We start from the raw sequence: 72089 nt of genomic DNA, 5'->3' as shown, positions 1-72089 counted from the left end.
CGAGCAGCTCTATCTTGGCTTTAAGGTTCTTTATAGAATTTGCTTTCCTTTTGAGATCACTGCAAGAAAACAAAAGTCACTCAATTAAACAGCACGCTTAAAAAAAGAGAAAGGTGCTACATGCATTACAGAAAAATGACTTGCTATTCTTATTAGTAGTAGTAGTTCGTTTATTACTAGTATTATAATTATTAGTGCTCTATAGATTTATAAAGCAAGGAAGTCCTGCAAATTGTTTCTCACACACACACACACTTCTAAGCCGCTTATCTTTCAGGGTCGTGGGGGGAGCTGGAGCCTATCCCAGCAGTCACTGGGAGGAACACAGGATACACCCTGGATGCAAATTGTTTCAAATATACATTTTTCATATTTGATATTTCTTCTGCCAAGAAAGAACGTAAGCGGCAAAAAAGTAGCTCCAGCAGCTTAGAGTAAGATGATCACTGATCTCACTTAGCGATGGGCATTAAATGAATTAAACTAATGTTTAATGGTATGCATTTTTGTGGTATTTCTCCTGCTTGGTTTGTGTTCAACCGCAAAATCTCAGCATTTTAGTGACACAATCAGTTACAGTGTCCTATTTAAACAATCTGACTTGTTGCCACTCTCCTCATTTGCAAAAAGTCATCTACAAAGAAGAGAGAGCCGGGTGTGCATCAGGGGTTTGAAGTGTCATTTATATTTGCATATTGTTCTTTTGGTACGTTATTTTTGCATGATGTCACTATATACGTCACATTTATGCTGCTTAAAATCTGAGCACCCCCAATTCCATACCTCTTCCCACATCTCAGGGACTAAATGTTGAATAACACAAGATAAATAGCATATCAGAACCACAGCTTTTCCTGGAATACAGAGCTAATTCCTTTAATGTCATGGATTCTTCACATTAGGTCCAATTCCCTTTGCATCTGCCTTTTAATACAAGCTGAGCTTTAGCTTTTGGTGTAGCTGAGTAGAGTTGGAGCCTAACTATGCCTGCACACTGACCAATGCCTGCTGAAGGTAGAGTGGGGCTGGACAGCAGGAAAGTCCCAGTTGTTATCAGTTCACTCTGCGGTAGACCTAGTTACTGTCACAAGATGGACGACGGGTGGAGTATACGCTTGAGACAAGTTCATGTAACCAATAAATTTTGTACTGGTGTATTTGTTGTTTGAAAAAGTATTGACATCACAGTTGACTAGTGCTCCAAACAGTCCCTTTGGGAGAAGCGCTCCTGGAGGGAAAAGAGCTAAAGATTAGCAAGAAGAGGAACGGAGGAGAAAGCCTCATCTACAGATCGAAGGCCAGGAATCTAAAGAACTCGTTAAGCTGCTTAAGCAGGAGCGGATCTATGAGGAACATGTGATTTTGACATTATCCCCACTAAGGTGCCCCATTACTGGGGAAAAAAACTGCCTGTCTCTCTTGGCCATGAAAGCTCTCACACAATGCTATAGGTATGTGCTGACCTTGCCTATAGGCCAACGGGGAGGCACAGGTGTGCGTGTGAGTCAATGGGAACAGAGCATGCACTAGATGTATTGTACATTCATGTTCCCTTTACATGACCTGTTGAAGCGCAGACAAGATGCAGGAGGCCACTGCTACAAAGCCCTTTTGCCCAGGATCAGTCACATTAGATTTCTTTCAGCCCTCCTTGCTCAACTTCAGCAATTAGTTTTAAAAGAATAGTTTGGCGAAACATCAAACTTACCCAATTTTCCACTGACCCCAGATACAGTCGATCAGCCAAGACATGTTTGTAGTCCAACTTTTGCTTCTTTAGTTTAGAACTGCCGCTATGAGACTGCCATTGCTATCAAATACTAAATCTGCAATAGTCACCCAAAGAGTCGGAATCGTTTCTGTGAACACATACCCAATGCAACTTCCCTCAACTTATATCTAAGTCTTCTTTAAGTCATGCAGACTTGATGTGGTTTAGAACAACAAAATTAATTCTCCAAACATGTCTCGGCCGAGTGGAAATAAGTGGAAAATTGGGTAAATTTGATTTGTCCTTCAAGACAAGAGAGGGGAGGGGAGTAAAATATCACTACTCTTTTCTACAGATTTGGTAATTGAGCAATGCTTCATTCCCCAAGAGCCTAAATAACCAGTTTCAGCCAGAGGACCTCTACTCTCCTTTAAGTTCTCCACATAGGCCTCACTCACTTTGATAATAAGGCTCATAATGCGCATGAAGAGTCACGGCATGCAGAGCAAAGCCTCGTCCAAGCTAGCTCAAATGGGTGGCAGATGTTCACTTAAGTGTGATCCCCATGAGACCCTTTTAAATAAACAGTCTTAAGAACATGCTACTTCCATGAAACGAGACAAGCCAAAAAAAGAAATAAGGAATGAAAATAAAAAAATTCATGTACCTCAGGTTGCTTTCGTCCATACACAGAATGTAATCAAATGACTCAAAGTCCTGCTTTGTCACCTAAAAGAAAAGGAAACAAAGAGAGGCAGAATGAGGGAGAGGCAAACGTAAGATTTCACATTCATTGACATGCAGTGACCTAAAAAGGCAAAAGGCTGGAGGTTGAGGCCAACCACCCCTCTCTGCTGTGTTCACATCACCACATTTGTTAAGAAAATGAAGCCACTCTGTTCAATACAAGATTTACTCCGAGATCTACTCCAGCTCGCCTGATGGCACAATAACCTGTATATTTCCACCAAGGCAACAATAAAGAAAACAAGGTTCCATCTTTATTACACATAAATCAAAAATAGTTTCAGGTAAACTGACAGTTAAATATATGAACACAGCACACAGCATGTTAGAAAAGGTTTTACACATTGTATATGTTATGCAAGTTACCACTATTGTTGCATATAAGTCTAGCTTTTACTCAAAGCTCAACTAGCTTTTACAAGGCTAATGTTTCAAGTAACACTTCACCATGCAAATGTCTGTTGTTTTCTTTATATTGTACAATTCAGTTTCCCGACATTGTCCACTGCAGGCTACAGTTTGAAATGCATAAAGACATAATTTGAAATGCCTGTTGTCCATTACATTGTGTGTAAATTTCATGATGAATGGAAAAGAAACAGTTCCCTTGACTTGGTTCCATTAACTCAGCAAAGTTACCATTTTGGACATATGAAGTTTTGTTCCAAAATCAGTAATATATAGCTTATGAGGCTTCTGTGTCGTTTTCTGTTTTCTACTTTTTCATTTGAGGCTGAAAAATTTATAAACTGTATTTAATGGTTGATCTGAGTGGAAGTGCTCGGACTTTTGCAAAGAACTGTATATTTTTGAAGAGCTCCATTCACGTCATGGCCAAGTGCACGCAAAGCCCTTTCGCCATGATCATATGGATGTAGCTAGAGACTGACATTCTAACACTTGGAGAGCTTAGCTGTATGCAGGCAACCTTTAGTGAAGGGGAGAGCTGTGAGTGGAGGATCCATCTGTGTGTCTGCAGGAACGTTCACTCCCCTCACTGAAGGCACAAGGAGTTATGAAACGGATCAAAGCACATCTGTGGATGTGTACTCGTTTGCGTGTGTATGTGAGTTGAGCAAGAGCGGACATAATTCACATGAGACAGCCGAGCAAAGGGTCAGCCATGATGGGAATTTTTCATTCCGCTGAGAAACAGGGAAAGAAAAAAGATAAATAAATAAAGACAACTGGACAGCAACAAAATGAGCAGTGATAAAAGAAAACATAAAAGGCGGGACAGATTCAGCGTATGCTAAAACTCACACGTCTCCTGCATCTCCAGAAAGACAGCAGTCATTAGATTCAAAGTTTAATTATAAATAGGTTGGATATACTGTTCTAGGAAAAACTCACAATTGGTACTGAATCTTCACATAATGAAAAGGCCCTTCACACTTGCACATCTCATTCACAAACTTTTCTTTCAAGAAATATCCACTAAAAGGTTCTTTAGGGATCCTAAAGCGGTTCTCCTGTGGCGTTGTTCCAGAGACCCTTCACATTTAAGTGCATTTTTCAATCATCTTGGTTTCGGCTGCATAAACGTGTGCGCGTTCAGTACGCAAATGAGTTCAGACAAAGTTTAGCTCTCCGTGGCCTCAGATGAACCAGGTCTCTGAGGCGTTGCACTGCCACCCACCTGGAAGTTCTGAGTGACAGTGGAAGGGTGGAGTGCGTGTAGGAGAGTTAATTGACTTCACCCATTCAGACACATCTCAGAATGAGGCATTAGGTCTCAGGAACACAGGATGTGGAGCCGTGACCTGGGACTGTGCTCTGGGATGAAGCTTTAAGATGCTACTGAAATAATCGCTTTATGGATCAGTTGGTGTTGCTATATCTAAAGCAGTCTTGCTGGGCTGTTACTAAAGCTGAGAGATTGACTTTTTATACTAAAACTGCAATTTGAAAGAGTGTAATTTCTAAATTGCAATCTCTGATTTATTATATTATAGCCAGGGTTGGAAAGGTTGCTAAAAATGTATTCCATTACTGCCAACTGATTATCTGTTAGAGGTACTTACAACATAATAGTATAGATGTGCTGTTTAAATTAGCATTTACCAGAAATATCTCTATTGATATGGAGTTGTCATGGTCAAATTTGTGGACACTTTCTTGTTTGTCTTATTGGATGTCATGCCTGTAAAGTACATTTGTGAATAAAATGTCATATTCCTAATCTGATAACAATTTAAAAACAAACAAACAAAAAAAAGTGAATCATTGCCACAGGACAAAAATAAATTGTTTAATATTGGTTTGAAAAATCAATCAAATGTAAATATTTGTATAATGGCAATCATTTTTAAGCAAATATTTGCTGATAACTATATGATTTCCAATATCATTGTGCAGCCTTTCTGAAAAGCTCTCTTTTCTTCACATGAATGGGTAGGTATGGCACACACAGGGGTTTTAGATAAAGTTCACATCATCACAATGAGCTAAAAGTCATATCACACAACGTCATACTGGTGTTCACTTCAATACTGGTATGCTGACCATCTCTACTGTATAGCCCCACTATTAATTAGAAGTGCTGTATGTAATCCGCAGCGTTGCTGGGTCATGAGGTTAATCTGTATTCTGTATTTAGAAGTTACAGCATAAATATATCATTCTGTATTTATTGAAATTAATACCAAATTCAATTCCACTGCTATTGCAGTCTATGTAGCAACTGCTTTGTGATGTCCTTGCTTCTACAAATACACATGACCCAGTCTAATTTGGAATGTCAGCCAAAATAACAAGCACAGAATATTTCCTGAGGAAGTATGCTGGACAGATCAACAATGGCTGAAAACACAAAGGGAGATAGAGAGGGCAGGGGTGAGAGGGCAGAGGTAGTGAAGAAAAAGATGTCTGTCAAAGTTGATTTAGCGAAAGAGAGAAAGGAGATGGAGGTAGAGGAGATGAGAATGTTTGTGTCGAAGAGAATAACAGAGTAGTGAACTGAAATGATGAAAAATGGGGACATAAAAAAGGAGATGCTAAATAGTATTTCAGAGTTGTGTGTTATATGTATCTCATTTCTGTTCAGTCATTCAAACAGGGACTGGATGACAATCATGATAATACAGTCAATCAGAACATAAAGTTCTATTACAACCTATTAAAACAACACAAAGCACAACTGCAGTCAGGTGCACAATTATTACCCCAGTCCAGTATGCTCTCGTTTCATTGCATTTATTTTAGGGTTGCAAGATCGGAATCGCCTAAGATCAGTATCTGTAAATTTTTGCTACAAAACCAGATTGTATGACAAATAACATGTGTCAGATGCACTCACGCTGTATTTCAATGCTGCTGCTACACCCACAGTATGGCGCAGAAGTCAGACAAAACCACTCATTCTTAGTCAAAACAGCAATTAAGAACAAATTATTCATTTTTCAGCATCAAGGAAAAAACAGAATAACTATATTTAATAGAAAAATGTTCAGAAGCCTAAGTAACTAAATATTTCAAATTATGTGTTATATATTGTGTCCACTCTTTGCCTCCATTCTTTTCAGGAGACTTACTTTCAGTTTTTTTTAAGAAATCAGCAGGGACATTATTCCACAAAGTCATTTTCCTACAAAGTTCAGCCCTAGACATTGGTTGCATTTTCTGCTTCACACAATCCAAGTAATCCCAAAGGCATTCAATGTTGTTGAGGTCTAGACTCTGAGGTGTTCAGGCCATTGCTCTAACAGCAGCTTCTATGTTTACATTGCACTTTTCAAAGATGAAAGCATTACTGTTTATTTTATGGGGTGGTTTTGGTGGTCTACCAGGTCTTGCACAATTCTTAGGAGTTCCATTTTTTCTATATATTAAAAAAGAACTGCAGTTTTGGAAATTCTTCAGAAATCTCTCTTAAAAAATAAATAACTTCTACTTAATGGCTGTTTGTCTCGATACTGTAGCATAATTACAAATGACTCACTGTGACTCGGGCCAGCTGTATTTTTTTTCGTTGTAGCACTTAATTTGATTCATGTTCTTTTAATGCCGGGATCCGACTACATGAATTCAGCTCAATCTTGACAAAATTTGGTCTCAGTTGACATTTTCAGCGTCGGGCCCAAATTTGAATGTCGGTAACAAGGACTGGGTCTTGTAATGTGACATAATCGAAAATTAGTGATGCAGCATCTGGGACAGCTCCCTGACAAAAAGTCAACCATGTCAGATGTTTTTGCATCTTTTTTCCACCTAGTTTGATATTTCCTATGACATGTATATAAGCATCCTATAAACTTGTGCAAGAACATAAACAATGGTTGGTTGATGTCAAACCAGTGTTGTCAGTCTCCTGACCAAGACATGGCATGACACTACATTTATGGCACTACAACAGTCTAATCTGACACAGTGACCACTGTGACTAAAAAAACAAAACAACAACAAAAAAAAACCGTCATCTATATTGCAACTTTATTTAATAGAATGCACTTAAAATGTGCTTAAGTGTTACACATGTTTATTTAGCACAAACACTGCGAAAAGTGTGTAAGAAAGCAACACTATATTTCCAAAAGTATTCAATAACCCCCTCCCCAAACTTTACACTTGGCACAATGCAGTCAGACAAGTACCGTTCTCCTGGCAACCGTCAAACCCAGACTCGTCCATTGTATTGCCAGATGGAGAAGTGCGATTCGCCACTCCAGAGAACACTCTAGAGTCCAGTGGCGGCGCTTTACACCACTGCATTCAATGCTTTGTATTGCGCTTGGTGATGTAAGGCTTATATGCAGCTGCTCGGCCATGGAAACCCATTCCATGAAGCTGTCTACGCACTGTTCCTGAGCTAATCAGAAGGCCACATGAAGTTTGGAGGTCTGTAGCGATTGAAACTGCAGAAAATTGGCGACCTCTGTGCACTATGCGCCTCAGCATCTGCTGATCCCAATCTATCATTTTATGTGACAGTTGCTGTCATTCCCAATCACTTCCACTTTGTTATAATACCACTGACAGTTGACTGTGGAATATTTAGTAGCATGGAAATTTCACAACTGGACTTGTTGCACAGATGGCATCCTATAATGGTACCACGCTGGAATTCACTGAGCTCCTGAGAGCGACTTATTCTTTCACAAATTTTTGTAGAAGCAGTCTGCAGGCCTAAGTGCTTGTTTTTATACGTCTTTGGCAAGTGATTGGAATTCCTGAATTCAATGATTTGGATGGGTGAGTGAATACCTTTGGCAATATAGTGTATTAGCTGTCAGCCAGTTTGGGTGTAAAGAAACGGGAACTTAATGTTGATGGATTTTTAGTTGAAAAAGTTGTTTTTGTCGACTAATACATTCCTTAGTTATGGACAGCCCTAATAAACACAAACACAGACAAAACTCAGCGCAGGAGGGGTTGCTGTACCTGTCGTGCCCTGTGATCTGAGTCAATGCCATGTCTCCTTAGGCAGGCCAGACCACGGGCATCCGGGAAGCTGCCTATATTCCAGTCCGAAGTAGCACCAGAATCTATAACCCACTGTAACACACACAGAGAACACACAGCTGGGGCTAAGTGCTAAGGCTATGCAAGACCCCACCATACCTGGCGAGCTACATGCCGCATGGGCACACTGTGCTTCTTCATGCAGGCCTGGCCACGGTAGTCAGGGGGGTTGCCAATCTCATAGGTAGAGGTGGCTGCACTGTCTATCCTCCACTAAACACGTACACAGAGCAGGAGAGAAAACGGTAATGGCACAGACATCACAACACATTACAGTCACAGTAACAAGAGCCCAGTGTGTTCAGGATGTTCTCACACAGGGATCATCCACAGGGCAGATTTACATTCTTCATATTGGTGGTTTCTACAGATTATCAGCCTGAAGCATTTTAATGCCAGAAAAAGACCTGAAAAGATACACTTACAGTATTATGTGCAAGGCAGAGATCATCCTTTAATTATTTAATTTCCAGTCAAAATGGCCAATAAGGCATTTATTTTAGGAAAACAAAAAATAAATCTATATCATTTAACAGAAAGTTATACATATGTCTGAACATCTAAATATAATATACATTTATTATTATTTGCTGTGTCCACAGATTTGCATTTGTTAGAGCTTCCATTTTTCCTGGAGACTTGCTTTAAGTTCTCCAAGAAAATCTGTAGGATATTTTTTCCACACTTTCAAAGTTCAGTCTTAGACATTTGCAGAATTTCAGTCCGTTTAGATGCACATAAAAAAATCTGCAGCGCGGCTAAAGTCAGTTGCTTGCGTGAATGGTAGTGTGTCTTAGAAGGAAACAACACTGCGACTTTTTTGGAAACAGCTTTTGTTGGGACGATACAGTTGAAACTCGCTGGAGTTCAGATTGGAAGGGCAGAAGAGTTAAAAGTAGCAGCAGGTGTATAAAAGCCAATAATGGATAATTCAAATACATATAGGTTTGATATACTCAGTGTTTAGTTTTTGGTGCATTTTTCTGTTTTCTGCAGCACTGAAAAATTTAAATCTTTCGATGCGTTGATGGCCATTTTGACTGGAAGCTGAATAAACAGTGGTAAAAAGATGGTTTCATTTTTTTTGCACAGCACTATATATTCAGTTACGCTACTCTTCAGCTATGAAGCAAGTTATTCAGTCCTTCAGTGTCCACATGCTAATTTCTGTAACAGATTTATATGCATTATAGACTTGTAGACATTGCACCCTATACATGCTACAGAATATTATGCATTTACATTGGTACTTAGAACAGTACAAATTTTATCAGTGTGTATTCTATATGAAGACATAATGTAATTACTTTACATGAATATGGGTTTTATGTTTGACCAAGTAGATATAAGTGAGTACAATCGAAGCTGTCCATACATTAAATTAAGTATCACAAATGAAAACGTCACAATAAAGAAACGCTGTGACTCACAGGAGCAGGGAAAACATACTCAGCATCTTACCTTGTCCACCACACCGCTGTCTGTGGCCATCTTCCTGAAGACAGCCTCAGCAATAGGGGACCTGCAGATGTTCCCTGTGGGACAAAAATACAAGATCATCTTTAGGACCTAGAGAAATAGCCTAAAACAAGACTTTTAAATTCCTGTCATTGAGGGCTGCTCAATGCTGATTGTGAGGAAATGGAATGCCAAAATCTGGGCTAACTGTGGGTCAGCAGCCAACATGGCAAAAAAGTCCAGTCGCCATGTGTTACTGTAACTAGGACTATCTTAATTTCATCATAACCACAATCATATTAGCCTAACTGTCAATTGATGACACTACTGTCAAGATGCATCTCAGACACACAAAGTTAACAACTTCACTTTCACTTCCTGAGACATTTAATCACTTGAGTAAATCCATGCGAGCTATGAGCTTTGATACGTCAGAAGAGACAAAAATAAAGAGTAGTGCCGTGCTTAAAAAAAAAATCCAAAGTTTTGTAACTATTTTTATTCTTATCTTTTTAATTGACCATTTCACACACAACACTGCACTACATCCAATTAATCACTACAAAATATGCTCTCATTCTAATGCAGCTAATCCATGTTCTTTAAGTACTGACAATTTCGATGTTTCACTCATAAAAACATATCATGCTTTATTATCCGTCCTGATAAAGCCTAATATTGTCCAACTCTAAAAAGGTTCTTTAAAGGGCTCTTTAGTAAAAGCAAAATACTTTTTTAGAACCATGAGTTCTGTGGAGAACCATTTCTTACATTCTTTGCATGGAACACAGATCATCATACTGATAGAGAATACATTGTATACGGTTCTATACAGAACCTTTTAGAAAAAGATTCTATACAGCATCCAAAAAGGGTTCTTCTGTTCTCTCTCTCTTTTTTTTTTTTTACAAGCTTACTAGCAATATAAAACCATTCTCCATCAGTGAGGAACCATTTCACCACGCAAATGATAAATGCCTGAAATGGTTCTATACAGAACTCATGGTTATAAATAGAACCTCTGAAGAACCCCCATTTTCTTCCACTTAAGAGGACCCCAAACAACTTTTTCTACTTAATCATGTCTAAAAGAACTACAATATTTTAGAGAAAAATAAATTGATTACATGATTTAGAAACTTCAGAGACTGAGTCTCGTGTTCCGTATTAACAGTTTCAACCCACAGCTCGGCTCAGTGGGGACAGTAGGTACCAACAGGCGTTCCTTTCTGAATTCAGGGCGAACTCTAAGCGTTACAGGAGCGACTACAGTCGAGCTGCGCTTCTTCATAAAGCTGTAAATGTTTAATAAGGACAGCGCGGAGCGTGGAAAGCAGGACAAGTCTGAGCGGCTCTACCCTCCAACAGGCACTCAATGAAACAAACCGAGCCACTAACAGCAGCACCGCTTCGCTTTTTATTCCAAGCGCTGACGACCTCGTCTGTTTAAGACACGTGGGCATTAAATTTGAGCAGTCTGAATCTGTCTGAAGGTGTTTAACTCCTATTTCTTACCCAAGCACACGAACAACACTGACTTTCCACTGGCGGCGGCCATGCTTATGTGTCGTCAGTTGACATGAGAGCTGAGGGCTGCCTCTCATTGTGCCTGCATACAAACCTGAACACAACTGTCTTTTAAACAGAAAGTTTGGTGCCCTGACAACATTGCTCTTACAGATCATTTTAAAAGATCTGGACATAATAAAATTGGAATATCTATAGTTTTTGAAATATCTATAGCTAAATCACAGGTTTTGGGCTTAAACTGTTTTCCCTTAAAAAAAAAAACAGGAGCAGGGGGGACAGACCAGGCACTGCTTTTCTTTCTAAATTTATCACTATTTTACCATTTTGCTATCTTATCAGTTATCATTGCAGATCTGCCTGGAGCCTAAACAAGTGAACAATGTGCTTCTTCCCAAAACAGTTGTCCTTATTGTCCCTTAGAACCGAAGAAAGCCATTTGGTTTATACAGATGGTCTGTCTGTGTGAAAAGAAACAGTTTCAGACTAATTCATTGTTTTTTTAAATCAAAATTACAATTTAAAAGAGTGCAATTTTGTATTCACACCCTACATTATCAACAACATTGCCTTAAGTTTTAAGTGGGGAAATTTAACCCAATAACACCTTAATGTAGTCAAGTTAGACCAATCAAAAGCAACCAGACACTCATTTGTTTCTGTGACATCACAACCACAACGCCTTATGTTAAGCATTCAAGCCTGGAGCCAGAAAATTTTATATATAAATTATCTATTGGTTGAAAAGGATGGACCTCAATGTATAGACAGTAATCGCAATTTAAATCGCAGCTATAATATTTGCCAAAGAAATGACAATTAAGTATTTTCCCCAAATTGTTATCATGTTACCATATGAAAATGCTTGGATTCTGGGATATTCTGTATCTAGGAATGAAATCATTTTTTTCCAGGCCAAGCAACCAAAATCCTGGATGGATGACAACCCTGTCAACTTTATATATATAAACTCAGATTACACATTGGTTCACTGATGGTTTGGATAGTAAATAAAATGGCTATACCTGTTTTCTAGACATTGTGACCCCTGGTTCCTATCACTACCACTTGAAAGAAATCAAAAGCAGTACGTTTGTCTACAATGAACCATTTCACATCAAACCACTCTGAATGACTCTGGTTACCACTCAGTGATTCAATTATGCAGACATTTTGAAGAAATAGTGGAATTTCTCTTTAACTGTTCAGTGTAAGTATCAATTCCTATAAAAAAAGTGCTAGTCGGGAAGTAACAAGTTTCTAAAAGCTGAATTATCAGTCCTAGTCTATAGCATGGTTTAGTCTACTGCAATATTTTTTCTGACGTTACAAGAAAGGTTGATGGCTTTTATATCATGGATGGAATGTGTTCAGTTAATTATGCAGCTCGATTTGAGTCTGAGTGGGTCTCAACTGATTTAGCCTATTAAAAATCACACATCCCTTCGGCTCACTTTCAGATGTCAATAGGAGACTGTTTTCTGGGGATTTATTCATTCTTCGTGGCTTGTGTCGCAGGTTGTTGGTCTTGATTCTATTTTAGGCAGACTTATCTCCTAAAGAATGTGTCTGCTGTATCTGTAGTTCTGTAGTTCACTTCGCTCATGGGAACGTTCTGTTTGCCAGACCATATAAGAGTGAAATGTTTTGCCACCTGGTTGGCTAATCCGCTTAAACTTGCTTTCTCAGTTGTTATGAAACAAGATTATGTTTTAGCCATGTAGTGCATCGCAAGAATAATGTACAATTTCCCTTTCTACACATACAGTATCGCACACATAGCACATATAGCTGCGAGCCTGTGTTGAAATGTGGTACCACTCAGTTCATACTGCTCTCATTTCCACAACGTTTAACTGTCAGTATGATAGATATCTGATAGTAAAGGTAATTTTACAGTTGAATTGAACCTATGGACCAGTCTCTCACACTGTATCACTATATCAGAATACACATCTGGCCTGAAATAGCACTCACTCACACTGTATGATGTGATTTAGGTGTTAGGTGTGTATTTCTTCTTGTGAGGTAGTAGTATGCAGTTTTAAAGGGGAACTCCACTGTCTTTTCAAAATTTTTCGAGTAGTTCTGTCTTTGTGAGTGGTTTGATGGGAAATTATTACTTGCAGAGAAACTTAACTACTCAAATTTCTTTATAGAGGTGACGATAGGAACCAGCGGTGTGATATCTACAACAGAAATATATCAGTTTATTTACTGGCTAAAATGACCTCTAAACCTACACATGTAGTCAAATGTTTTGTTGAGTATCTAAGTTAAAATAAATTAATCCATCATATACAGAGAACTCGCTTCTACACATTTGAAAGCATAATTTATGTTTATATGCTGAATTTTACATATTGGGTAAAAAAAAAAACATAAAATGTGGCCTGTGTTTATGGCACATGTTACAGTTAAATTTATTTTGCAATATGTTTAAAAAGTAAAAATTGTACACTAAAATTTCCAGAGAAATGCCATATTTCAGTACATTTATAATCAACAGAACATGCAATTTGTCCAGTTTTTTTTTTTTTTGCATATTTTTAAACAGTCAGTGGAACTCCCATTTAGGTGAAGTGCTTCAGTTAAAAATAGGTCATTTTAATGCTGAAGAAATGGTATCTTGCCATTTCTATCAAATACTCAAATAAACAGAGCAAATGCAACACTTGTTCAGGAAAGGAAACTGTCCTCTGTGATGATTCATAGTCGAGGCCAGCTGAGGAGCCACGTCTGATAGGCCTATTGTTACACAGCCGGACAGTGCTGGACGTCTCCGAATGTTTGCTTCACACTTCCCTTCCCTTCCAGTTTGGCAGTCTGCATCTGTGGCTGTGGAATATGTTTTTCATTTGTCTTTTCAGACACGGATATAAATATGACTCATTGACATTTAAGAGCAAACAAGGATTCTGGTAAAGGTGAACTTGGACACGCCAGTCCTGAATTATGCACCAATCACGATTTAATAATAAATTATATTATAGTAAGGATATGGTCAATAAAAATAAAGACATGAAATAAACTATTACGAAATTTAAATTTCTTAATATTGTAAGTTTGATACATTTTTCTTTGCGTTCTTTTTTAAATATTTCTTTATATTAATATATTTTATATTAAATTAATATTGTTTATATTAAAATATTTATACACCAACAGCCACATGTTAACATACACTTTTTTATTTTTTTTAAACTGTGCCTATGGTTGATATATGTAAATTACCTCTGTCCTGAATGGCTATTTTGTGCCTCCTTATAACCTTATAACAGTGTCAATGGGTGGAGCCAAACTGCAGGAGGCTCAATAGGTTAATGTATGAACAATGAATTCTAAACAGTATGTACAGGCTTCAGCAATGTCTACGTATTCTTTCATTTCTCAAAGTAATTCATTTTTCTATAATATGCACCCTTCAGTTCAGGTTTTTCAGTGTGTAACTGAAATCCATCATTTCTTTGGGAGAGATTGTAATACAGATGCTGCAAACCCTCCAGTGCTGTATACTGGGCTGCTCTTTATAGAGGGTGTGCAGTTTCTTGATGGGAGCTGATTAAATTTCACATTTTCAATTGGGTGGTGGAGTTACACTGATGCGCTGTTTTCAATTTTCCCCTCACGCTTTTTATGAGAGATGTGTCATGCTGAGGAGGTGTGCGATGGATTTGATTCAATAGAAACTGCGTTTGTTAGGTCATCTCACCCTGCCCGTCAGATTACTCACACCCCATGGCACCAAGAGCAACTCCTGCTTCTCCACAGCCATCTACTCTTACTGTGCCAAAGGCCTTGGGACCGATTCTCACTGTCATTTTGGAAATTCCATATGGGAAAGTATTAAATTACTTTAATATTACCTTTGGGTATGTGCTTAAAATTACTTTCATATATGCTTCCAAAATGGGTCTTGGCTTGGACAAGTGGCTTTACCTTTAATTTATACAGAACCTTTACATAATGTGAAGGTTATTTAGCCCCTTTTTACAGTAGCCATAAAATGCAGTTTCCTTATCTCTTGAAAGTCCCTTGATTGAGCTACACATGCATTTTTTTCTCCAACAACATTGAGGGAACATATTTATTTGATGCAAATGTGTATGTTTAACAAAACTGGATTTGCATCTTCATGTGAGCAAGCAAGTCACATTTTTAAAAATGTTTAAATGCTCATTGTCATGTGCCTTTGTTTTTTTTAGTGCCATGTGCTTTTGTTGTTTTAGTTCCTCTCCTGTTCTGCCCTGACTTTAGCCTTCACCTGTTGTTTCCCAACCCCACCCTCTCATTAGTCTCAGGTGTTCCTTGTCTCCACTGTTAGTATATGTATATCGATCCCTGTGTTTCCTTTGTTCCCTAGCTAGCATTGTTGGGTGTTTCTGGTTTAGGTTTTGACTTTTGTTTTCTTGTTGCCCTGCTTGTGTTTTCTTTGCGCAAGTTTAGACTTTGTATTTCATTGTTTATCTACTCATTTTATGTTCTTAATAGTTCCCTTTGTTATCGTGTTTTGGTGCGTTCTCTGTGGATCCTTGTATTATTTGTCTACCTGTCTGTCATTTGCATTATAAATATAAGGACTTAAAAAAAGGACACTTGCACTTGTACTCTGCCTCCTTGTCTGCCTCACCAGCCCATGCATTACACATGCAAAAACAAAGACCATAGATAGAAGAGTTTTTGTAAGTGGGGTATGAGCATGAACCATTTTAAATTGTAAAGAACATCCACATAATGTAAAGGTTCTTTAAGAGGAACCTTTGAATTGGTGTAGAACCTTTACATTATATGAGCGTATTTGTAACTTTTAAAAGGTTCCTCACACTCAAATCTTTTTTCAGACTTTTCACCCCTGGATTAAACATATACCATACTGAATTTTAATATGATAAAAACACTTTTTGGTCTCAAATCTCTTCAGCTATGGACGTCAGTGTAATGTGGAGCAATGTTGAGGTGGACACATGTGCAGAGACAAGTGAGATTTATTGTGGGCAAATCCAAAATCAGGGTCAGGACAGTCCAGGGTCATAGAGCCAATGTGAATGGATCGAGGTGCAGACATAATAAACAACACAGAACCTCAAACAAGAACCAAACACGAGAATACAATACATACATCCAACAAACATATCCAACAAATCAAACAAATACCAGCAACCGGACAGAGGAAAACGCAGGGCTAAAATACATGAGGATAAATGAGGGACAGACAGAAACACGAAACAAGACGCCAGGACTGAAAACCAAAACAAAGCACATGGACAGGACTGGAAGGGGCCAATCATGACAGTCAGTGGTTTATAGTTCATTGTTAAGGTTTTAATGGTGCTGTAAATTGTGTCCTAACTAGCTAAAGCAATATTAGACTACTGACCATAAGCTAGTCTATGTATTGTATATTCAGATACAGAATCAAAGAATTCAAAGCCTTTTTCATATTTTATATTATTTCACTTTGTTATTTAACTACAGGCCTGCATCTTACATTAGTGTGGACCATACTTTTTAAAAATTTTTTAATAAGAAGTTATCCCTAGAGTTTAGTGCTTGTATAGTATCCTGTGGTTTGTCCTGCTTAGTATGTTCAACAGTGTAATATATCACTAAAATGGAAGGACATGATCTTCAACTGTCTGATTTATGACCAAATATAAAAAGCGCATACTGTGGAGCGTATGGTTCAGGTCATAGTTTTGGCTGAAACTTACTCACAATGAGTTCAGTCTGCAATGCAGAAGAGCTGATGTTGGGCTATACACTGCAGAGATTAGCTCACAGAGGGCTACAGTCCAGTGGACGAGTTTTGTTAAGGTTTCTATATGATATTAATCTTTATCAAATGGAAAAAGGTGGGGATCTTAACAGTCATCTGGTGCAGCAGATGTATGTGTGTATGCACGCGTGTTCGGGTGTATTTTGCTGTCGTTTGTCTGACACGATAATGAGGGCGGATATATTAACTTTCCTTGGACCCATGCCTAGCATAAACCGTACGCTCTTTGACTGTATGCAACATGTATGTTGGCGTCTAGTTGTTGTGTTTTTGGAGTTGTGTGGAGTCTGTTAGTTTCAGATCCTCACATCTGGATTTATAATGTGGAAACAGAGGTCGAGGAGGCCAGATTTTAGAAGTGGTGTTCTATTGCAGCATGTAGCCCAGACACTGGACATGTTTCTCTGCCCATTATTGTGAAAGTTCAGTACAAAATCTAATTTGTATCAGTCAGTTCTCTCTTTATCCCAGATGTAGACAAGATATGATTTTGGTCTGATTGCTTTTTTTTTTTTGTTTCGGCGCAACAAGGTAAATGTAGCTAACAGCTAATGGAAGTCTGTACCCTGCTAGTTAGCACTGTGCAAACTGTGCTATCACACACTTCCCTCACATCCTCACACTGTTTTGAGCTGTAAAAGAATCTCAAGTAGACTTGCCTATGGGGTTTCTGGCACAATAAGAAAAGAATGGATGCTGCTACTGTTTTTAGCTATCTAGCATACAATTTCCCAGTTTCATAGTGTCAGAAAACACACAAGTAAGTCAAGTCTGTTTCCTTTAAGTCACATTCCTTTAAAACTTACCAAAGCTTCAGATGGATTAGCTATTATTCTAGCTAGCTAGCATGCTTGATATATTCACTATAGATCAAATAACTGTTTTAAGTTGTTTTCTTTAAAAACCACATTTAGTGTTTGGGGATTCTTTTATGTTAAAATGGTCTCTTCTCGAGACACTCGAGACTTGACATGAAGTGACTTGTTAACATCTCTTGTTTCAGGTTACTGAACAACTCGCCACAGTCTGAGTCAAGTGTAATGGTTCAGGCATGCAGGGTTTAGGAATGCTGTTAGCATGTTGCTACATAAGTTTCCAGAGCTGGTTTATGAGGAACCTGGCCACTTACTGTTTCCCTTTATATCAAAAACATGACTGCAAAACCAGAGGCCACCCATGAGTCCTCACTGAATGGGGTGAATGGAGCTAAACGGCTAAAAACAAGAAAAGCTAAATTAGTTTCTAATCCCTTGCCCTGAACTTTCCTTTAAATTTAGACAGTAAAAGGATGTATTTGACTAATAAAGCAAAGAAAACCTACTTGTATGTTTCCTTTTTTCTACAGCAAACAGGTTTTGGGCAATACAAGGGTAGGATTACTGCTACAAGTGGAGCAGCTCACTGTTTGCACTCACTGACATCATGGACATACATGAGGCGCCATTTTCAACTAATAAAACTGGAGTTTGCGAGTGTTTAAAAATATAACCATGGTGTTTAAATATTTTTGCATTTATTAACTATGATTTTACTCATATACTTCATATTAACCCATTCATTTTGGACGTGCTTTGGAGTAATAGTGGTTCTCCTGTCTACAAGTTCACTGATATGCTTCCATTATTTTTTAGCTGCGTTAGCCTCATAGCTGCAGTGCAAAAGTAAAGAGGTAAACTTCATACGTTTTCATTCAAACGTGCCTCAGCTTGTTAAGTGTACATTTTGGGTTATGGGAGAATTTTGTAAATATGATTTTTCACTGTCACTTTTGGTTCTGCTCTGCTTAGAACATAAATTGTGTGCACATAAAGGAGCCGGCTGAAATTCCTCCAGTTCAGACGCTGTGGTGTGTAACCTCCTCATCAGGCCAGCGCTTCTCTCTGTAGTGCCCCGTCATGCGTGTGAGTGTGTTGTGCAACACAAAATCCACACGGCAGGAGACTTCTTCAAGCCGGGTGGAAAAGATCCTTCAAACAAACAGAAATGTAATAAAATCATCCAGAAGAGGAGAAAAAAAAATACCAGGGAAACTCACTTCACAGCGAAAACTAAACTCTTCACAAAATCATAATCAATTGCTGACTTGATATGAAACTGTATTTCATCATGTAATATTGCAGAATATTCCTTCACCAAAGTCAGTACATCTTTTATGAGGTCGTGGCTGAGGACCGGCCAGAAGAGAACAGAAGATGAGAGAGACAGAGCAGGAAAAAGGAGGAGTGAAACTGAGATCTCTCATGGCGTTTAGATATTCTTCAGCTGAAAACAACTGTACTTACGCTGAGTACTATGATGCTAAACTTGACAATCAAATGGATCATCGTGTGAGGTTTGATATACACAAGATATACACTACCAGTCAAGGGTTTTAATCAAATACTTACTCATAGATGAGGTTTTCTGTCTTTTTTTTTTTTTTTTACCATTTTCCTCATTTTAGAATAATAAAACCTGGCCTCTTTCAGTGTTTATGCTTCTAAACTGTGGAACATAACTCTACTGTCTATTACACAAATAAACTCAGTGCACATTTCAACTTAATGTTTAATAATTAATTCTCTGTCTCTTGGTATTTATATACATAAATGCATATTTATATATATAAATATACATAACATAAATAAAAATAATGTATGTTGCTGCCACCGGCATGGAAAGTTCTCTATATAAATAAAGATTATTATAATTATAATAAATATTATTAAAGGAATTGATTTCAAATATTGGCATTCAAACAAATTAATAGACTCCAGCCCTTCTCCAACTGATTCATTAACCCCTTAAAATCACAGTCATATTTTATACTATGGCTTATTATTCAGTAACTGCAGTGACTTCAGTGCAAACTGGCTATTCTTAAATTATAGAGTGTAATAAAACCCTAAACCTGGCCATTTAAGGGGTTAATGAGAATGGAAATTCCATTCATTAACCTTTAATAAAAACACTTTTTATATGTCCTACCTGAAAACTTGTCGAAATTTGAAATTTGTTACTTTGATCTTTCATAGATAGGCATCAATTCTGAATATCTAATCATAATTACAGTCCTACTTTATTATTAATCTCACACTGTTTACTAACAAAATCAAGTCACAATTGTTGGCACCCCTGTAAATTCCTATGAACAAAATGTACATTAAGCATTTTTTTCATTTATATTTCAGCGCTCATTCATCCCTCACTATTTGTTTCACTGGAGTATAAATATGAGGTGGCACAGAGGCCAAATTTCCTCACTCATTCATCAACATGGGGAAAATAAATCAAGTAATGCCTGTTAAGCTACACACCTGCAAATGTCCATATCCATAGGGCAATAATTAAGTTTAAAACAAACAGAGCTGTATTGAAGCTGCCATATGCACAGTGAAGAGAATGGTTAGAGATCACGGATGGAGCATTTTGTTGTCAGCAACTCTCCAAAAATACATTTAGATTCCACCTTCACCTCTAATAAACTGGAAAGAAGAAAGCGTTTTCTTACAACTAAACATTTGAAGTTTGTTAGATGACATAGGACCACATTCTATGGTCAAAATTAGTTTTTTAAGTTTTTTTTTGCCAAAGAACACCAAAGGTACTTTTTTTATTGTAAAAGGAAAGATGGTTATATAGAAAAGAACTAACTGTTAAGTATGGATGAGGATCTGTGATGTTTTGGGGCTGTTTTTCCTCCGTAGGTCTTGTTAGAACACATAGCATCTTGACTGGATCTTCCAGCAGGGCAATGATCCAAAACAAGCATCCAAATCTACACATTTACATAGTTCACTGACCACAGAATCAAGTTTTTGACATCAGCATTGGCCACCCCAGTCCCCTATCATAAACAACATTTAAAAAATGCAGAATGAGCTGGAGAAGAGTCCAAAATAAAGAACCTAGGACGCTGTGGAGGGCCTGGAGAGACTGTGTATTGAGGATATTCTCAGATATGTTGCTCATTGTTCTCTTCACCTCGTCAGGTATTATGGGGGAAGACTCATTGTTGTTATGTTAGCAAAGAGAGATGGCACAAAATATTAACTGCAGGGGTGATAAATGACTGACATCCTTTAAAAAAATAAGGGTTTTCAGTTTCTTGGTCTAAATTTCCTTATGTACTCATAATTTCAGTGTGAAGTTGAGCTAAATTACCACAAAGAGATTTTTTTTAACCAAGGGTGCTGATAATTTCTTTGAATACTGGCTTTTCAGTAACTCAAACATTCACTATAGTTAACTATGAAACGAATGTGTAAGTGATGTAGTTATGACAGTAATGAATACAGGCCCTTCGCAGTTTATCAATCCTGGTAATAATAAGTTTGTGTCTGTGAGCTCAGGGCTCAGTAGAGTTAATGTTCCTGAAACATCCTTTCTGATGAATATGATTACCATAATCATGGAGCCACTTCTGAATGAACTGATAATCAAATCCTCCGCAGTGTTTGGGGATTATAGTGGCGTTTGTGGGAGGGAATCACTTCAGGTGATAAAAGAACAGGTTAAAGGAAGATACTTATCTTCAAATACGCTGGCGATACTCAGCAGGATGCAATTATGTTTTGCGTCATGAAAACAGGCCACAAGCCACTTAAATAGAGGTTTGACCCCATATTAGAATACACACATGCACATGCAACAAGCAAGTCCATCCTCATACACGTACACATCCTATCAGCTCTAGTCTACTGCCATCTGCTGGTCCTTCTACATAGTTTACGTTGACAGCTATAATTTTGTGGTATCAGTGTCTGGGTTCGTGGTTCTAAGCTGTGGTAATTACACATAACCCTACCTACACAGACTGTGGCCTGATTTTCTTATTTTGTTGTCAAAGTGAACTTCAGATTTCAGAGAAGGTTCAAAGAGGGAGGAACTAGAAAGATAGTTCAGGTACATGGACAAATACTGAGATAGAGAGAGAGACAGATAGAGAGATATAGAGAGAGAGACAGATAGAGAGATATAGAGAGAGAGACAGATAGAGAGAGACAGATAGAGAGAGACAGATAGAGAGAGAGAGAGAGAGAGAGAGAGAGAGAGAGAGAGAGAGAGAGAGAGAGAGGTGTGCAGTAGTGAAACAGAAGAGAGAAAAACTACAGTAACACATTACAGTAGGGTCTTTGTAACACATGGATAAGTACCGAATAATATCTTTTAAAAAGCAATACTTCAGTATTTCTAAATAGCTTTTGTCACTATTGGTATGAAGATGTAAGATGTTTTATTATGTGTCAATACAAGCTTCCTCTGTCCATACACTCTCAGAAACAAAAAGGTGCTCAGCTGTCACTGGGGTGCTGCCCTCAAGTCTACATCTCACTAACTTTAGTCAGGAAATGAAACTGTACATTTATCTGTTGAAATTATATTTTCTAAATTGTACTGACTCCACACACCCCGTCTCATCTCCAGGCTTTTATTATATTCTTTATTGTATTTTATTACAGTGAACCTGACCACACGTCTTCTGAGATTGTATGTGTAACACTGATAATAGTATAATAGTGGTAATTCTGGGGAAAAAAAATCTTTGGGGACTATTTTTCCTTTCAACACCCTACATGTACAGTCCTCCATCATTAATAGATAGTAACACATAATGTTTAAGGCCTTCATGAAACAACATCTCAGATATCAGGCAGGGTATTCATACCGCTTCATGTGATAACTTTCTGTGAGGCGGCTTTTAGAGACATTAAATATTTGACATGTCTGGTTTCTATCACCATCAATGTTACAGAGCATTTTACAGAAAGTTTGGTTACCCTTTCATTTTTAATGTTGTTGGACAGAGATCTTCCATTGTCGTGCTCTACATCACGCCTCCATTTTTATGAGTTTATGAATGTGCTTTCACAATTACGTACACGCCTTACTCATGTTCCAGTAAATCATTTCTTACCTGCACCTAATTACAAATGACTACATTATAAAATTGGAGATACGTGTGAAGACATTTGAGCTGGAATCACAAAACATTCCCATTATGAAGATCATATGTGGCTCTGTGAATGTGAGGACTCTGCCATGTTGAAATGCTTTGAGTCAGTATAGAGTTTCCTTCTTTTTTTCCCTCACATTGGCTTAAACCGTGGGAGGGGTTGTGGGGTGTGGGTGACAAGGTAAGAACACAGGTGTGGTTCTCAGCAGTGTGTGTATGTGTGTGTGCTAAGGGTTATAACATGCTGTAACAGGACTGCCTCTCCCACTATGAGTTTTTTAATTCTCCGGGCTACAGTTTACAGAGCCGAACGCTGCTTTTAGTCGTAATGTTGTAGGAACACGACCTGTGTTTTTCATTTAAGGCTTGTTTTTTTACTACAAAAACTGCTAAAAATGCTGGACACATCACGTATTCTGCAGAAAGGTCCTGAGTACCTGAGGAAGCAGATGGAGCGGGAGCGAGAGGCCACAGGCCGCAGCGCCGCCGAGCGGTTAGCTGCGACCAAACCTGAGTACATCCGGAACCAACGGCTGTTAACCTCAGAGACAGTTACCAACCAAGGATCCCCTGAGAGGAGCCAACAGGCTCCCAACAGCCTACCTAACATTACCGGAGAAGACCCACCACAAGAGGTGAATGTTGTGAAGAGAAACAGCAGCAAGAAACGGCCTGACTCGCTTTTACTGTACCGACACAAGGGGGAGCTCCAGAGAGGCTCGCAGGGTGGCAACGGTAAGAAACTAACCAAACAGCCGTTGCTGGCCTCACTTGAAGACAAAACAAGTCAGCAAGAGTTTGAGAAGTCTGACTCTGAGGCTGATAATGGCCAAATGCTAACCAAGGAGGCTGAAGGCAGCGAGAGTAATCACCAGAATGTTGCTAGGAAACTGACAGCAGCAGTTACAAGCAATAGAGAGGATGTTACTAGGAAACCAACTACAGCGGTTACAACCAACAGAGAGGACGTTGCTAGGAAAATAACAGCAACAGTTACAAGCAACAGAGAGGACGTTGCTAGGAAACCAACAGCAACAGTTGAGGTAAAGGATGCTGTTTGGAAACCAAGAACAGTGGATACAAGCGATCAGGAAGACTGCAAACCAGCTACAGTAGTGAGAAGCGAGCGATCCAGCCGCAGAAGCAGGGTGTCACGCTCGCACTCTGACATCAGCTCACGCTACTCTAGAAACTTCGCCAACTTTGATGCCTTTTTCATGTACTGCGGGCTCGACGATGACATCATTGAGTTGATGGGGCGGGACAATTTCTGCTCAGGCTCAGAAGGAATGGAGGAGGAGTTTATCAGCTCCGGAATAGTCAGGAGTGTGAGTGTGGTCGCCTCGGACGATGGCTTTTCGCAGGCCAGCAGTAACCGTAGTGATGGGCTTCAAGAGGACGAGCTACCAGACAAGAAAACTGGACAAGGCCCATCGGTCATAGAGCGCAATGCTCGGGTTATTAAGTGGCTATACAGCTGCAGAAATGCTACTCAGTCAGGGAAAATGCTGCGGGATCTGGATTAATTACTCTTGCTCAAAAATATGCATTATAGCTTCTTCTGTTTGGCCTATGCTAGAATGTCTATGATTACTTGCCTTAATATCTACCTGTTTATTAGTTATTCTTAATAACTTATAAGTTACTTTAGATTTACTGGAGCTTTTTTTTTTCATTCTTGCAGAAAATCTTTCATGTCACATGTTAAAAAAAGCTTAACTAGCAGAGGAGCTAACTGCTCATTTGTGGAACGCCGCCATATTAGAAAGAGGTCAGATCGCCCCCTGTTGTTTGCATTCATTTCTTTGACACGTTTAACATTCTTTCTTCTCTTTATACCCTCAATGTCATTCAGTAGAAAGTGCCGTCTATTTATGACATCATTGCCAAACTTTAGAAAGTGTCATTCTCAATGACATCATTGCCATTCTAAGGAAAATGTCTTTTCTCTGTGACATCATTGCAGCTCTGCAGAAAATGTGTTCTCTCAATAACATCACTGCCATTCAACAGAAGGTATCTTCTAACTGTGGCATAATTACCATTCAGTAGAAACTGTTTTCTTTCTATGACATCATCACCACTCTATAGACAGTGTTCTATCTATGACATCATTTATGTTCTATAGAATTTATTTCTCTCCAAAAATGTCAATATTGTGAAACCAAAGGCAGTTCAAAATCCTGTGAATGCAACCGGCAGAGATCTGCACATTTCCTCCCCATAGCTGAGACATGGCTAACAAAAGGTGGACAGTATATCATACATTTCAACATTTAAAACCGCTAAAATGCAGAATGCACTAAACATGCATTTTTGTTAACATACATTTGTCTACCTACAGTATGTTTGAGTTGGTGATTTCCCCTTCTTGAATTAATTGTTGTCTGTTGGTTTGATTTGCCATGTGTTCTGGGACACACTAAGTCAGTGATGCATGTTCATCCAATATATTTTGAGATACACTGGCGAATGTCTTCAATGGATGAATGTTTGAGTGTCCATATGATAATACATACTCTAACACATTAAAATAGTTTAAAATATTATCTAAAAGTTACAAGGGGTTGATATGAGACATACCCAGAAAATGTTACTCTGATATACCTCAGGTCAACTCCTGGATACTCACTGCACTACACAGTTTCAGGTATTCTGGTCCAGGCCATTAGCTCATTTGAGAACTGACCACTCCAAAAACATTTGTTTCTTGGTTACTGTTACCACTCGGCCAAGCTTGCAGGCCCATTGCAACCCACTGTGAAAGAGAAGCTCCCAGATGAACTCACAGGAGTATTTCTGATTTGTCTACAATGATTTGTCAATACTACATCTTGGATGGACATCTAAAGGTACCCACTTACGTTTATTTGACTGCATGTAAATATCATGTATCTATTCACATTAATATGATGAACCAAGTGATAAAAGCTAACTTTGTACCACGTGGTTTGCTCAGTTTACAAACTGCCCTCAGATTTGTGTTCAGGAAAGCTCAGAGAACTTGTGGACCAAAATATGGACACTGGACATGGACATTAATGGGTTAAGAGCAAATGAATGAAATGCCTTTAATTTATAAGTCACTCTAAGATCTATCAGTACAGTAACTAGTGTTTTTATTTACAATGTTTCATATTTCTCAGTATTATTTAGTTTTTAAGGGCCTTTTTAAAGACATTCATGTGTCTAAATATGTCAAAATGAAGTCCATTTCTCATTTTTATGATAGCTGTAGCACAGAGCTGGATAACTAACAAACTGAGGCCCACTAGACAGTAATATTTGTCTGCCACCTGTGGAACACAGGGGGTCATACCAGCCTACCTCTGGGTTATGGAAAAATATGGCCCAGAACAATCAGTGTTTGCTTTCTTATTGCGTAATAACTGACAAGGAAGAGACGGACTAGCCCATATTTGTTCACACCCACGTGGTTCTACATAGTCAGTCACTAGGCTTAGTTGGTATGCATTGATAAAACTGGCAATGTACTGTTTGGTTAGGTAAATACAAACTTAGCAAATAATTTGCTGCTGTTCGTCTTGAACTATGGAATACTGTGGAATACACTTATCACTGAGGTTCATAAAGTGGCAAAAATAAATGCTGTGGTTAAATGTATTAAATGTACTGATGATATTTTGCCATAAAAAACCTGTAAAAGGTTGTGTTAATCATTTTTGTAAAAAAAAAAACAACTGACTGTTGAATTGAAGATCCATGTATATTGGAGTATATGTCATTTCAAGGGCCTGTATAATGGAAAACTGCATTTGCCTCACATATTTTTAAATAAAAGGGTATGTAAATGTAATATTTAGTCCTTATAGTTCATTAATGGAAACTTCAAAACAGTGCATTGTTTTTTGTGATGTCATACATACACCTATTGGGCCTACGTCAGCTTAGCTCTAGCCATTCTTCACACTTTTCAAATGAGCACTCAGAGGTCATTTACATCTTAAAGGTGCAGTAACAAGAGCAGCCTGTTTAGTTCTAAGGGAGAAGGACATGGTGGAGAATGGTCATGTCACAATGAGTTATGACTGTTTATGGTAACACGCACTTCTCATAAACAGACCTTAAAATATAAAAATAGGAGTATGAGCCATTTAAAAGCACACTGACAATACAAAAATGAGCTTTAGGAACATCTAACCCTTGGTCCTAATCTTTCTCAAATCACATGATCAATCACACGCCAGGACACATCTGACCATATATAGAGATCATTTGTGAATCACCATTTTTACTGTTAAGGTCCGTCTTGCTGATAAAAGCTTTTCCCTGGCAAAACAACTTTTACTACCACTAAGTAAACCTTACCACTAGGTAAACCTCAATTATTCAAATATTTATTCAAATAAATACAAAATTCTCCACATTATTTTGTCTCTCACTGTCTGCTTCAGCAGTCATGCATGCATTCATAATCCCCTGGCCCTTTCATGGCTTAAGCCAACAATTTGCCATATCCCAATAGCAAGATCTCCCAAATTTGACTTTAAAGTGAGTAGCTATGTGATTTTCATTTAGTGATAAGTATACAACTTGCCATGAAATGCTGCACGACTTCAGTACAACACCAAGCTAAGCTCATCACTCATGAACATGTGCACTACTTAATCATTTCTCAAAAGAGTTTACTACCAATCAGAATAATAACTGGTCATCACAGTGATTTATCAGTCTACTCAATCTTCAGTGTTTGTAAGGAGCCACTTTTTGAGTTATTTTTCTTAGAGTAAGTCTTAACAAGCTGTATTGTGATTTTAAATATTTAATAAAAATGCATTCATGGTGTTTCGGTACAAGGAGGGAGGGTGTTTAAAAAGTATTTTCCTAAAAACTATTCTGAATAAGTTATCTGAAAAGCTGTTCTGAATACTGCCTTTACAAAACGTAACCTGGACTGAAAACAGATTTCAGATTCTGAAACTCACCTCGTCTGTAGTCGTAGGTCACAGCCGCTGTGCCCTAATATGGTCTGACAGCAGCTATGCAACCTCTGACCAGGCCAACGCCACACATGCCTGTGAAATAAATGTGTTTTTGGCACATAATTAGCCTTTAACCTCTAGCCTACTTGTAAGTTTGTAAGTGGAAAGTAGGCTATCCACGAGTCAGAGCCAGAGCAAAAGGAAACTTGGCTCTGTAACTTTAACCCGTGTTAGCAGCTGAAACAGTAACGCAGATATTCAGACATCCATGCACACGCAGTCATGAACGCATGTACGTCTCCTGCAAAATGCAGCAGTATGGTAACTGTCTATAACTATTATTTTCCTCTATGAAATTAATGAAAACAGTTGTTTTTTTCTCTGATGGACAGCACACATTCAGAATTTCCTCTGCCGTTTCCTCTCTTTTCTCTCCATACTCCCACTTTCTTCCCGTGCCAAGCCAAAACATGGGAACATGTGCGGCGCCACACTCACGTGTAGGAAGGAGCCTGAGCAAAACACGCAGGATAAAACTGCCAATGATGCGCAAGAGCGGCAGCCAATCAGCGACGGGATTTCGGGTAGCAACAATATAAACACAGACACAACCGCCAATCAGAACGTAAACGGGGCGGCGCTTCATTGCGTTGTACTGACTGTTTACTTCCGTCAATATTGAAGAAAAGCAGCAATTTGTTTTCTTCATACAACAAAGAAATCACGGTAAGCGAAGCCTGGGACAATACAACCTTTTGTAGACCTATAAAACAGTGCCAGCTGTCGATATGTTAAGCTGTCGTCTTTGCTAAATCGTTTTGAGGCAAGATAACGTTGAGGTCTTTGGCAGCCTTTGCGTTCTGGCAAAAAGATGATGATGGCTAAGCTAGCGTTAGCGCTTTTAAGTAGGCAGATCGACAGAAAGCAGCACAGTATTAAAGATCATGTGTCAGGTTTCTGTTAGCTGTTGAAAAGCAAACGCCACTAAGCAATGTTTACTGGAGATACCACAAGATTTTGGTGTCATTGCGTATTAAGTGGTGAAATTAAAAACAGGCAGCATCGGTTAAGTCTAATTATATGTTAGAAAGCAGCTCTGTCACACAAAGATGAACTCAGCTTCTTATTCGCCGGCTTTTGTTCGAATTTTCCCGTTCCACCTTAAATGGTAGAGAACTTCTGGCGCCTTATACGCTGTATGGCATTAGCCTTCAGTGCCAGAATGTAAATGCTGCACCATTTAAGGTGGAACGGGGAAATTCGAGCTAGAAGCCAGAGAACGAATAGGAAGACAACCTCAGCCTCGTCTTTTTCACTCGGTGTGTTTTCCTCTTGGTAGCTCTGCAGAAGATGCCATTCTTGGGCCAAGACTGGAGATCTCCTGGCTGGAGTTGGATCAAAACCGAGGACGGATGGAAACCCTTCCAGTTGTTCGACCACGAGTTGAGGGATAACAACAATGAACTCGAGCTGGAAGAGTAAGAATATCAGTTTGGTGCTTTTGGTGCTGTCTCAGACTTAAAGCCTTGAAGCCTGTGTTTTCTCATACTTGAAGAAGATGCAGACCTGGGCTGATGTTTACTATTTCAGTCTTTTTAATTTTTCACAGATTTTTTCAGTAAAGCTAAATAACTTAATTCAAGTCCAAATGTGAGCTTGCCACAGGCTGTCAAAGTCTCTTAACACTTACAGACCAAGGAGTATATGGTATATGTTGATGTGCATTTTGGTCAATTACTAATACATTTAAAATGGGAAAGTATTCACATGAGAAAGTCACACACATGTCAACCCAAAAATCTGTTCATAAATTGATTATCTAGAGTGCCTGACAGCTGAAAATGCAATCATTTAGATGGTGGTTCATTCTGTTGCTTGTTATTGAGAGAAAATAAATGATTAGCAAAACGCGGCCATGGTTTTTATTGATTTGCTGTGTTCTTGGATTCATAATGAGTGCTGAAGCTTTGATGAACAGAAAGACAGGCTTTATTTTTAGCTTGATGTTTACTCTCAGTTATTTCATTTCTCCAACTTTTTTTCTGCATAATTAAATGGTTAAGATATAAAGAAAAGCTATTTATGGTGATTTGATGAGAGAAACCTGCAAAATATATGTTTATTTTTATTTGCAATCCAAAACTGACAAATGGAGTTGATGAATCTTGGGTACTATTTTGCCTTATACCACCCTGTATGTACTTCTTTATCATAAATTGCTTTTAAAAAATGTTTGTGGCCAAATATTGATTGCAAAACTAACGTAAACCACTGTTTGAGGCATCAGGCAGTGTATTTATAACCATTTCATGTAATAAAATCCTGTGAAGTATCTTATAAAAGCATTTAATTCTTTGGATGTTTAGTTCTTATCATCACCACTATGAAAAAATTCTGACTCCTGTTTCCCTTGAATGTTGCATTTCACATCAAAACATTCTGAATGATTTTTAAAAAAATGTTAATGACTACACAATGCAGAATGTTTAGAAAACTTCTATCTACTTATAAATCCTGCTTTGTAAAATATTCCACTGTTCAAGCTCTTGCTGGCTCTCCTTTCTCTCATTATGGCTACTGTTACTTTAAAAAGTAACTGAACAACCTGAGTTGTACTGCCTCAAGTTCAAAAGATATAATACAGTTGTATTAGAGCAGTGGTTACATTGACTGGGTGAATATTTAGTATCAAACTAGTATGATGTAGATTCAGACTGTAGGCTCTTGAGTATGGATTAAAAGTAACACCCCATAATTATAGCTCATTTTGGTTGTGCTGTCATGGAAACGGATGTAAGAACAGGTCTGGGCTACAAGGAAGTGTGTACTTAGACATACATGCATTGACGTGGAGGAAGTGAGTAGGTTTTAATGCATGGTCACACTGACTGTTACCTGTATTCAGTGACTTTTGGATCATCCTTTTTTCTTCTTACCACTACACAAAGACATACGTTCTTACCTTTGTATCTGACAACCCAGGTAATGGTTTAAACATTTCAAAAAGGTAGAAGTATCGCATGTTTTAGCACTTTGGCTTGTCTCAATGAAGTCAAAACAAGTCAGTTGTGTTTGCATAGTGCTATATATGGCACACATTGTCCCAAAGCGATGGAACCCCCTAATGAGCATCGCCAATGGAGACCATGTCAGGAAAACAACTTGAGATCATGAGGAAAAAATGTAAAGATGAGCCAGGACTCAAATGTAGAACTCATTGTCCTCTTGGCCTGTACTGGATAGTACAGTATAGATAGATAGATAGATATGTCTTGAAGTGTATTGCAGTGCATTGTATTATATCGTACCATATCATATTGTTGTATCATGATCAGCATGTTAGCCTGGGGCTAGGATATCTGCTTGGGGCAAGAATGTTAGATCACGAAACAATGCAGCACCATTTTTATTTCAAATATTGTACATTTATAATGTTAATAAACAGATAATTGAAACATTGACATAACAATGGGAGACATATTTTTAGCCATCAAATCATGTCAAATCAAGACATCACCATATGGAATCACATCATGAATTTTGTGACTTGTCTCCCTGACAGACAGACAGACTACTCTTGAAAATTTTGAAATCCGTATTTTTAATATAATATCAATTCTGCACCTACTGAGAAAGTTTATCCAACATTTTATCACATATAAATGTAACATCCAAAAGTCCTTGTATTTGAAAAGTAGAAGTCAGCCATTTAAGGACATAACTCCACAGTAGAATATTGTAAATAAATAATTGCAATACATCATTCTTGGTATACAATTTATAGCATATACTACCTAAAATGCTTCAGACATTGAATAAAGCATCTAAAATACTTTTTTGGCGTTTAGTTAATAAAGAGTGGAATCTCCATTGTGTATGTTATGTTTGTAAAATACAAATAATTCCTGTTACAACTCTTAAACAATGTGGATAGATGTATGTTATTGACAACAAGGGGAGACTCGGGTGCTATGCTAGCAGAGAAAAAATGCAAAAGGCAACACCACCTTCAACAGTCACATGTAAATGTGCGAGATGTGGGTCATTGTGTTAATGTGAAAACATTAAAATATCTGCAAAACATAAGATGAAATTAAATTTGATTAACGTTTAATGAGCATTTGGTACAATAAACTGTAGGGCAGCAGCCGACTCGTCAGTGAAGCTGCACATGAACCTGATCCAAGCACAAACGCACTCCATCGATGAAATTACAAATTCACAACTTAACGGAGTAATGCGGTGCAGTCGTTAGTGGAAGAGGAGGCAGGAATATGACTGATATGACTTTGTAATAATGCAAAATGACTCACCAGTGATGTTCACTGCTTAAAAAGAAAAGATGTGCGATGATCTGGGCAAACTTTCTCTCCACCAAGTCCACTAATCCATGGATGAATTCAAGTGATGGCATAGCAAAAGCAGGCAAGGAAAGCAGAAGAGTGTTTTTAGCTACACTCACAGTTAGCCATGTTTTTCTTTTGGACCTCTCTGGATTGAGGGAGCAGTTTTATCTTTTCCAGACTGAATTATGTTGAAATCCTCTGACTGGTGAGGTCCTAAACATTTCGTCTCTAATCTCTGCTCTAATGGCTGGTACCAAATTTAACTTTATTATGTTTTCAACTCAGCTATTAGGAGTGGCTACCACAACTAATGTGGAACAGTGGGTGGCTATGCAATAAATCCCATCCTGTAAACACAATGGGCCCCGCAGCTGGTTACTGAAAGCACGTTGAACATGTGCAGCATGTTTTTAAGTGCTCAGGTTAGATGAACGCTGACTGTTCAACCCCACGCTCACCAAACCAAGACTGCTTAAAGAAGTACGTAGCCTACTGGCATTTACACAACAGGTACAGGAAGATATTTGGAATGCATCAGACAGCCCTACCAATGTCATATTTAGTAAACATGCAGTTATAGTCATGAAGATATATATAAATAAATAAAATATTACACTAGTTGTTATACTGAATTATTGATGTAGAGACACCACTGGTACTTGTATATGTATGGTGAGAATTGTTTAACCTCTACATTTCATACAAATAACTCCTGCATCATTTATTATAGGCTGGACAATGAAAACAAGGAGAACATGTATGCTGGAGATGTATGTGAAGTAGCTGCCAAAAAGAGGAAAAAGGATTACGTAAACAACAATACCAAATCACAGTGTAAGTATTATCACACAAGATTGCCCTTTCTTCCCTATCTCCCTTATCTCTAGTTAAACAGTAACCTCTAAACCTAATGTGGAACATGTTTTGAATTTATACTGTTGTACAGGGAGGTTTCATTACCATTTATGGTAAAAAAATCGTGATCTGACTCTAAAAGGACATGTAGACAGACTATTATTTTTTTAGATGCACCATGTGATCCTTCATTACTAATGTACTTTATAATGTACTTTATGTCCAACGAAATCTCAAAATGATATTGTCAAGTACACTAGTACATCATAACAGCTGTACAGCAAGCTGTTTCTCACAAATGGCAGAAATGCAGTCTCAAGTGCAGGGTTCAATGGTAAGCTTTTTGCTAATGAGTATTGGTGCTTCTGATTTGAAATAAACGGGAGCACACAGAAAAACACAAACTTGATACTTTTTTACTCCCTCTTTTTATTACCTTGTGTTTTCCTCCTGTGAGTGTGAGATGTCCTCATGTTATTCAGTCCTTAAATTTAGCAGTCTGCTAAATTAAGGATTGAACATTAGGAATAATAATTTTCAGTCATTCAGCATTCACAATATATTCTTTTCTGGCAGTTTCTATCTGTGTTCCTGTCTTTTCATTAACACAAAGTGTGTCTTTGTACAAGGAGTTCTTATGAGTTTTCTTTCTGCACCTTTTCGATAGTTTCACATTTATTAAAATAGCGTTTTATAATATAATGCAGTTTTTGTCAATTACAGTGTAGTCCAAAGGCTTTACACACTGAGCGCAATTCTGTCATGCTAGAGTTTATTGTTAACTTATGCTGCTGACATTAACTCACTGACCAGTCACAGTCATCTCTGCTGTTGGCATGGCAGAAATCAAGACGCTGGATCTGCAGTACCAGCAAATAGAACTTGTTTACAAACGTCAAAATTTATCTCTAAAAGCAGCTCAAATGGGACTCTGTGTTAAATGAGGAAGCTCTCAAAGGTTCAGCTTCTGAATGAAGTAATGAACAGTAGCCTCTCTCACCGTTTGCTCATTCTGTGTGGAGCAAAGATCTTATTTGCACTTGAAGACAAGAACCACTCGTTTGTTTGTGCTTTCTTTCATGTGGCGCTGCATCTCTGAAATTAGCTCTAACTGAGTTATGCACATCTGAGCTGTGTGAGAGAGATTTTGTGAAAGTTTTGGTTCCTGAATGAGGTGTAGAAACTCTCCTTTCTCCTTTTTCAAAATGGAAAGCATTCTACATGTCAGTCCCAGTTCATGAGAAGCATGAAACATTTTGTCTGTATGTTTATTTGATTTTTTTGTGGTACAAATGTCTATATATTTCACTGATATGCATCATATTCTGGGTATAATAGCTTAAGACTTGATTAAAAATGAAAAGATAGGAAATATTACTAATTTGGCTCATTTGGAATTTAAAAAGCTCCCAGTGCTGTTGAATGAAGAGCCGTGGAGCTGAAAGAGTCACTTCTTATTGGTGAATTGTTGACCTGATTGATATTACTCAATGATAAGAGCCCATCACTTAGTTTTACAAGTGTTCAGTCTGCTTTCCGCTGTATTTTCAAACTGCTCTGATGCTGTGGTCTTTACAGTACACCAGCACACTACTCTAAATGTAGTTTATCTTCTGAATGCAATCAAACTGAAAACTCCGTTCAGGATTTTCCTGTTTTGAGGGGTCTTTTTAGCTGTTGGTCTTGCTTTCGCATAAGTTCAGGATAGCCCGTTTCAATGCAAGCTGGCAAAATAAATGTGCTATAATATGATGATACTGTATTGGCTAATGATGATGGGCAATGCGCTGCAAATACGTAGCTGAGTCTGGTATCGGCTGTTTCTGTTCTGATTTTTGTGCATGCAGTATATTGATTTGCATTAATTGCTGTGAGACAACAGCAAACACACAGCCTTATCAGTTACTAGGTAATGTACAAATGCCAGTGTCTGTCTGTAATACACAAATGTTGCAAATGTTTTCACACTTCTCATACGTATTGCAACGTAACCACAGTATGAACATTTGTTTCTAGTTTTGTACAGGGAGAGATGGATCTACGTTCAGAAAGAGAGCACAAGAGAGGTGAGTGGTTGATTCCAAGTACTGCACGAGCTTTCACAGAAGTCAACAACAGCATAAAACAAGAAAACTTGTTTTATTTGGTCTGTACGTTTGTCTCTACAGAGACATGGCTACTGCACGCTGGGCGAGGCTTTCAACAGGCTTGACTTCTCCAGTGCCATCCAGGACGTGCGCAGATTCAACTACGTAGTGCAAGTAAGATGTTTTGTTTCAAGGATGCAGTTGTTCTCTAAGAGGATAGTAGAGCTCAGTGTGTTTCTGTCTGTCTTGTTCTCGCTTTTCCCTTTAGCTTCTGCACTTGATTGCAAAGTCCAAGCTGACGTCTTTGAGCGGCGCTGCTCAGAAGAACTACTTCAATGTGCTGGAGAAGATTGTGAGAAAGGGTGAGATGCAGCACTTTAAAACGTGATGAGTTGAATTTACTTGATTTGAATGTGCACAGTAAAAAAGGATGGTTCTTCAAGGGTTCCTTAATAAGAATAATGGTTCTTTGCATGGTGAAATGGTTCTTCAGATTGATGAATATTGCATATGGTTCTATATAGAACCTTTTTGAAAATGACTCTATAAAGTACCTAAAAGGGTTATTTTATTGTTGCAGTGTCAAGCTTGTAACAATAGAAGACCCCTTTGGGTGCTGTATAGAACCCTTTTCAAAAAAGTTCTGTATATGATCATCTATAGCACATTCATGCACATTTTCCATCAATCCAAAGAACCCTTTCATGATGAAAAGAACCCTTTAGCCATGCAAAGGGTTCTTTGAGTGTTCATGGTTCTATATAGATCTATATTGAAGCATCATCTTGTACATCATTTCCGTATGAATAGATATATTTCGGCAGCAGAATTTGTCCTTTTAGTTTGCTTATTTTTGGCAATAATTGTGTTGATGTAATACATTTAGTCATGTGGAATCACACGCATTTTAATGCATTTCAGTGCAGGCTTACTGTCCTGATTCCAGCTTTATTTATTTGTTTAGTTGCATTTTTAAAATAGTATTGTAGTGCACTGAGTAAAAATAAGTTAAGCTCTTAGTTCTAGTCTATTAAAAGGTCCATTTCATGGAGTAAAAGAGTTTGATGTAATATGTAAACATTGTTAAAGTTTAACAGTGTTAAACCAGTTTGACCTAGTGCATACAGTCCATGTATATAATTAAGCTACAAACACAGTTCAGTTTGTTTCTTTGATGTCACAAGAGCTAACACACACACACACACACACACACACACACACACTAATTATATATAATATTATATATATATATATATATATATATATATATATATATATACACACACAGTGTATCACAAAAGTGAGTACACCCCTCACATTTCTGCAGATATTATCTTTTCATGGGACAACACTGACAAAATGACACTTTGACACAATGAAAAGTTGTCTGCAGCTTAATTAACGGTGTGAATTTATTCTTCCCTCAGAATAACTCAATATACAGCCATTAATGTCTAAACCACTGGCAACAAGTTTAGCCTAGACTGCTTTTAAAAGAGACATGATACAGGACAGCCAATCAGACCAGAGACAATTTACCTATAACAGTCTTAAAGGCACAGTAAAAGTCTGTTTAATTCTAAGGAGTAAGAAGTGGTGTGATGGTCATGTAAAAGTGAATTATGACTCTTTTTGGTTCTTAAACCCACACAAACATTATAAGTGTATAACAGAGAAAAATAAAAAAAACAGGACATGGGCCCTTTAAGACTTCGTGTGAATGATTCAGTAACAACTATAAAAGAGCTGTGTAACACATGTAGTTATAAGAGTGAGGAATTAAAGTGTGGGTCACATACAGACCCTTAGAGGTAAAGGGGTTAATGTGAATGTGAATGAATTCTTAACTGGATTTTTTAATGTAATGGGCTTAGTCCTGGACGATCATCAGAACCCGCGGCTGATCAAAGCTTTGCTGAAGGACCTCAGCTCGGGGCTGTGTATTCTCATGCGGGAATGTGGCAAGTCTGTGCTCGTTGGCAACATCAACATCTGGGTTTGTCGCCTGGAAACCATTAACAACTGGCAGCAACAGCTTAACAATTTACAGATCCCTAAGGTAAACAGTGTGTTTGTGTGAGTGTATAACTGTTGATTTACTAAACTGAATAGTCAGCATGATGTTTGTATTTTTAGAGCGGCATTATGTTTCCTGTTCTTATGCTGTGGTAAAAAGAATTTTTGAAACTAAGGCCATCATTATCAATTATATTGGCAATTGCGTAATGAAGTGATTATTTTGAAAAATAATTGAGTAAAATTTTTAACCCTTTAAACCCCAACAGAATGCTAGATTACTCTTTGGGATTCCTGACTATGATGAATTTGCACAACAGGAAATGATTTCAAGCATGTGTATAATTGAGAGTATTTTGCATACCAAACATGATTTTTTTGGATGGATAAAATGCAACATTATTTTATTCACCCAGTGCGAACATTCACCAGTGACAAGAACTGACTGACCAGTCACACTTGTCTCTAGCATTGGCATGATGACAACCAAGCTGAAGGAGCAGCTGTGCTCTGGCAACTGAACTTTTTTTTTCCCCCACAAACACTGAAAGGATCAGAATCTCTGAAAACAGCTCAAACGGAGCTCAGATTGGGCTACACTCTCAGAAAAAGGGTATGAAACTGTCACTGGGGCAGCACCCCTCTTGTTACTGAGGTGATACCCTCAACAGTACATCTCAGTACCTTTAGTCAGGGATAGTCAGCATAACTGTGCCATAATATAATCCACTGAAATGATATTTTCTAAGTTGTATTGATTCCACACGCCCCGTCTCGTCTCCAGCCTTTTTATTTTATTGTTTTGTTTTAAAACATTAGGTTATGAAAAGGTATAAATAAATACATATGTTTCCCCTGGAAACGCCTTTATTTCTGACAGTGTATAAACATCTAAGTCATAGCCTTTGTGGAAGCACTCAGAGTTTCAGCTTCTGAATGATGCGATAAAGCTCTCCATGTTTACTTACACTTGTCCAAAATGGACAGTGGCCCACCGTTTCACCATTTATTAGTTTCTTAAGGAGCAAATGAGATCTTCACACTTGAATACACTGTTTTGTGTTTGTGATATATACTGAAATGAAAATCTCAGCAAACCAAAATCAAAAGAGACACCTGGCCGAAATCTTGTTGTTATTTAATTTTTTTATTAAATTTGTGTTTTATTTATACATTTTCATAAACATACTAAATATAAAAAACATTTTTCTGAACTGACAGTAACTACATAAATAAAATAAAAACAGTTCAAACAAAATGTCACTATTTTATTTCTATTACTATTTTATAAAATGATTAAAGTATATGTGGTATGTGAAATCTAACATCCTCAATAACAGAGATCAGTTGGTCATCCAAGGCAGTGAATTCCATTATTTTTGGTTTTATTTTGCACTGTTTCTCTGGAGATTAACAGACTATCTTATGAGTTGAACAGATTCATAGGTTCTGATGTATCCATATAAAATGATATAAATAAAAAATATTTTTTCAGCGCTGCAAGTTAGAAGTGATTCAAGTGCTGATAGCACTAATAGCTCCCCCTGTGGAGAATAATCAGACTGCTGATCATGGATTTGTAATAACCTGCTGATACTGTCTTTCAGACCGCAAACTATTCCCTAAGCCGATTCATCGAGAATGGCCATTTAAAATGTTTAAATCAAGTAATTGATAATAATCACAAACTTGTGACAGCCTCACTTGAAACACTGTTTTAATGCAAAAAAATTCCAAATCCCATTTCCAGCAAATCTCCAGCGGCATGACACTGAGCGACCTTCCCCTGCACATGCAGAACAACATCCTGTACAAGTTTAGCGATGCCTGTGACATCATCAACCTGGGACAGGCCACGCCTACTTTGCACATGCTCAGTGAGGATCGGCAGCTGTGGAAGAAGCTGTGCCAGTTTCACTTTGCCGAGAAACAGGTGAGACAGATAGAGACAGTCGTATATAAGGATTGAGCAAATTATGTTTTGTTATTTTCTAAGTACAAATAAGTGAACACATCCTCTACTGAGAACACACCTCTGCATTTTTCAGTGTAAAATGACTGTTTATCGGCTGATTTTAACTTATTGGAAAAATAATAAAACATAAAAAGTGGAAATTATGACACATTTTTTTGTTTCTTTCCAATATGTTAAACTCAAATAGCAAATAATAAGAAATCGTGCACTAAAATCTGCAGGAAGGCTGCATATTTAAATTTGTCCTGTAGGGGACGTGTACTTATTTTTTCTTTTTTAAAATGTTTAAATAGACCAGGGGTCTTCAAAATTTTGGCTGTAGGCACAAGCCATAAGAATGTCTTTATCCCTCCAAGCTAAAAAGACTTTAATAAAAAAGACAGTTTCTAAAAGCAGAAGTGTTAACCCTCTGTTGCATGAATTATTACTTAAACGTTATTAAAAAATATATTTTTCTGTTGCTTATTTAAAATTGCTTAAATGATGGAAATATTTGAAAAACATTATTTTTCTTTAAAGTGGAGTATTTGGTAAGTTGTTGCCATATGGCAACAATGCACAATAGTAGCACAGCACCATAAAATATTTTAAAAATCGGCGTAAAGTTAAAATTTTCTCTAAAAACATCCTTTTACTGAAAAGACCAATCAAACAAATCTAACTTATACTTAATGAAATGTACAACCTAATATTTACAAATATTGGAAATTAATACAATTTCAATGGGTCTTTTCAATTATTCATAATAAGAATTCCTGGCCATGTGATGTCAAAGTATTTGTCTTTCCAAAGTAAAAGACCCCTTTTCCACAACTAAATAGGTAAACGCTGATTTTTTTTATTACTGCTTTGTAGTAAAATTGAGAAAGTAATTGTTGCCATAGGGCAACACCATGCAGTAGAGGGTTAAAGTGATAGTTCAGGCAATAAAACCAAAAAATTTCTTATAGCCACCAATTAGTATGGTGACTTGAAGCCTGGATTTTATTTGGGCTTCTGTTTATTTTTCGATAACAGTATGCCATATCATGAGCAGTTCTCTTTGAGATTTCCTAACATGCTGTAGACATGCAGTTTGCGCAGTGCTAGTTGGTGGGGAATAGGCTTCTATCCCTGTTATCCACATTAGCTTCACCACTGAAGTGCAGAACTAAAGAAAAAGGCCTGTCTTGGCTGATGAACTACATTTGGGATAAGGAGAAAATGTGTAAATTAGATCTTTCATTGACTGACAACTTCAATTGTAATATGTTGTTGTTATTTTTTCACATTGCCAATTCCACTATGTGGAAATAACAGATGATGGATCCAGTGTTGTTGTAGTTCTGTGCTGCTATGATACAGTCATGCCAAACTGGGACGACGTGAGGGAAGCACATGAGGACTTAATCTTCTGAAGTGGTTCTGAGCCAGAGAAAAAGCAGAGAGGGAGAAGAGACAGAGATGAAAAGAAGGAGAGTGGACAGATTAGAAAAAAGAGTGGATTTCACACATTTTTTCCTACATTTTTTAAAAAGCTATTAGTTCCATGATGGTTGAGATTACACTTGGTAACATAGTGGTAGGGGTGGGTGATATTGCAGAAATATAATATCAGTACACTTCAAGACATTTCTATGATATGTGCCACAGTACTTTGTTGTTGGAGGTTTGATGAGAAAAAAATACAATTGCATACCTGCATAATTAAATTGTCAAGATGTAAACAAAGTCATTTAAGAGTGGTTTGGTATACAATGCTCCATTCTAGAGAAACTTACAGGTTCAGAATTGTTCACATTGAGCTCCTTCACAGAATGTTATTACATTAAATACATAATACTCTGCCTGATGCCGGACATCATTGTATATGATAGCTTTGAGAGAAACTTGTAGACTACATTGTATTTTTTAAAATCTATTCATGGCAGAGAGGTGCGGGGTGTTTTTATATATATATATATATATATATATATATATATATATATATATATATATATATATATATTTATTTATTTATTTATTTAACATTACATGTAAAACCTCAGAAGATAGTTTATAAGATATACTCGCTCCCTGGATCATTACAAAAAAAGGCTTCTCTACAGTGAACCATTTCACATCGAACTAATCTGAATTACTTTGATTACCACTCAATCTTTGAATTATGTAGAAAAATAAAAAAAATCAGTGGAATTCCCCTTTAAGTACAGATGATATCTACAATATGTTTTGAAAATCATATTGTGGTGGTATCACAATAGCGTGAATATCATCACATCGCCCACCTTTTGTCCTTTTATACTTCTTCTGATGGGAAGGTGCCTCTCAAGACGTAGTGGAGGTGTAAAGATGCATGTATTGATTAACGATTGTGTGATAGAACTATTATATTTAGACACAATAATATTGAATAAAGTATGCAGCACTTTTTTTGGTCTGTTTTCCACTACTGTGAAAAAGGTTTCTCCAGTTTCATTTGTGTATTGATTGGATTGTTTAGGAACAGCTCAGAATTACTTTTATTTTACAGGTATTTCTATAAATACAGTCAATTTGTAGGGAGGCAGGCAATGCATTGTTTCCTACCTCCACAAGAGGGCAGTGTAGACATGTCCATCTTATCCACAACAACCAGTGTGGCTGCAGTTTTTCTTCTAACACAGCAGGAGCACATATGATCTATTGTTTAAAGACTGAGACCAACTAATCAAACAAGTAGAATCAGCTTAATGAAAGCCTGTAGCCACACTGGCCCTGTACGGATAAGACTGGACACCCTGCACTCCACCCATATGCTGCAGGTCCAGATACTGTAAGCTGATCCAACAGCGTAATGAGTTTTAGAAGCAAGAATGAGTCTCTGTGTCTCAGTTCTGCTGTGACAGAAGGCCCTGTGTTTGTGCTTGTGCAGTTCTGCAGGCACTTGATTTTGTCAGAGAAAGGCCATGTGGACTGGAAGCTGATGTTCTTCACACTGCAGAAATACTACCCAAAGAAGGAGCAATACGGAGACACACTCCACTTCTGCAGGCACTGTAGCATCCTCTTCTGGAAGGTAAACATGCAGCTTCCTGAAATGACTCAGAAAATCCTATTTTAAATATTTTGCACCACTTTGGGAAGTAGATACTTCTCTCTCAGTCCAAAAAATTTACAAGCAGTCAGTCATGAAAGAATATTCTACATCCCCTTATTGCTGTACTGGATTGTCAGGATTGAGTATGCATCAAACTTCAGAGGTAGCCTTCAAAATAATATTCCAAATTCACATTCACATCAAAGTTTAAATTGATATTGTTTACAAAATCCCCGAGACATTGTTTTACGATACCTTCATTATAAGCTTTTGGCCTAAAATATCTACTGGCAAATACGTAGATGTAGTATTGTAAAGCCAAATAATAAGTCAAGAAAACTTTTTTTTCTGGTTTTTAATCTTTTTACAATGATCCATTTCACAACAAATCACTGTATTATATTCTTTACAAATGTCCCTCTGAAATATGTAGAAACTTGGTGGAATTGCACTTTAAACTTGTTACGGCAATATGTTTTTACTACATTACAAGCCATCTCAAAATCATATGTAGCCACATAATTGCAATTTGGTATTTTGTCCATATCATGCAGCCCTAGTTCAGCTGTTTGATCTGGGCAAGTCCAAATTATATCCACTTCACTGCTCTCCTATAAATCCTCAGTGCTCTCCTCTGCAACCTTTAACTTGTGCCCTTTCTGCTCTGCTTCTGGTTACCTTACTGTTCCTATCCTGGCCCTTTCCTTCCTAAAGGACAGACACCTGGCTTTGCTCTTTAAGGTAGAAGCTGAATCTTTTATCAGTTTGTTCCTTTTTCTGTCCTGCTTTGCCTTTCTTTCAGCTTCTCCTTCGATATTCTTCATTCAGCTCTGATCATGTTGACACTACAGTCCTCTCATTCTTTCTCTAATAAAACCCCTGTTCTGTGTACATTTCTCCTTCTTTGGCTCTTTAACCCATCTGCATGCATTTGCTTTCTGCAGACGTGTTCATTGTTGCTGTTAACCATTCTTCTTTATTAAAGCTCATTTTAACTTATTGTCTATATTTACTACGCCATACTGTACTGCCCTTCTTTAGGATAAGACTAAAAACTAATGTACTCTGTAAATTAGTACTACATAATTTGTGAGGTTATAGGGCATACTATATAATATATGAGGCTATATAATGTACTATATAATCTACAAGGATTGTAGTACACTATATACTATATGTGGTTATATAGTACTATATAATCTTTGAGGCAATATACTATTGTATATATTTTACAAGGCTATATAGCGTACTATACAATCTATGAGGCTATATAATATACTATATAATCTACAAGGTTATATAGCACATTATGCAATCTGTCATGCTATATAATCTAGTGTACAGTCTGTGAACTAAACGTCAGGCAATCCTGGCTGACCAATTAATTATACTTTAAGGTCAGGGGAGAATTTTGTGAAGTCGTATTGATTTGGGGCTAAATGCTTGCTCACTCTTTGTCTGTCTGTGTTTCTTCCTCAGGATACGGGACATCCCTGCACAGCGAATGACCCAGACAGCTGCCTGACACCTGTTTCTCCTCAGCACTTCATTGACCTATTCAAATTCTGAAGCTCTGCAGCGTTTTCTAGACTTCACAGGCACCTGCACAGCTCCGAATCTTCCACTCCAGCCACTCCCCAATGACAATGACTTTCAATCTGCTAAATACACCTCTGACCGAACTCCGATTCCTTATTTCTGACTCCAGTAAAAACTCTATATCCTGTCCTTTAGCTGGACAGCCAAACTGTGGGTGCAGCGTGTGTGAAAAAAGCCGAATCTCTCACTTTCCGTTATGAAATGACTGGTGTCTTTTGTTGGTTTTTTTTCCTCCTTCACCCAAACTTTAAGGGCTTATTAGAAAGATGTCATGGTTTCAGTGTTTTCTTGTCTGTCATGTTGTCATTTGTTTTCAGAGAAGTGAGCTCTACATGATATTCAGTGCTGGTCTAAGGGAGAGCGGGGTGTAGATATAGGTTTAGGGGTGAGGGTAGATAATAATGAGGCTTTGCTGCATGCTACAGGAGAGATTGAAGTACTTTGGGAGAGAGCAGAAGAAGCCGTTCCATTCGGACTTCATTTTTCGTAGCAGCCGATTGCATGTTTGAAGTAGCTGTAGGTTTGTGTTTACGTCTGTTTTTCCTTGTGTTATTTCCTTGTGCCGTGCATATATCTGATGTATTGACACTAAAGTGTACATTTGCGTTGCGTTATTTGCTGTACAAAAAAGAGTAACTTTTTACGATACACTTTTCTCAAATCGAGTCGCGGAAAAAATAATGTAAGCATTGCTATTTATGAAACAAATGTATTTTATATCCTTTCTCTTGACTTTGTAATATTCCTTTGGTATTCCAGGAATGTACTTGTAATAGAAGTTGGTCCACCTAGATGGTACTGTTGGAGATTTGATAGAAACGTGGAAACCTATAATGCTGATTAAATCTTTTGATGAAAGATTAGCTCTGTAGAATCTGTTGTTGAGGCTGAAATCATCCATCTCTAAGGTACAGTTTCAGTTCAAATCGCTTTTATTTACAGAAGACATTTAAATCAAATCAGTTAATAGAAAAGCACACTCTGGGTGTATGGACAGTGGAATTCCAACAATTTTTTTTTTAATTCTGCATAATTCAATGTAAATAAAGATGTAAATAAAGTCATTCAGGGTGATTTGATGTAAAATGATTCAATGTAGAAAAACTCACCAACTGATATCTTTACAGTGGTGGTGATATGAACCAAGGGTCACAATGTCTACAACATTTTTAGACATAGATAGCTGTTTTATTTGCTATCTGAAATGACCAGTGAACCTACATGTGTCTTTTGAGTTTGGATATAATGTTGAATATGTTCAAATAGTGGTCAGTCAAAAAAAAAGCAACATTCTCTTTGGGCAATATTTGTCTTCTAACATCCTGCATGGACCTCTCATTAGGTAGCATATCCAGTCTTAGTATTACTATTCAGTCTATTACTATTAGTAGTACTATTGAGTCTTAGTAGCTTGTTATTATGTGGCTTTAAGAGGCGTTAAACACTTCAGGTATCTTGTTCCCATCACCTCCACTGTGAACATTTCTGACTCTGACAGTTTCTTTAGATCGGAGCATTTCACATCAAATCACTCTGAATTGCTTTGTATTATTAACTGTTTAATTGTGCAGAAATTTTGAAAATCAGTGGAATTCCTTTTGGACATGTGGGGAGAGGAAGTGCAGACCTACGCCATCTGCTGGTTGCCATTCATCTCACCATAGGGAAACTTGAGAATTATTTAAAAATCCCTTAAACTACGGTTGACCTACAAGACTCATGACTCGGTGACGACGCCTCTTTATTGGCTCTGTGACACTGACGCATTTCAATATGTCAATGTTTGTATATCCATATTTCAATTATTGAGATGTAAATAGTCATTCAAAGTGGTTTGATGTGAAATGCTTTGTTTTAGAGAAACTTCAGAAACTGTTGTTCATACTGGTGGTAATAGGAACCAGACGTCTAAAGAGATTAAATGCTCTAAGAGCTCGCTCACTGAAAGTCATGGAGGAGGGATACATGCAGGGTATTGTAGGGCAAAATAGTCCCCAAAGAAAACTGTTTTTACGATTTCTCACTATTTTACCGTCATCAGGATTACATATAAAAAAAGAAGACCTGCGTAGGTTCACTGGAGGTTTTGGATAGTGAATAAAATTATTGTATTTGTGTTGTAGACATTGTGACCCCTGGTTCCTCTCATCACCAATGTAAACAAATCTGAGTGTGTAAGTTTCTTTACAATTAACAATTTTACATCAAACCACTTACAATGGACTTTGTACAACTTTGTAACTGAATTATGCAGAAATTCAGAACAAATCCTGGAATCCCATTTTGATATCCCATAGTGCAGATAACAATTATGTGTCAGAACCAGAATCACTATTTCGCCAGGTATGTTACACGTATAAGGAATTTGTCTGGGTGAGTCACACATGTATGACGTGAAACATACTAAACAGACCAGACAAACACAGACAGTGTCAAGCCTGTAACAGTAGAAAATCATGGCCCTATGTATAGAACTCTTTTCAAAAAGCTTCTATATAGAACAATATAAAAGCACATTCCCCATCAATGAAGAATGCTTTAATCAAGCAGAGGGTTCTTTGTGTTCATGGTTCTACATAGAACCAATTTCTTTACTAAAGAACCCTTGAAGAACAGTCTTCTTCATGTGTGTGCAATAAATTGAGTATAGAATAAAGAAGAATAATAACATGCAATGTGAAAGGGGCTCAGGAGATGTATATGAGATGTTTGGATATGGTACACATGCATGAATGTGTACACATACAGGTCAAGCAGACATGTACTATAAAATCTACTATACACAGAATATTATTTCTAGAAGTTTACCTAATTATCAAGGCCTTTCTCAATTCACTGAGCGAATCATTTATATTTGCAGCATTTGGCACTCTTATCCAGAGAAACTTACAATTTGATTGGTTACGTTGAAGGTAGTGTTAGGAGTCTTGCCCAAAGACTCTTATTGTTATAGTGTAGGGTGCTTACCCAGCCAGGGACCGAACCCCAGTCTACAGTAAAGAAGGCAGAGATGTTACCCACTACACTATACATACAGCCTGTCATACAGCCATGCTTTTCATTTCTCCTGCTTTTCTAAATAGGCCTGTTTTGTGCTCTCTTCCTGAGCAGACTAATTTCAGCCCATTTATGAGCAGATCAGCTCAGCTTAAGAATAAAATATCCTGTTTATATCTTTTAAGTACGTCGTTTCTCTAAGTAAACAGTGGCATCAGCAGTGGCTCTAAATTTCAGTGGATTGGTGCAACAAAACTCGCTCACTTGAGTTCTACTAAACAGTTCCAGTTCTTGGCCAGCTGCTATCTCTAATGTGGGCTCTGAGCTGTAATAGGATCTGCCTTAGATGATTATTTTGCAAGTCCTGGCAGATACTAAACCAGAATAAATATCAAGGAGCAAGCACAACGTCTGAGGCGCAGAGGCTTTGATGCAGAGGACTCTTTATTCCAAAAGTGAACAACCTGACTGTAAAACAAGAAACATACAGAGCATTTAAAGCAAAACTAAAGCCACAATAATAAGAAGACTCAAATGCTCATTCACTCCAAGTTATGAGAAGACTATTAAAAAAATTTGACACCATGCACTAGTAGCACACATATACTACTGTGTAAAAGTCAGAGACCACCCTTCAATGGATTTATTTCTGGTCAACAACCAGTAAGTGAGTTATTAATTTTTCAGGAGAATTTCTGCAAGGATGATCAATATATGATCATTAAATAGTATGATGAAGGAGAACGTCAAAGGAAAATAGTTCAAAAAAAGACCTAAAGATTTCCAAAACACAAAGTGGTTAAAAATATACAGGAAAAAAAAAAAATGGGACCAGCTGTTTTTGGTAGATCAGCAAACCTGTCTACATCAGATAAACAGCACTTAAAGCTTTCATCTGTGAGAGAGAGGAGAAAAAAATCAAGCTGCTTTGGATCTGAAATTATCCACAGAGGTTTCTGTCCATCCTTCCACTGTGAGAAGACAACGCAGCGCTATGGTCTGAAAGGATTTTTAGCTGTTAAGAAGCCTCAGAAACACAGAAAAGGAAACAGTGGACTGACCATCCCAGACCTTAACATCATTGAATGTTTGAGATTACTTAGATTATGAGATGCAGAAAATGCAACCAACTTCCGAGACTGAACTTTGGAGGTGTGGAAAAACGTCCCTTATGAAAAACAAAAAGAAAGGAAGCTGTAATAAAGGAAAAGGTAGACTCGCTGAATACTGGAAAGGGAAAAAAGTTATATATATTATATTATATTTAGTTATTGAAGCTTCTGTGTAACTTTGAAAAAATGAATCTTTACTTAACGGACAATCTGACGGTCTCTGACATTTGCACAGTACATCTTAACCAACTCTCACAGTAGTGATTGTCACTTGGTTTAGGTCTTTTTGGTGAGATTGTAAAGATTTGGCAGATTTGGCAATAAGCTACCTTTTGCAAGCAGATATGACATCTTTTCGAAATTCAGATGCACCATTTTCAAAATACACCACATGTAGAGATATATATATATATATATATATATATATATATATATATATATATATATATATATATATATATAGACCATCCTCCCACAGCCTGTCTTCACCACTACTCTAGGCAGGCAAGATTTCCCTATTAGCTGGATAACTTAAGCCAACAGTCAAGTACAGAGAACATAAGAGGTTCTACTGGACATTCCTTTGTTTTACGTTATCCTTACTGTGACATCCTGCTGTATGACACACACCCTTGTGACTTCAGGACATCATTAAATTGATAAAATCTGCCAGCACTGGCTGTGGTCCATGTTGACATTACCAAAGGCCTAGTGCCAGTGTTTGAACAATGTAACTGGACAGACTGGGAAACTTCACCAGTCAAAGTACGGTACTGTGCAAAGGTCACAGACCACCCTTCATTTATTAATTTGCAGTCAATTCAGCCAAGTACAAGTCACTGTCAGGAAAAAAAAAAAAAGCAGAACATATATTTAACAGAAAATTTAATTCAACCAAAGTCTCAACAACATGATAGTTTCTCAGTATTTACCTTGTCCACTCATCTGTATTACAGCTTCCATTCTTTTCAGGAGACTTTCAGCTTTCTAAAGAAATCTGCTTCCACACACAAAAGTTCAGTCTTAGAAGATGGTTGCGTCTTCCACAATCACAGTAATCACCTACTGATGTTGAGATTTTAACTTCTCTTCAAATATCTCCTGAAAAATTAGTCAAGACTGGAAATGACATAAATGAAGGGCAGTCTCTGACTTTTGCACAATACATGACAAAACAGGACAATCAGCATCTGCAGTAGTAATACAGTAGTTTCATATTTCTTTAAGGCTCAAAAGGCAGTGGCACAAACTACGTAGGCAAAAATGTGCAATTACAAAATTCTACAGTTGTTTATTTGATTTGCATTTAGGTCCAGGACAATGTCTGTCCCAGGTCGTAGGTCAGTGTTCTAAATGCCTGAGTGTTTTTCACGTTGATTTGAGCTGGAGAATGTGGTTACTCTATGACGGTTAACAAAATGAACAAGCAGCAGTGGAGGTACAGGATTGTGTAGTGTCCACATTTAGGTGGTATAAGGCATTATTCAAATGATTTTAGATCAAGACTCATGCATTCACATTGAGAGCTATACATACTATATATACTCTAAGATCCCACTTGTTTTCAGAATTTATAAGGCACAGTAGTCTCTTATATCGCCCCCTGCCTGTGGCTGTGCCAAGTACAGACAGCCCTAAGAAGGCAGGCAAGCTGATTGGCTGAGCAATTAAGGCTGATAGCAGTTAACTAATATACTTAAAACACTAAACTATACTTATCTAAGGTTCTCTTGAAGAACTGCGATGTTGATTCTGACAAGTGTTTCAGTAGATCAGGCAGCAGATACCGCAAAGTAGTGAGCACTTTTATCGGGCAGCATAGCATGCTGGGTTTAATGCAAAAAAAAAAGAAGAGAAGAAAAGAAAACATAATAATAAAATCTATTTCAGCAGTTTTGAAAAAGCCACAGAAAAGGCTCTCCAAGGCCTGGCGCTACTCTGGACCTTCAAAAACCTTCCAACCATCAAGTACACTCAAAAGGGCACCATCCCAATTGTCTTCACTTGCTTCCTTTGATTGTTCACTTCATTTGCAGCACTTCTCTGCAGTGCAATCCAATTAGAACAGAGCCATGAATGTACAAGGGCTTGATTAGCAGTTCTATCTTTCTTCATTAAGGTGGGGCCACAAAAGAGATCATCATTTAAGTCCCTCCCATGAGCTCTCTGATAGGCCCCCGGGACTGCGGCGGCGGACGGCGGCCAATTTGTCCCGCGCTCGAGCCGCCCACTGCACAGGACGTCCCGCCTGGGGCTCGGTCAGACTGGAATAGCGAGAAGAGTCTTCTTCTGACCCCCCCAGACCCGCCCAGGAGGGTAAGGTCAGTGACCCGGGCAGGGAAATAGACAGCGGAGAAGAGAGTGCAGAGGAGTCACTCTTTTTCCTCTCTCCCTCACTCCTCTCCTCACCCAGTGCCTCCTCGCTCAGCTGGGGCGGCTCCCAGCCCTCCATCTTGTCCATTTTGCGGTTGGGTGTGATCTGCCTCATGGTCATGGTGATGCTGTCCCACAGGCAGTGAGCGCGGTCCTTCTCCGGGTTCTGCTTGCTCTTCTCCTCCTCCAAGCTCTTCTTAGCAGACCTGAGAGGGACAAGTAGAGAGAAAGAGAGAGTCAATTAAAACTTAAAACTACATTAGTATTTATCAAGTCTCCTGGGACCAGACTCTTAAAACTCTTAAAAACTTTAAGAAAACTTGTGAAGGTTCTTACAACAAAACACCAAGAAGTTCATAAATCATTTTGAAGGTACATTGACTCATATTAGTGAGAATGCTGTCTGTCCTTGCTACTTTGGGCCTGGAACATCTGCTATAGCACTATGCAATTTTGGAGGAGTGGGCACAAAACCTATCGCGAGAACTACATAACGCTTTATGGCACCATGTCATACACCAAGAACTCTTCAAGTATAAAAAGAAGCTCTGTATTCTGTGCATGGACGTCATGCCAGTGGCTACAATAATACTGAACAATACTTTGTCACATAAAGCAAGGAGGAGGAAAAGAGAGAGTGACCAAGCAAGACGGTATAGTAAATCTTGGACTAGCTTTTAGTCATTGACGAAAGCAGAGTATACATCCCTGTCAATTTTGTTTATGAAAGCCAGTTTGTGTAGGCTTTAATCTGCGTCATCCCTGAGTTTTATAACTTTTCCAGCTGCCAAAATTCATCTAACCTCAGTGCCTTTTCAGGCTAACATGCAAAGAAATAAAACCCTCTTACACCAAAAAGGTCAGTCTCATGCTGAATAAGCCTTGAAAGTTTGCAACCTCCTATAAAAACAAAATCCTGCAATATTACTCTACCTTGTAAATCAACATGGTTGTTTCTTCTTCAGATGTCTTTGCAGCTGTTGTACTATATTCCAACTCCCTGGCAGAATCCCACTTCTTTTTGCGCATACATCACACAGGCATATGGACACCACAGATTACATTCGTGAGTACTAGGGCCTAGTAGACTTGTTTATGCAGTTTCTGATACTGTGCATGACATACTGTTATCTAAAAAAATGGACAAAGTTATAGACAAAATTCAAGCTTAAGATGGCTGTTACTAGCTATGCAATCTATTTTTATAAATTGTGCATATTAGATTTTAGATTAGATTCTGCCTACTTTGTTAATGTGTAACTCTGGAATCACCAAAGCTTGAGGGTCAGTTACTTTAACACGGTATGAACTAACAACACTGAACATCACCCAAAAAAAAACCATTAGTCACACCTTCTTAAGAGCGATAACAGGCCTCTACCGCTATTGTTCTACAGCTATATATGTCCCACCTTTATATCCTGAGGTGGACACACATGATAAATCAGTGGTCACTGTGGACAGGAAGGTGATGTTTGAGGCTCAAGTAGTTTCCACAGCTTTGTGAGGAAGGAGGGGGTGAAAGCCTCAGGGTGGAGTTTCCACTTGGAATCAGTAGCACATCACAACATGTTAGAGTGAGGTGTCTGGGTAACTTCATTACTGCCACGTGGCAGTTTTATGTATGACCATCAAATTTATTTAATTATTATTAAATATAAATAGGGGACTGTAATGATCATTACATTTAGAAAGCTAATTGTTTATATTATTTATTAATTGGGTTGTTTTGTTCATTACAATGTCATTTTGTTTCTCATTCATTATTTTAAATGATTTATTAATGTTGTTTTAAGAAAAACACTCACCGGCCACTTTATTAGGTATCTGGCTAGTAAAAGGTTGGACCCCCTTTTGCCTTCTGAACTGCCTTAATTTTTCATGGCATACTTTCAACAAGGTGTTGGAAACATTCCTCAGAGATTTTGTTTGGTTATTTGAGTTACTGTTGCCTTTCTATCATCTCAAACCAGTCTGCCCATTCTCCTCTGACCTCTCACATCAACAAGGCATTTTCATCCACACAACTGCCGCTCACTGGATATTTTCTCTTTTTCTGACCGTTCTCTGTAAACCCTAGAGACGGTTGTGTGTGAAAATCCCAGTAGATCAGCAGTTTCTGAAATACTCAGACCAGCCCGTCTGGCACCAACAACCACGCCACGTTCAAAGTCACTTACATCACCTTTCTTGCCCATTCCTATGCTCGGTTTGCACTTCAGCAAGTTGTCTTGACCACCTCTACATGCCTAAATGCATTGAGTTGTGGCCATGTGATTGGCTGATTAGCTATTTGTGTTAACAAGCAATCGAACCTAATAAAGTGGCCAGTGAGTGTATGTTAATCATTCTAATATCAATTTGAATATTTCTGGCATACCTTAAGTATAATTATTTTTCATATGAGGTGTTCTACATATTTCCTCTGGAATCTGTGTATGCATTCTGTGTAGGTCCCTCCTTTCAGTCTCACAAATTCTGAATGGCTGTTCTGAAACAATCCAAGGCAGAGAATAGTGGGAGATGCCTGTCAGAGTCATGTTTCCTATCTTTTAAGATTCTTATCATGCAGGAGTTCAGCCAAGTCATACCAGGACTCATAACAGAGGGCTGAAACTCTGCTTCACTCGCAGTCCATCCTCATTCTTGATAACTCTTCTGGGCTTCAGGTTAATCACATTACAACTCGTGTTTTGAAACATTGGTACTGAAGGGAATGAATTTTGAGTCCAATTTATTCCCATGTTAACCTTTTTAATACCAGATATTTGTGTTGTAATCCACTATTCTTTGCTAATAACATGACTTCTTAATACTGTGGTCGGACCTGTTTGGATATACAAAGAACATAATATTTCATATTATTTCATAACCTTAAAAAGCTCATGTTTAAGTTCAAATAACATCCATCCATCCATCCATCCATCCATCCATCCATCCATCCATCCATTTTCTAATCCGCTTCTCCGTCAGGGTCGCGGGGTGGTGCTGGAGCCTATCCCAGCAGTCTTCGGGCGGAAGGCAGGATACACCCTGGACAGGTCGCCAGTCCATCGCAGCGCAGACAGACAGACGCAGACAGTCACTCACACACTCACACCTAGGGGCAATGTAACATATCCAATTGGCCTGGCTGCATGTCTTTGGACTGTGGGAGGAAACCGGAGAACCCGGAGGAAACCCACGCAGACACGGGGAGAACATACAAACTCCACACAGAGAGGACCCCGGTCACCTGGCCGGGGAATCGAACCCAGGCCCTCCTTGCTGTGAGGCGACAGCGCAACCCACCACGCCACCGTGCCGCCTTCAAATAACATGTTTCTCAATATTTCTTGCACATGTATTTGCTGAACTGAACATGCTAAATTTGAGTATGTTCCATATTTAATGCCCCCATTTTATTTTTACCAACATGAACATGCATATTCACCAACTACTAGGGGGCAGATTTTAATGAGCCAAACAAATGTAAATGTATTTTTATGCCTATTTTGATGTCGAAAAAAAAAAAAAAAAATGGATGATGACTGGATGAACTGAAAAGAGTGCACATACGGTTTTCATACATTGTAGCAACTGTGAAGCAACATCTTAGCAACCACCTGAGATACTATAGCAATGCCCTAGCCACACCTTTGCCACCACCTGGGATATGACAGCAACAGCCTAGCAACACCTTAGCAACTACCTGACCTATGGTAGCAATGTCTTAGTTAAACTTTAGCAACCACTTCGGATACCACAGCAAAGGCCTTGAAACACCTTAGCAATTACCTGGGATAATATAGCAACAGCCTAACAACACTTTAACAAACACTTGGAATACCATTTCAACAGCCTAGCAACACCTTAGCAACTACATGGGATTTCATAGCAACAGTTCTCCCAAGCCAACATACACTCTGGTCACAATTTTACCATGATTCAATTTGAATCCATTTTGTGGTAATATTTAGGATAATTTTTAAAAAGCATATTGAATATGTAAACATGACTAGACAAATTCTTCACACAGTAATGGAACATAAAGAAAAAACAATGCATTTGTTAAATATTTCTATATTTAAAAATAGTTCTATTTTGTCCAAAAAGTAAGTACAAAGGTTTATTATATACTTATTATAATTCATTATAATTAGCTGTAATTCCCAAAAAAAAAAAAAAAAAAAAAAAAAGATTGATGCACTGCTTAATAAATCACACTGGCCATGTTGAATTGTCTTACCCTCTTCTGTGTGACAGAGTGACTCCAGATAGCAGGAAGTGCTCATCATCCTGTGAAGGAAACAGCTTCTTGTCTCCTCTCTCTCTCTTTGTTCTGACCTTCTTAATCTTGGAGTCCTGTGAGGAAATGACCATGAAATACATGAGCCACTGTGTTTTAGCGGAGCGTTCGGATATGACTTGCATGCACAGATTTGCATGGTGTCAGTGTGCAGTGAGAACATACAGTTCATAAAGTTCTTATCTGATAGCAGACTGAGCAGGGTGATCTGTGCACCACTGATGGTAACAAGGACAACATCGTCTTTGTGATTACTGTAAATTTGCATTAGCACAGATGTCAATTAGAAAGTGACTGAGAATCCAACAGGCATTCAAAAAGCAGTGAGTTCCCAGATTTAATGCATTAAAAACGCACACTAATGGTTCCACACTAGGGTTCTCCTTTAGCAGCTGTAGACAGTTAGCAGCCTGTCCACACACACACACACACACACACACACACACACACACACACACACACGGCCATGTAGGGGGAGAACAGACTATTATAAACAGGTATTTATTCAGCTTGTGTTACACAGAAACTTGTGTGTTATACATGAGAAAATATGAATAGCAATGTCACATGTCAGTATTATATCATTTCCCTGATTAACCCCTAAAAATCCACATATTAAACAGTAGTTCTTTTTATTCAGTAACTACAGGAACTTCAGTGCAAACTGGTTGAACTGTTCTTAGGTTACAGAAGTGTGTAGTAAAACTTTGGGCCTGCTCATGGGCCCTGGCCTTGTACGGGTTTAAACGAAACAACAACAAGTCCTTACTGATCTGAACCACACTCTGATTGAGCTTACGTGTTCACTCATTTAAAGACATTTAGAGTGTTTTCAGGAATAAAGGAAGCCATGTTCATCTTTTATATAGTGATAGAAAGCATGATAGCACACAGGAAGCTATACGCTGATCCTTTTCAATGGCTACGGTGAACTTGCACATGCTGATCAAGATGATTGCTTTCTGTTTTTTCAAGGAGGTTTGCAGGGATATTTTCCCCACATCCCCAAAGTTCAGTCTTAGAAGTTGGTTGCATTTCCTGTTTCTTACAATTAAAGTAATTCTACACACTTCAAAGATACTCAGGTCTGAAAGTTTTAGAAAATCTGGCTTTTTCCTTTGATTTTTGTTTTCGTATTACTTGCACACTTTCCTCATGCAAGTGGATTATCATATCTTATTCACTCAGAAATGTCTCCTGAAAAATGAATAACTTGTACTTGTACATGTTGCCATGTCCTGACGCTGCAAAAAAACAGTCTGTGTTTTGGTTGGGGAGGGTTGCGGGTGGTGCACTTGGCTGGCCATCACATTCCACCAGACGCCCCCTGCTTAAGTATGTAAGTAGCTCTGGATTTGAAATACCAGGCCAGCTTTGCAGCTTATGGGGGCCAGAAACCTTTGGCACAGATTTTCTCTCTCTTAACTGATTTGCTTCCCATTTCTTCATATTCCCTTCTTGTGCTTTGTCTCTTATTAACAGGACATATAATAGCACAGATGGAAATCTGGACAGAGCCTGAGAGTTCTGATGGCAGTGCATGAAGGAGAGTGCTGTGTATGGCTTTGTGTTTGTGTTTTGTGAGAGTGTGAGCAAGCTGCAGATGCAGAAATTCTGTGTCATGTGTAACACACACACACACGAAATTCCAAACACTAAAATAGTAAAAGCATGTGGCTAATTTCATTTTCACCACTCCTTGTTCCATTACAAATCAAAGGCCTTTGTGCTGTGTCCCTTTCCAGTGCTGAAAATATTAAAAAAAAAAAAAAAACCTCACACACACACACATAAGTTTGTTTTTATACCTTGTCAGGATGTGGACTCATACATACACTATATTGCCAAAAATATTCACTCACCCATCGAAATCTTGATTTAAAGTGAATTCAATGGCCACAGGTATATAAAACCAAGCACCTAGGCATGCAGACTGCTTATACAAACATTTGTGAAAGAATGGGTCACTCTCAGGAGCTCAGTGAATTCCAGCGTGGTTCTGTGATAGGATGCTATCTGTGCAACAAGCCCAGTTGTGAAATTGCTTCAGCAGACCAAGAGATTTTGGACAATTTTATGCTCCCAGCTTTGTGGTAACAGTTTGGGGATGGCCCCTTCCTGCTCCAACATGACTGTGCACCAGTGCACAAAGCAAGGTCCATAAAGACATGGATGAGCGAGTTTGGTGTGGAAGAACTTGACTGGCCTGCACAGAGTCCTGACCTCAACCTACAGAACACTTTTGGGATGAATTAGTGGAGATTGTGAGCCAGGCCTTCTCGTCCAACTCTGACCTCACAAATGCGCTTCTGGAAGAATGGTCAAAAATTCCCATAAACGCACTCCTAACCCTTGTGAAAAGCCTTCCCAGAAGAGTTGAAGCTGTTATAGCTGCAAAGGGTGGGGCCGACATCATATTAAATGGATTAAGAATGGAATGTCATTCAAGTTGACTAAAACTGCGGGCCAAAAAAGCTGTCTAAACTGCGGGCCATTATGAACAATGGCTCCCACCCACTCTACGACACGGTGATGAGACACAAGAGCTCATTCAGCTCAAGACTCACTCTACCAAAATGCACCACAGAGCACCACAGGAAGTCATTCTTACCTGTGGCCATCAAACTCTATAACTCCCCCCTCAGTGTGTGATTCACAAAACTCAATACGAAACTGTTCATATGTGCAATAATAACAATTGTGTGTGCAATAACTCAGAGGGACACTAACTTAATTTAAATAGTTGTAATTGCTTTATACCTGATGTTTCACATTACTATCACAATCACCGCCACCTTACTATATTCTTAAGTACTTAGATCTGGTGTACATACTGTAAATTCTCTACATTGTCTTAAATTATTAGTAAAGTGTTTATTTTTACATAAATGGCTGCAACTGTAACAACTGCAATTTCCCCCTGGGATCAATAAAGGAATCTGAATCTGAAGTTCATATGCGTGTGAAGGCAGACAAATGAATACTTTTGGCAATATAGTGTATGTCCCATAAAAACCTGTATGTAATACATCCCGTATGTACATACAGAATGCATGTATACACATATATAAGTGCCTATATATAAAATATGCCCCAGGTTTACTTTGTGTATGTTAATACATACAGAAAAAAATGGGACCCATAAAAACTATGCTACGGGTCTGAAAGGATCTGTAGCTGATTGCTGGGATAGGCTCCAGCACCCCCTCGCGACCCTTACGGAGAAGCGGCTTGGAAAATTAATGGATGGATGGATGGATCTGTAGCTGTCAAGAAGCCTTACTGAGAAAAGGAGACAGCCAAAATAGAAGATCAAACAAAGAAGCTGCTGGAGTTGTTAGACTGAACTTTGGAATTCTGGAAATGTCCCTTCAAATTTCCTTGAAAATTTAGTCAGTCTCCTGAAAGGAATGGAAGCTGTAATTGAGGCAAATGAGGGACAAAATAAATGTTTTATGCTTTTTTCTGAATGCTAAAAAAAAAAAAAAAAAAAAACTTTGGCTGTTTGACTGGAATTAAGTCTTTGACTTGTATATGCAAGTACCTGTGTGTAATAAGAGTTATATTCCCCCCCCCCCACACACACACACACACACACACACACGATTTTTAGGCATGCAAAATACTTGACTAAAAAAACTCTGCGTATTAGCTAATATTACATTAGAAAATATCCAACCACTACATGGCCTAAAGTACGTGAACACCTGACCATCACACCTATATGAGCTTGAACATCCAAAACTGCTGGCATTAATACAGAGTTTTCCATTCTTTTGTGCAGGCTTTCCACAAGAGTCTGGAATGTGTTTGTTGGAATTTGTGAAAAACAGCTTCAGACCATTATGTTCCCTGCACTAAACTTTACTACTGACACTATGCAAACCCAAACTTGTTCAGACTGCTAAATAGCAAAGCATAATTAATCCTTCCAGAGAACACGTTTCCACTGCTCCAATGGCAGTGTGCTTTACACTACCTCAGCCAATGCTTGGTACTGTGCATACTGATCATAGTCTTGTGTGCAGCTGCTCAGAAACAGGGAAAGCCATATTGTGAAGCTCTCGATGCACAGCTCTTGTGCTGATGTTGCTTCCAGAGGCAGTTTGAACTTTGTAGTGAGTGATACAATAGATGCTTCTTATCACAAGGCAGCACACAGGCTTCATGGCTGAGCTGTTGCTACTCCTAGACACTTCCATTTCACAATAACAGCACTTACAGTTGTCTAAGGCAGACTTAGCAGGGCTTGTGACAAAGGGGGTATCCTATAACAGTGCCATGTTTAAAACTGAGAGAGATTTGCAGTATGACCCATTCTACTGCCAGTGTTTCTGCAGACATTACATATCTATGTACTTGATTTCCTGCTCCTGTTATCAATACATTTCCTGAAAAAACTTGAACTTAACAGTAAGTGGAAGGACATATAGCCTAAAGTGCTTCTTACAAAAACTAATTTTTTTTTAATTGATAGAGTAAAGCAATTCCTTTTTGATACTGAGATTCAGGTGACATTTGATGACCTGACATTTAGTATTAAATCCAGAAGTGAAAGACATACCTACAATACAGACCATAACTTCATGGGAGGTAATTATGTCTGAACAGCTGAATAGTGATTAGAGTGTGTGAGATTCAGCAGTGTACGTGAAAACAGCTCTGGCCTGCTGCTATTCCCAGAACTGTTATGCTTTTGTCCAGATCACAAAAGAATGCACCACATCCCCTCTTCATGTCCCACAGAGTATGCAGGACACACACATACACAAGACTCATGCATGAGCACAAACACTCACAAAAACATCCTCTTTTTCTTGAAAACAGGATCAATAGCCTAAAAAAAGGTCTTATTCATCTAAAACTGTCCACCAACAGACATATTTCTCAACAGGTGACCTCAGAGCTTCCAACTTTACTCTAATATTCAGATCAAAGTGAGACCATACAGAAGCAGGAGCTGATGGAGGCAACACTGTCTGTATTGTAATACAGAGTGTATACTAGGGCTTGACCGATAATACTGACCAATGTTAAAGTTCCACAGATTTATCTGCATTGGTGGAAATCCTGCTGATAAAGCACTATTGTAATAATTATATAACCACATTTAAGATTCCCAAAAATTGTGAGAGTGCTTGTTATTTACCTTTTTATCATTTAAATTCTGACCATATAAAGTTTATTAGCTTAGGATTACTGATTACTCAAAGGCATTGTTTGGGGTGGGCATTGTTAGTGCTTCTAGAACACTAAACTAGTACAAGGATCATAAAAAAGACCAGTTATAAACTGTAAACAATAGAGGAACTGCATAAACTGTATATAAACAATTTAAGGGCCCATATCCGACATTTCTTCTTTCCTTATTTTCCAATGAGCTCCACTTGTGTGGTTTTATGTACCGTTATTACATAACCATTTTTGGATCTTTCTTTGTCCCTCAGAATAGAACAGGCCATTCTCGTTACTGTACCTTTAAGACGTATTTATGTAAATGCCACAGAAAAAAGGAATTCAAAACAACCATATTTTACAGCTTAGTTTATACATATGGACTGTCAGGACCGAGGAGTGTAGGGTATGTTTTGAAATTTTTAACAGTGTTTCTACATCTAACTTTTTTTATTCCAAAAAAGGAAAGAAAATGTGGCTTTCTATTATATGAGCCCTTTAAAGTGGAGTCATTATGATAAGATTTCACTGCTTTTCTGAGTTAACTGAACTTTCTTTAGTCAAAACTTCATCATCCCATCATCCTTTGTATGATTAAAGGGTTCTCTGTACCATGAAAGGGTTCTTCAGAATGTGCTGTAGATGGTTCTATATAGAAGCTTTTTGAAAATGGTTCTATATAGCCCCCAAAAGGGTTCTTATAGGGCTATATAGTACCCTATTCAGGTTTAAGGTTCTATATAGAATCATCTACAGCACATTCTCTACCAATCTGAAGAACCCTTTCATCACGCAAAGAAACCTTTATTCATGGAAAGGGTCTCTGAGTGTTCATGGCTCTTCATAGAACAATTTTCTTTACTAAAGAACCCTTAAAGAACCATTTTAACTTTAAGTAGTAGCTTTCTGAATGTCAGCCCTTTATGCCATCTTATTTTATTCATTTACTTCTGCCAACTTTAGATTTGTTTCCTTAAACAGTTTATTTTTGTAGCCATTGGACAATTTAATTATGGCTATAATAACTGATTTGTAGATGCAATTTGTTCATACCAACTTGTTCACGATGCATATCACAACAAACAACCTTAAGTCTGACTTTTTCTGCACATATTAGGGTACAATGTCTGTGTTTTTGCCAAGTTTTACATATAAAAAATGTGTCATAATTTGTACACAGGCCACACTTTAATTACTTTTCTTCAATATGTTGAATACAGTAAATAAACAGTAAATGTGCAGTAAAATGTGCAGAAGTGTGTTCTCTGTGGAGAATGTGTTAACTTATTTTCATTTAGAAAATCAACAAATCACTTGGGTGTCCAAACTGCTTATGACTGTATGTGAGTGCTGGAAAAGTCACGCTGAACTTCTTATTGAGGCCCAATCTGTGGCATGGAATTCAAGCGTTTCTGTGATCCAGAGACTGTTTAGCTATTGTACACGGTCACTGGGTGGATGAGTAGTGCACTGTGCGTGTTTACCTTTGTTGAGAGGCTCAGCACTTCCTCTGTTCCCTCTGATTCTTTATCCTGAAAAGCAGAAGCCAGTGAATAACACAAGAAGGAAACACACACACACACACACACACACACACACACACACACACACACACACGAGGAGAAATATTTTTAGTTGGGTAATATAAACAGAAACCTGTGGTGCATTGGGAGGGGTCATCAACACCCACAGATCATTCAGCTGCACACTTCATAAAGCTATTTCAGAGCAGCTACAGTCAACAGATCCATTTATTTCTCCAGCCAGTCTGCGAAGGAAACCGATACAATGAGGCTCGGTTAACAATGACCTACTGCTGCACTGAACTAGCCATAGGCCTCACAGCGTATCCATTCACCGCTGACTTCACAGACCGCAGGACCAATAATAGCCATTCTGAGCTGCTGCTTCCTGCTATGGGACGTTTTCCACTTCCTGAGTGTGGCATGTGCACTGTAAGAGAGAGCCTCAAGGCCAAGGGTTCTGGTCTGTCGATTTTACAGTGGGGACAGTGGCCAACAAACCAGAGGTGCGACTACCGATTAACCTATTCACTATTATTCAGTTCATTTGAATAGTCAAGCTAATATTTAAATAGCTAACTGAATTATAGCCCATGAATCTAACCATCGTGTCTTCTGCTGTTTTCTCTCTCTTTGCCCCATTACAGCTTCTTTGCGGAGACCATGGTGGTCCTCCCTGCCAGTCCATTATAGATTACACTGGTTGAATCAAAGTGAAGGGGGGGCTTTACTGACCTTGACTTCATTCTTGACCGATTTATGACTCGACTCGGACTCACATTTAACTGATTCATGACTCAAATCCAACTCACCCATAACCGACTCGGATGTGCAGTTAACTAGCTCACGACTGTCGACAAAAAGTGCCAAGTACCTCACTGACATTCCAGTCCAGCTCATCCTTTTGGAGAATGGAAAGTGCTAAAATGTGGGTTTTATTAAACACACACACAAAAAAATAGATTGCATTACTGAGTCAAACGCTACAAACTACTTGTAAGGTTTTTGTGAGATTTTAGCAATCATTTCAAATATGATTTTAAAACAGTAATTGGACATTCAGTTTTGAGTATATTAGTTTTTCCCCAGATGTGAGCTGAGATGGGAGCCTGGTTTTGCATAACTGGAAATAACTGCCTGGCTTTACTGTAAATATGGCCACCAAGCGAACAGACTTTCCTGTAAGGACTAAAAAATAAAGCTACATAGCTTGTAAGCAAACATCCTGCCATACAGTCTTGGATACCATGGGGGGACTGTTTGGGGCTGGAACGGTTCAAATAGTTACACTTTTCATGTTACACTTTTGCCATATCTGTCACCAAAAGTCACCAAAAGTGGTTAAATCTAGGCCGGCCAAAAAAAGTTAATATGAAATGCTGTTAGCTTAGCGCCAACATCTACTCCCACACGGAAGCAAGAAGAAATCATCATTATTGTAGTGCGTTTCTTGATTGTTTATGATCTGAACTGAACTTCAACAATGGATGTTACATACAAATGCAGCCACTAACCTGGTCATTAGGTAAAATACCCTGAACGAGGGCTGACCATTGACCACTGACCACTGCTTTGGCCTTCATAATACATGTTCACAGCATTGCAAACATACCATTCAAACATGAAACACATGCAAAGTCCTATGGGTCATTCTCCATTTGAGTGGGAATTCAGGTGGATACAATTTTAACAAACCAATTTCTTTCATCCTAAAATTAAATAATCTTAATATGCCCATGAAGATATATGATCATATATGCAAATCGAGCCCTTAATTCCAAACATATTTTACCAGTGAAATTCTGGTTAAAACTGAAGGTTTTGTAAATTGGCCGACACATTGGTGGTCAGGTGACCCTGTGCTATTTAAAATCAGTAATAAAAATGAAATATGGCTTCATTTTGACAACATTTTAATTACCCAGCCATTAAAGCACATAACACCGGTGATACAGAAGTTATCTGATGCCTGATAAACCGAATTATTCATAAATTAATTAAATATATAGAGCAAGTGTGAACTCTTATGCCTTGAGATGCTTTCTCTCTGATGAGCCTCTAACCAAAGAAGCAGTTTAACAGAGTTGAAAATACTGTGTTAAAATGTAAAATAAGAGTCCTGAACACTAGTGACCAAAATCTCTGACAAATTATATTCAACTTTAAATGTTAATGATATAAATAGTAAACCTGAATGTTTTATACAAATTCCTAAATTAAACCTCTTAAAATATTGTTTTATATTAAAAATGTGTCTAAAATTTGTTTTGTAATTAGCTGTTTTACATACACAGAGCAAATATTAAACAGGATAAAAGCAAAACTAGAGAAATCATAAGGGAAAAACTACTACTTAATCTGACTTTTGAAGCTGTGCCTAATATTTTAAGCATCTTTTTAAAGCCTTGCAACCTTTGTGAGATGGTTTCTCACTTCAAATTGAGACTGACCCCTATTCTAGGACTGTTCAGTCCTTTTTCCATTAACTCAATGTATTTCTCAAGGAAGGGAGAGAGAAAAAAAAATTATATATGCATATTTCCCTCCTTACTCGTTCCTACTTAGCCTGATCCTGAAAAGAATGTTCTCTTGAATGTTCAGGGAGGAGAAGATGAAAAAGCAGGGCATATTTAAAATATTTCAAATGATTTGCCCTCTGAACTCTGATATGCCTTATCATCATGGAGACCGAGCAAGGGTACACTGGGGACTTTCCCAGAGCAACTCTGTGGTAAGGCTGGGCTTCATCCTGCTTAGCCTTTCTATTCGGTTCACTTGATTTATGGTGGAAAATGGCTCTTAATGTCAACAGAGCTGTTAATAGAAAAATTCTATTAACCACATGACAACCAGGATGATGTGTACACCTCTGACCTCACACAGTTCAATTTCATTATGATTCTTTAAGAAACAATTCAATGAATCGTGAAGGCTGCATTCTACCATGACAAAAGTGCAGTGTCATACTACACTGCATAAGGAGTACATTAATTAGGAGTGTATGTATAGTGTGTACGGGTCAATAACATGTTTTATTGCCCAGATCTATTACTTCCTTAGGAAATAATCAAATAAAATACATGACATATCACATTATTCTACAGTACCACCTTTGTGATATATATTTTCAATGCACCAAAAAAAAAAAAAAAAAAAAAAAAAATCTAAAATGTCAGGTGGCGTGACTTTCCAACCACATAGGCAGATTAAATAGACGATTAAAAATGACTTAAAATCATAACATGTAAAATACGTCAGCTTTAAAAGGATTCGCTTAATTGCAAATGGCATAAGCCCATGGCTTTAGCTGTAAATTCTGATCCCCTCACAATGTTATATGGTGCAACTAACAACAAAGGTCTTTTATCTTGACGTGCTTTTGAAAAAAAGAGTTGGTGGGTGGGTCTGGGGGGGAGGCCCAAGTGACCTTTACAGTGTAATGCCAAGACCAGTATCCCTTTCATAAATATTGGGGGGGAAATTTTCATTTTTAAGTTAAGTGGGTTCAGTTTACCATGTCAGGTGGCGTGACCCAGGAAAAACACAAAACTGTGTTATTATAATAATGTTAATTGATTTTGGTAACAGTATAATAAAACAGTATAACCTTGAGTTCAAGAACAAAGGTTTATAAGCGTGTCCAAGTACAAAGAGTAGTTTATCCATGTTAATAGCACCACCTGGCATTCCCTCAATGGTGAAATTGATTATCCCCTTTTTACATGAATTTACATTGCAAATGCTATGAAACAAAAATCAACGCTTTGAATAAATTCCTACAAATTTCCAAATCCATACGTCAGTTCAGGTTGCAGCCAAAGTCCCTAATTTTACCTTATGTAGTTTCAAATAGACTTGGCATTATCTAAAAGAAAAGGAAAAAAAAAGCAATGTGCATTTAGTGCAGGTTGGACCATTTACACAGTATTTGAATGCAGACAAACTTTCACACAGAAAAAGGAGTAGTCACTTCACAGAATCTTCTTACACACAGTTCTAATATTCCAAAATTGACTGAAGTAAATAGCCACTTCCTTTCACAAGCATACTATAAAGCCATCGCTGTTTGTTGTGACAAGATGTACAGAAGAATGTCCAGACATTAGAAAGATGTGTCACACTACGAAGACTCAGTTCAGCCACATCTGCAGTACAAAGTTCTTTTCTGACAAGCCACTCTAAACCAGATATGATTTCTGCTTCAAAACGAGCATTCCTTCCTCTGGGTGTTGACAGTGGAATTAAACGGAACACGCCAAGTTTAAGCTGTTAAACTGTTTAAGAGCTGAAGGAAGGCTAACTCCATTTTCACCAGAGAAACAATGGCATGAACTTTATATTTCTCCAGCTGGTTGTGTGCAGCATGGAGGTGGACACTTTTACACTTTCATCTTCAACAGACTTTCTATTGACACACCAACGCAGAGCTGAGTGAGTCACACTAAAAACATTAACCAACTAAACTGCATAAAGTTAAAGAGCCATGGCAAAAGAGGGGAATATTTGCTGATCTGAGACCTAGATTTCTGCTTCACAATGAGCACTACACGATCATCACGCAGGAAAAAGGGCCCGGGTTCAATCCCCGGCTGGGCGACCAGGTCCTTTCTGTGGTGAATTTGCATGTTCTCCCTGTGTATGTGCGGGTTTCCTCCCACAGTCCGAAGACATGCAGTCAGCCCAACTGGAGATTGATTAGGACTATGTGCTATTAAAATTAACTGCTGTTTCTTTCTAAATATATCATGGTTACAGATGGTATTTAAAGGGCCGTTCCACTGCATAATTCCATTGCTTAGATGCAAACAAGGTCATTCAGAGTGGTGAGGTGTGAAATGGTTCATTGTAGAGAAACTTGAGCACATAGATTTCTTTACAGTGGTGGGGACAGAAACCAGATTTTATTTACTACCCATAGCGACATCACTTTTTGCTTTACAATATCTCGCATGTGCCTTCATGCCCCAAATGTGTTTTAAAGACATTATCTTCCAAACATTATCTCAAACCCATCATAACAAATGTCTCAGGCGTCGAGCAAGATATTTGGCACCATTACAACCGATCACTTTCTGTGAGGAAGCTTTTAAAAGCATTAAACTGTCTAGATGTCTGGTTATTACCACCACTGCTGTGAACAATTCTGACCCATGAGTTTCTCTACTGGGTTTCCCATGAGTTCCCATGACCCATGGGTTTCTGTACTCTACTACTCTTCTCAACTGAGCATTTCACATCAAATCACTCTGAATGACGTTTGGATCTTAACCATTAATTTCAGAGAACGTTTGAGTGAGTTTTTAAGGGGAGATGGATGTGAGCAGGAAACTCATAAGCAAGAACTAGTCAGAGTTGTTTATTTGTTGTTTTTTTATAAAGGCAGGCAAAAAAACATTTCAATCAAACCAGCTGCTGTCCTACTACATCTTTAGGGCTGGATATTATAGTGAGTAGAGTACAGCAAGTAGTTTCTGTTTAGTTTAAAATAGCCATGACTGACTGAAGCCCCGCCCCCACACTCTATCCTATTAGAAGACGCACAGGTATGTCAGAGCATGAGCAATGTCAAGTTCAACTCTGCCGACATGAACAGATAACTGCGTGAAATTTTCGCACACTGCCATGTGTTCGCGTCTGCTGTCCATCAGCGCATCATTCCCACTGTAATCAGTCACATAGTCTTTAACAGAGCTGCAGATTAGAGGTGAGAGATGTGATGATGCAATACTGTTATCCTAATAAATGACACCACAGTAAACTTTTCTATCATAAGCAATTCAAGAATACCTTTCGCCTTATTGTGGAGAGATTGCAAGGTTGAATCCTATACCAGCCATCCATTACTGGCCCTCTTTAGCTAGATGTAGTAGCATCCTGGATAATGTAGCAATATGTCAAACACTGAGTAAAAAAAAATTTTTTTTTAAAATCACTGCATATATAAATTACATATAGTTTTGATAACAACTTAACTTTCCAACTGCTCCGACTTAAACCCCAGAAAATCAAACATAAGAGGCCAAGGCCTTTGAGATCTGTAGTACTTTAAAAAGGTTTATATAAAAATATACTGAGTAAAAAATTTTTTCTTGGGAATGATCCATGTCAATAATATGCAAGTGAAACGCAAATTTTCAAAAAAGGCCTTAAAAACTGTTAAAAAAGATATATAATTACTTAAGTGTCTTCCACCCCTCGCAAAACGGCATCAGCATTTTGTGGGAAACTATTGAAGCTTTGAAGGGAATTACACTTGTTTTTAAAAGTTGTGCATAAGTAAAGGCTTAATATGTTAATTTAAGTGAGAGTGGTTTGAGTGGTTACTTGATTCTGGAGAAACTCATTGAGTCTGAATTGTTAACAGTGGTGTTGAGAGGAACCAAATGTCTTAGTTTAGAGGCAACCTTACAAAAAAAAAAAAAAACTTCACAAAACGTTCTTTATTGCAACAGATTCAACAGTTTACGGTAGTTTCGAGATAATGTTTTGGCCTAAAACACGTTTTAATAAAACACATTCATGGCGAGGGGTACGTGCAGCACACCGAAAGGCAAATTAGATTTACCACTATTTTTCTGTTATCAGCATTAGATATGAAAAGTCAGAGGACGTGAGGGTTAACTGGTCCTTTTGTACAGTAAATAAAATGTTTATTTGCGCAATGGACAATGCAACCCCTGGTTCCTATCATGACCAGTGTAAAGACACTTCAGTCAGTAAGTTTCTCTATAATGAACCAGTTTACATCAAAACATGTGAAAGACTGAATTATGCAGACATTTAGAAAAATCAGTGTAACTTCCCTTTACGGTTAGCATTTCAGAGAAGAATAGCAGAAGTCACCTGGCCTGATCAGACAGTTTGCTTTAGGCTTGTTTGGTTATGCAAGTGGAGCTGCTCATAGGCCTGGCAACTAAAACTCACCTCGTAGTCACAGAGGGTCTTTATTAAAGCCATGGATGTGAGAGCCCGTAGTCTGCTCTCTGTCGCAGCTGTCTCTCAGAGAGTCAGCATGTTTACAGAGCCAGGCCTGCTGGGAAGAAGGACAAGGCAGCTCTGCCAAGGCCAGCTTCCAGCACACTGCCTGAACCAGACTGAACCCCAACCCCCCGCACAGCGGGGGTCCGCTCTCCAGCTGATCTCCAATTGACTCCAAAACCAAGTGCAATAGTAAATGAAGAGAACAGACAGAAAGGGTTGACCTCTTCTCTGCTCTAAGCTGCTGCCCCACATTGCCTCTGTGGGGAATCTACTGCCTTTCTGAGTGCAGACAGTGCAGAGTTAAAAACACAGCCCTTGGGAGATGGCCTAGAGATGGAGATATTTATGATTAAGGCAGCTTAATCAATCTTTTATTTTGAAAAAATTACCAAGCAGGGGATTATCTTGATCTGCAGCAGAAATGTAATGATTTTGAGACATTCTATTATCTACAATCTAATATAATTGCTTGTAATAATATTCAATAATGTATGCATCTATTCTTAGACCCCAAAATAAAAGTCTCTAGTTGTCTGCAAATGGGGAAAAAAAGCTTTCCATATTGTTTTTGAAAATAATTCAGATATAGGGGAGGGTGATATTTTTGCCACAGCACATCACAAGACTTCTCACAATACACAACATACAGCAGAATATTTTGATAGACACTATGCACTAGTAGTGGCACATTTAAAATGGTCCTCAACTTTCCTCACTTTTTTTAATTGAAAGACTTTGTTGTCGTATATAAACAAGAAAAGCATAAAATACAAGCAAATGGTAGGATATGGGCGCTTTAAGTACTGACAACATTCACAATGTACTCGGAACACAAACTGTTTATCACTATAACAATAACATACTGTCATATGGCCAACCTTTAACTTAGAATTATACAAAAACAATAAAAACCTAATCCAATCGTGATCAAAAATTTCAAAATGCATTGAATCATTTCCTAAAGAATCATAATGGTACCTATTCGTTGTGAGGTCAGAGAGGTGTACCCTTGTTACGAGCTGTTCATTTTCATTTTTCTCTAGTTATTCCAGGGCTACAGCACTAAAAGACAGGCAAAACTTGTTTACGGCCATTAACCACTGCCAAGCAAACATTGTGCCTCTCGCAAGTATGCTCAAGATCCACCATCATCAAAACACACCCTCACTCGCAGACATAGCTTTGCATAAATATTGACACGTTATGTAAGGCTTCGATAGAAACACGATGAAAATCAGGTTGTTGATTTTGTAAGTGAAAATAAACTAACACATCCTGTACAGAAAACAAATACAAACACGGGAAACGCCTGCAAGTGCACAAATTCTTATTTGCAGATTTTAACATATTCGAAAAGACATAAAATCTGAAATATGAAATGTGCCAGACGTTCTGCACATGACACATTTTACAATTTCTTTTGTTCCCAAAGCACTCAACTTAGCAAATAAACAGTCCATTAAAAAGTGAGTAAATATGGCATACCTTAATATGCAAATAAAAGGCAAAGCATCTATTCATGTCTTTCATTTTTCCAGTAAATAAAATCAAGCAAATAAATAGGAACTGTGTGTTGAAACGTGGAGAGGTTGTCCCCTTCGGAGGATGTTTTATTTTACTTCTTAGCAATCATAGAATCAACATAACATGTCATTCAACCAGCAGTGCCCAAACCTTATCACACACTAAGAGTAGGAATGGATTTGAGGTTACTTCTTACTTTTAATGATAAAAACTAAATTTTATCTATGGAAATATAACTTCTTATTCACTATGCGAGACATTTCAAGCTTAACCACTTTGTCACTTTAGAAAGCACACCCACAGATTTCTATCCACTCTGGTGTGGAACTATAACAGGGTAATGAGCCATGTAGCCCGAGTTGGGCAGAAACTACATTTACCAACACACACTGATAGATCTGAACTTTTCTGAGCATTTTCAAATAACACCTTTACTCAGATTTGTCCACTTTCCCCCCTCAGTTCTATTTCAGCCCTTCACACTGGGTTCCCGATTTATTTCTTGCTATTAAAAGGGGATCTCGGATATTTCAAAATGATGTAACCAGAAATTCGGAGTGGTCTGGGGTGAAATACTCAGTTCTAGAGAGGCTAGAATCAGAACTGTTCACAGTGGTGGTCAAAGGAAGCAGACATCTGAAAAGCAGTCAATGAATCTAAAAGCTTCCTGGCAGAAAGTTATTACATGAGATGGTACAGTACAATATCTGAGACATCACTTCACAACGTGAGGTGAGGCTTTGGCCTAAAACAGGGGTACAGGACAAAATAGTACCCAAAAAGATCTGTAGGTCCACTGCTCATATTGGACAGTCAATAAAATGCCTACATTCGTGTGGTAGACATCGTGACCCCTGGCTCCCATTACCTGTATCTGCCCACCAGTCTCCACTTTCATGAATGATGTTTAATGACTGAATTATGCAAAAAAAAATATTGAATTCCAAAAGATTTTTCACCTTTAACTGTATAACTGGTTTTTTTCAGATGCTAAATTGCTTTACTGTGGCTCACACCATTTGCTGTTGGAGCATCATTTTATGTTAAACCAAAAGCTTCCAAAAAACCCAGAAGAACAGCACTTAACTACCCTCCCATACTAAAAGATGACAGAGCTAAGGAGTTCCATTTCATTTCTACAGGAAAGCCTCTACTTGAATCGTTTTGGGCCTAGTACCTTTCTGCATAAGCTGTTTTTGGTAGCTTGCGGGCTTTAACCCATATTTGAGTGACTACTTCAGTGACTAGTTCAGAACAGCTTTAGGCTCCTCAGAGTTCAACCGTTCCAGCGGAACAGCAGCAGCATCACATGCACAAACACAGAAACTACACAGGCAGCCCAGCCTGAGTCACATAAAGCCTCTTTTGTTGCATCCCAGCCTCACCTTTTCTCCGCGCTCCTGCTGCCAGCACACATCGTCCTCCTCTGACGCTTCATCCACCAAAACTTTGCTCTTGCTCTTCTTAAACATGATGGCGGACTGAGATCAGCGCAAACGCCAACACGCAGGGGAAAAACACAATGATCCTGGATTCAAAGGCACACGGAGGGGGGTCGTGGATAGACGAGTGCAGCGACAATAAAGCTAGGCTAACATTTCGTTCTCTCCTTCTGTCTCACTACCACACTCTTCCTCCAGCTCCCGCTCCGGCTCCGGCTCGTCCCACCCTGTCTCTCTCTTTCTTTAATCCCCAGTCTGTGTGGTCTGAGCTGGGTGAAGCACCTGGAGCTCCGCTCCTCCCCCACGCCCCCCCCCCCGGATCACGCTGCTGCCGGCCAGCCAGTCGTCTTCGCGTGCAAAGCTCTGAGGGAGGGCTGCTCCCGCACTGACCCTCCTACCTGGACATGCAGACTCGTCTCTCCACTGATGCCATCTCCTCTCCAGCTGGACGTCTTCTATTAGCTTCGGGCTGCTTACAGTGCCACCGTATATTTAAATGTGCTGATCTACGATCGGTTGTTTGATGGTGATTATTTTAATAAGGCCACAAGTTCATATATCGATGCCATGAGTTAGATTAAAAGATTATTCAAATATGAATTTGTGGCCTCAGTTAAGTCGCCTCAGTGCACCTAACGGTAGCCGTAGGAGCGCGGTGGGCGTGGTCATGCAGAAGGCCGGGCGAGGGAGCTCTTGGAGAGGTGCAGTGTCAGCATCAGGAGAGACATTTACTGTAAATAAGTTATTGTTGTGGTTGTTGGTTTGAAGATGTGCACACGTGTTACTTGGTGTATTCTGTACTGTACTGTGGTGTAGTTTGTATGGTTTTAGTGCTGACCGTTAGGAGAAAGTGACCTTACCATCATGACGGCAGAGGGCCCTACTCCATGGTCCAGTTTCTGGCCTTGTGATAGTATTTTTTAGATTCAGTACAGTAGCCTGTGGCTCAATATATTTATTTGTGTCTAATTTGTGGCCTCCATAATAATTCATTGCCTCAACATAGTAGTTTATAGATTCATTATAGTAACTTGTGGCTCAGTATATTTATCTGTGGTCTTGACATAATAATTTGTGGCCTTAGTATAGAAAATCATGGCTTCAGCATAATAATTTGTGGATTCAATATAGTAATTCACTCACCTTTAAAGTAATATGTTTACGGTATCTACTGCTATATA

General features: G+C 38.3%; 4 protein-coding genes and 1 long non-coding RNA gene across 9 annotated transcripts in view; 2 read left to right on the top strand and 3 right to left on the bottom strand.

Annotated features, from left to right (window-relative positions):
* acp1 (acid phosphatase 1) overlaps nt 1–10976 on the bottom strand; it is a 21647-nt gene extending 10671 nt beyond the window's left edge. Inside the window, exons 1-5 of one of the 2 annotated variants that reach the window (XM_017706913.1) lie at nt 10892–10976; nt 9380–9453; nt 8018–8131; nt 2379–2440; nt 1–59 (exon numbers count right to left, since the gene is read on the bottom strand). The exon at nt 1–59 is cut by the window's left edge and continues 47 nt beyond it. In XM_017706913.1, coding sequence (XP_017562402.1) covers nt 1–59; nt 2379–2440; nt 8018–8131; nt 9380–9453; nt 10892–10934 — 352 coding nt within the window. In that variant the 5' untranslated portion in view covers nt 10935–10976. Of the gene's footprint in view, nt 60–2378; nt 2441–7837; nt 7952–8017; nt 8132–9379; nt 9454–10891 lie in introns of both variants that reach the window. The other variant, XM_017706922.1, reaches the window with a different exon arrangement.
* Nucleotides 10977–15872: 4896 nt separating this feature from the next.
* Nucleotides 15873–28090, bottom strand: LOC108432795. 2 transcript variants are annotated; one of them, XR_001858251.1, is made up of 3 exons: nt 28056–28090; nt 27561–27650; nt 15873–18646 (listed from the first exon to the last, which is right to left on the bottom strand). It is a non-coding gene; the product is annotated as an uncharacterized LOC108432795 (long non-coding RNA). The 2 variants fall into 2 exon arrangements; XR_001858250.2 differs by lacking the exon at nt 28056–28090 and having other exon boundaries at nt 27561–27947.
* fam110c (family with sequence similarity 110 member C) lies at nt 22841–26431 on the top strand. The gene has a single exon (XM_017706893.2). It carries the CDS (start codon nt 23010–23012, stop codon nt 24138–24140), a length of 1131 nt encoding a protein of 376 aa, XP_017562382.1. The 5' UTR covers nt 22841–23009; the 3' UTR covers nt 24141–26431.
* Nucleotides 28091–28187: 97 nt separating the features above from the next.
* On the top strand, nt 28188–44356 carry fbxo25 (F-box protein 25). Of its 2 annotated transcripts, XM_017706873.2 has the most exons (11): nt 28188–28283; nt 28897–29035; nt 32634–32737; nt 34775–34824; nt 34927–35019; nt 35114–35207; nt 36720–36904; nt 38612–38794; nt 41730–41873; nt 42609–42635; nt 43374–44356. In XM_017706873.2, the coding sequence occupies exons 2-11, from the start codon at nt 28908–28910 to the stop codon at nt 43461–43463; spliced, it is 1098 nt and encodes a 365-aa protein (XP_017562362.1). In that variant the 5' UTR covers nt 28188–28283; nt 28897–28907; the 3' UTR covers nt 43464–44356. The 2 variants fall into 2 exon arrangements, with proteins under 2 accessions (XP_017562362.1, XP_017562370.1); XM_017706881.2 differs by lacking the exon at nt 42609–42635.
* Nucleotides 44357–48044: 3688 nt separating this feature from the next.
* si:ch211-225h24.2 lies at nt 48045–71646 on the bottom strand. 2 transcript variants are annotated; one of them, XM_017706852.2, is made up of 4 exons: nt 70852–71195; nt 60923–60970; nt 54204–54319; nt 48045–50181 (listed from the first exon to the last, which is right to left on the bottom strand). In XM_017706852.2, the coding sequence occupies exons 1-4, from the start codon at nt 70936–70938 to the stop codon at nt 49743–49745; spliced, it is 690 nt and encodes a 229-aa protein (XP_017562341.1). In that variant the 5' UTR covers nt 70939–71195; the 3' UTR covers nt 48045–49742. The 2 variants fall into 2 exon arrangements, with proteins under 2 accessions (XP_017562341.1, XP_017562350.1); XM_017706861.2 differs by lacking the exon at nt 60923–60970 and having other exon boundaries at nt 70852–71646.
* Between the last annotated feature and the right edge of the window lie 443 nt (nt 71647–72089).

The sequence above is a fragment of the Pygocentrus nattereri genome, chromosome 9, assembly GCF_015220715.1.
Source record: "Pygocentrus nattereri isolate fPygNat1 chromosome 9, fPygNat1.pri, whole genome shotgun sequence".
In the NCBI taxonomy this organism is placed as follows: Eukaryota; Metazoa; Chordata; class Actinopteri; order Characiformes; family Serrasalmidae; genus Pygocentrus; species Pygocentrus nattereri.
This window is presented reverse-complemented; position numbering and strand designations above follow the sequence as displayed.

Coding starts and splice junctions, on each gene's coding strand:
- fam110c (XM_017706893.2), top strand. CDS start 23,010: ATGCTGGACACATCACGTATTCTGCAGAAAGGTCCTGAGTACCTGAGG.
- si:ch211-225h24.2 (XM_017706852.2), bottom strand. CDS start 70,938: ATGTTTAAGAAGAGCAAGAGCAAAGTTTTGGTGGATGAAGCGTCAGAG. Junction 60,971..70,851: donor AGCAGGAGCGCGGAGAAAAG/GTGAGGCTGGGA, acceptor TCTGCTTTTCAG/GATAAAGAATCAGAGGGAAC. Junction 50,182..54,203: donor ACTCTGTCACACAGAAGAGG/GTAAGACAATTC, acceptor TGTCCCTCTCAG/GTCTGCTAAGAAGAGCTTGG.
- fbxo25 (XM_017706873.2), top strand. CDS start 28,908: ATGCCATTCTTGGGCCAAGACTGGAGATCTCCTGGCTGGAGTTGGATC. Junction 35,208..36,719: donor GGAGAAGATTGTGAGAAAGG/GTGAGATGCAGC, acceptor TAATGGGCTTAG/TCCTGGACGATCATCAGAAC. Junction 41,874..42,608: donor GTAGCATCCTCTTCTGGAAG/GTAAACATGCAG, acceptor TCCTTCCTAAAG/GACAGACACCTGGCTTTGCT.